Below are 61,078 nucleotides of genomic sequence, written 5' to 3'. Positions count from 1 at the left end.
TTAATAAAAAATTAATTAAATTTATTTTAAATTTCAAAAACAATAAATACATTAAAATAAAAAATGTTTAAAAACTAAATTCTTATAAAGAGAGAATGACTAAGATAAGATGCTATCACTTTGTTAAGTAAAATAAGGGGTTTAAGTTTCATTTTATTAAAAGTGCATAAATGAATCCCTATTAAAAAATTAAAGAAACATAAATGTTGTGAGAGGAAAATTTAAAAAAATGAGTGTAATTTATTTTTGAAATCCTTTTATCATGTTATAAATCAAAGAAAGAAGTTAGGTAGGACTTCAATGTGATTTTTATTATAACAAAATATCTAGAGTTTATAGTCTCATTCTGTTAAGATTCCAACAAGCCGAAGACACATTTAACCGGCCAAACACAAATGTATTTCTCTCTTGTCATAAGAAACATACATCAATTAAGTAGGGACCACAGAAAAGACCCTCAAAACAAGCATTAATGTACTTTCTCTATCTGGCATGATGCCTCTGTGGGAAGCACTTATATAGCCACAAACAAAATCTTAATCTACAAAACCTCTGGAACAAATCTCTTCAATACCTGTCTCTGCTCCATTCTTTAAGACCTAACTTCTCAAAAAATGGAGCATGAAGATGAAGATTGGTTGTGTATTACTATGGAAGAGAATGACTGTAGCAGACAAAAAATGAGTAGGAAGAAGAACTATGATGATAACACAAAGGAGTTCAAATCAAAAAACCTTGAGGTTGAAAGGAGGAGGAGGGAGAAACTCAGTAGGAGACTTTTGATGCTGCGTTCTATAAATCCTATTATCACAAATGCAACTACCTAAACTCTCATTTTCTTATTTCATGATACCTAATTTTATTGTTTAGTTTACAAATTGCTGGATTAAGCTTCATTATAGACTAAATTTATTTTGTTTTAGATGAATAGAGGAACAATTATTGTAGATGCTATCACCTACATTGAGAAGCTGCAAGACGAAGTCCAGAATCTTAGCCAGCAACTCCATCAAATGGAAGCAACCTCAGAAGAAACAACAGAGACAAAAATAGATGAAATTGAAGCTGTGGAATATATGAAGAATTGGGGGATACAGGTCAGTTATAGCAAAGATAGTTCTTCAGAAGAATTGAATAGCTTAATTACTTAACAATCTTACTTTCTTCAGCAATCTTACTTTCTGCAGGAAGATATCACAGTGGCACAAATAGATAAGAATAAGTTCTGGGTCAAGATCATCATTGAGAAAAAAAGGGGAGGTTTCAGCAAGTTGATGGAGACACTCAATTACTTTGGCATTGAGCTCATGGACACTAATCTCACTACCACAAAAGGAGCATTTCTGATTACAAGCTGTATGCAGGTGATTCTGAGAATGATAATAATCAAGACTGTTTTTAACTAGTTATTTATAAATTTCATGACAGACATGAAGATGAAATGTGATTCATATTTTCACTACTATGAATATGTAGGTTTTCATGCTTACTTCACAAACTTAACAATGTGATAATATTACATTCACTTTGATCATTGTTCAGGGAAAAAATGGAGAAAGACTTGAAATTAATCAAATCAAGGATTTGTTGCAAGACATTATCAATGACATGTAGAGAAGTTGCAAATGGACTTTTATCGATTAAATGATTAAATATTGACTACAATGTTATTGACCTAACAGATGACTAGTTTATGTTAACTAATATTTATAAAAGTATGAATGAATAATGAACCTCCATCCCACCTCTCCAACTATATGTAATGTTTTTTTTTTTACTAAAAGACTGTTACAATAAAATTAAATTAGTAAATTTGAATGGGAACATAGTCTCAGCTCCTATTTTTTTAGTGAAATCAATCTTACTCCTCTCCAACTATATGTAATGTTTTTTTTTTACTAAAAGACTGTTACAATAAAATTAAATCAGTAAATTTGAATGGGAACATAGTCTCAGCTCCTATTTTTTTAGTGAAATCAATCTTACTCCTATAATTTCTTCTTACATGTTCTTTTATGTTTTTAGTTTTACTTTGTTCTACTCGAAGAAGCAAATGTTCTAAAGAATAAATGACTAAAGAAAAAGAATATTCCTTACGAACAATCCTTGTACTGTTATTACATGAGGATATACACAGAGACAAGAACCTGAAAGGCTGAGTCTGCTTAAACCATAAAGTAAAATAAAAGACAGCTATAAAGTAAAATTAACATTGTCCATTTTCTGCTCATATATTTTTGTTGTACTTCAAAATGGAGATAGATTTCCAAGGCTGAAGAGAAGAGGAGAGGGGAACATTATATAACATATCTAATTCTGACCAAACAAGTTCTTATTATTTCTCAGGCATTATAACACAATTAAAAAAGATGCACTAAATAAATTCACTCTTGACCAGATTTAATGACCATATTGTCAGACCAATGAAGCAAACTAAACCTCAATTTTCTTCCTTTGCTGTCTCAGTATGATTTATGATCGTTATGTAATGGTCATGTAAACATCACCTTAGCCTTCAATTCTGTCTTTAAGAAACAAGGTGTCATTTTTACTCAAAATTTGAGAATCAAATTTGGTAAACAACATTCAATGTTAGCAGATTCTCTGGGTATCTTCAACATAGGATCAGGAAGTCTTTTTCTTTGAAAGAATAACACCCCTTTCAGCAAAGTAAAAGGTAAAAGAAAAAGAAAGGAAGAAATGAAATGATATGGTAGGACAATATCAAAATACTTTTCTTGCACATTAGAAGAAGAAAAATTGCGGCAAACAAAATTGCATAAAGACTTTTTACAATAAACACCGCCTATCAGTTTCTCTTTTTTCCCTTGACTGATTTCTAATTTAATAATCACAACTCTCATTGGATCTATGCACATTGCACCAAATACTTATTTGTAAAGGAAAAAAAAAAAAAAGGGGAAAAAACAAAACAAAATTGTAAAGAGGAAAGAAGAAACCATCTTTTTCAGATAAACAAGCAATCCTTCATCTCTGATCTTGAAATCCAATGCTCTTCCTTCCTCCAATATTCTGTGAAAGACCTGCACCCCACATTCAAATTTTGAAATCAAATCTAGAAGACAAAAATAATGAGGATTGAAATACACCCAGTCATCATTTGACAGGCTGGAAAGTAATAATGAGTGAGAAGAAAATGGCATGCATGTGCTTTTCCACTACGATTCCTATTCAAACCCCATAATTGAAAGGTTCAGAGTTGAAAGGAAATGAAGACAGATCATGATTAAGAAGTAACAGCTGTTGAAAATGAGAGAAACGGTACCTTGGGATCTACAAACTGGGGGATCTTCAAAGAGAGAAAGAGAGAGCTGTTTATGTGCAAGACCAATATCAATGAGAATGAGACCAGAAGATGGATCGTTGACGATGATGTCTTTCACAGGTAACCATAGGAAAAGCTCTTCCTGAGAAAGACCCTCCAACCCCTTGAGCTGACCAAAACTAAGGTTAGCTCGAACCACGGTTTCAAAGAGCACTCTTGTTTCATACTTGGCGAGGCAAGGAGCATCGAGGTTCACCTCCAAACGACCCATTTGGTCCAAATTGTAGGACTTTACAGTCTCTGGGAAGAGCCCTGCTGGTAGGCCATGGGTTCGGAGAAGCTCATGAATAGAAGAATATGCTGTTGCTGTTGCAGCAGCCAGTGAGAAAGAAAGAAGAAGAAAAGCAAGAAAAGTGGCCTCTAAAGATCTGTGTGGCAGAGACATGTTGAGGAGAATGAGTGGGGAAGGAAGGAGGAAGGTTTTGAGTGAGAGAAGTTTGGTGCTTGAGGTTTTAACAGGGTTTTTAAGGCTTCACCACACAAACATAGTGTCTCAACACTATGATTGGAAGTGGGAGCCAGAGAGGACAGTAGATAGAATTTCTATGTTCTTGGTTGGCATTACATGTTTGTGAAATGAACAAACTACCCTTGCGTTACAATCTAGGATCCACCAAAATGGAATAAAGATAACAATTATTTTAACCAAATAATTACTAGTATAAAAATACAATATATGATATGTGATTAGTACTGGTGTATATTAATAAAAATAAATAATGATTCTGTTGTGTTGAAAACAACTTTGGCTTTACGATTTGTGATGCTTTATTTGGATAATGACATGTTTGTACGTAAGTGGTAAACATAAGATGAGATTTGAATGTTGTGTTTGGCGCTTTGGCCTTAATCTGCGGTTACGAGGGGCCATCACTGTCTTTTCTTACACTCTTTTACTCATTTTTCTTCTGTTTTCTTCATCCTCTTTTTACTATAAACCCATGCCATGTCCTATGATCTAGACAGCAATTATTTTCATCCTCTTTTCTTCCTTCTACTAGTTTAGTTTAGGTCACAGTACTTTAACAAGTGGGGATGTATCAGGATTCATTATAAAACATGCGTGCGGGAATGCGCGCACACGCATTTATTAAAAGGATTTTAGCACCAAAATTTTGGTTTCATTTATAGTTTAGTTAACTAATTTACAATTTATAAGATTGCTTATTCCTCTCTCCAATTTTGAAAACAGAAGCTCTCAGCAGTTGTTAGTTCATTCGTCACTATCACTGTTCCCAAATTTCAAATTTTCTAATTACTGTCAAATTTCTGAGTAGAGAAACTTTAGTTGTTTAGATGATGAATATTATAAATGTTATTTTTGAAACAAATATTGTTTGAAAACTTGGTCTCAAAATTGACTTTGGATATATCATTAACCAATTTATAAGTCACAACGTAGTATAGTATGCTTTTAAATTCTATTTATCCCTTTGTGTGAGCCCACCAACATTCAATTTGCTTAGAAAAGCTTTCGAAAACTATAGTTTTAGCTTAAAAAGCATGAGAGTGTCTTGTGAAATTCAAGTTGCTGGACCTCCGTACATCAGAATACTTGGGTCTCAGACTTTGATAAAGTTGGAAACACAAAAAAAAAATTCCACAGAAAATCAATATTTTAGTACCATAACCTAAAAGAGTATGATTAAGTTTAAATTAATTATAACTAATTTGTTTCTCTCATATTATGTAAATTAAGAGTATAATTAGAAAAAGAAAATATTATCTTAAAATTTTAAAAAGTATAAGTAAAATGAAAAAAAATGTTAAAAAATTAAAAATTAGAAAGGAGTATTTGTTGAAATTGAACAATGATTTTACACTTCCAATGGACGGAAAGTGACTGGTAAATTTTGATGGAGACACACCATTAATCTAACACGTTTGGTTTATTTTTTTAAGGTTTCATCATAAAACGATTCATCATTAACGTGGAGTTTCAAATAGCATAGCTTTCACAGATTTCAAACTATTTATGTTAAAAAATTTTGATATATGCGTGGGATAAAAAGCTTGCAAGAAGACAGAGACTAAAAAAGACTGATGTTGAATTTGAGTTTTTAATTAATATGCCCAGCCATATTAATAATAGGGTGAATAAAGAAAAAATAAAGAATTTAACCTGGGGAAGGCTTGGCATGGAAACGCCATACCTACAGACACAATGGTGATTAACCTTTAAGTATGACCTAATCCCCGATTTCTTGAACCTTAATCTCACCGTAATCTAATGCACAACCTACCAATACACATGCACATCATCTGTTTGATGCACGACCCAAACCATCTGACAGAAAAATTGAGAATGAGTTTATAACCGATCACTGAAACAACCTCAGATTACAAAAACCCAACCATTACTAGCTTTTGAAATAGTAAAAATTAGAAATAAGGTAAATTTAAAATATATATATAATATGTAAAGTGAGCTTAGATCTCATTGTGCAACACAGATATTATTTGCCACCACCTAAGACAGTCATATCACACTTTCAAAACAAAAGAGAGGCATTCGAAGAACAGATGTTTGATGTTTTTCACCCTGATAACACCACCTTTACACAACTCTCCATCTTATTGAATGATGTTTCGCTTCCAAAATTTTGAAGGGATAGGATTATGTCCAGTAATAGTTCAGACAAAAGCTTAGACCTTTAAGTACGCTGTTTCCATAAGAATTTTAAACTATTTCACTTATTCTTGATGAAGAGAATATAACTTCACGTTCCGTTTTCACAAAAATAATCAGTTTAACATTAATATTCAAGTATAAATAGACATGGATTTATGATCATTACGATTATTTCATAAGTGCAGACAGTTTTTAAACATTCATGGCGTGACCCTTTCACCAGTTCAAAGGAGTTTTAACAAGATCGGTCTTGCGTACAAGGAATCATGAATAACAAAATCAGATTACGAAAAGCCTGTTTAACCTGTAAATGCTGAATTTTAGTTGTTGCCATTATAAAATATATGATTGGGAAGCAAAGAGATTTCTTGTTTTCACATCCAAATTTCACATTTATTTCCACAGAAACAAGCTTTACACCTTCAACTTTTATGTTACATCACAGAATAAATAAATTGTTTTGGAGTGTCACCAAAACTCGGCATTATAATCAATCTGTTTGTACTGTGCTTGCATTGGATAGTGCCTTTGATAGCCATACACAGCTTCTCCTCCATAGCCACTTCCATCTTCCGCATTTCCATAAGGATATGGACTGCCAAATAGATAATCTGCAGTACCTTGCCACATGTTTTCCTGACACTGGTTTCCTCTGTAAGCAACTTCCTTGCAATAACATTCTTCTCTCTTCTTCATACGTTCCAAACAAGGCCAATACCCAAATAAGCTTTCACAAATGTCCACAGCTTCCAACCCATATCCACTAGGATATTGAGAACCCACTTGCTTCTCATTCTCATAACCCTGTCCTCCACTGTACCCTTCACCAACACCAGACTCAACATGGTAATCATCTCCATGGTCACTTCCCTCACTCTCATTCCCTTCATCTTCATGGCTATTGTCTTCAACTTTGCTTTGCTGATCTCTGCCACTGTCTTGTGATTGAGGTTTTTCTTCAGCTATTTGGGCTGCAGTTCCATTCTGGGGTGTGATTGCTTTCTCATCAGTTCCCTCTTCTATAGTAGGCAGTGGAACTATGGCCATAGGAATGGGGTTACTAATTGGACTCGAGCCAGAACGAGGATAGCAAATTTTATCTGAAGGTGGTAGAGGTTTACCATAGGTCTGATCAATGTCATACCCACCATCATAAGGTGTTGAGTCATACTCCTCAAATTCGGGCACATTGAATTCCGCATTAGAGTAAGAAATGACAAGATGGGTCATACCATAATTGGGATCGTACACAACTGATTTTGGATCACTATAAGTTGTGGCTGAGTATGATATGGTTGGGTAAGTCTGAGCAGGGTAATTAGGAGCATAATATAAACTTGGATCATATCCATAATATGGTTGATTGTACTCATAGCCCGAATAAGCCGTAGGGGATGAGATTTGAGCATAATCGTAATTGAGAGAATAAGAGTTGAAATTGTACTCACCATAATCAGAAGCAGAATAGGAAGAACCGCCGTAGAAGGACATGCTTCATCAGAAATTGAAGATGGAACCTTGGAAAGAGGGTACACTTCAGAGTAACTTATGACAGCATTTCAGGATCAAGTTTCTTGTGAAACAGAAGGAACATATGAAAGTCTGCAATCTCCTACGTTATCTGATTGATCGGTGGTTAAAAAAGAAAGCTTTTTCCTTCATCTTTAAAGTATTTGGGTCGAACAGTACAATAAGAAAAGTATTTCAAGTGCACCATAACTCTCTCACCGACCGCAGAATCCTTATCTATGCACAAATGTCCACATGCAATTATGCAAGGAAAGAGGCCATTTTACTCTACCGAGAGATATTATTTATAGATAAAATAACTTTTCATAACGCATTTTTCACTTTGATATTACATCATTCACCTTATTTTGTAAATTTCTCTTTTTCTTTTTTTATCTATCTCGTTTTTAAAAATTGTTATAAAGTTATTGTGAAAATTACGTTTCTTAAACCTAAATAATTAAGACATGGGCGAACACTTAATGTAAGCATGTGAGGAGTGTCAACGCTTTACCAACCCCTAAACAGGTAGTGGGTGGGCCTAAGCATGCCAAAGCTTTTCTTTCTTTCTTCTCACATAAAGGACGGAAAAAACGTAATGAAATAAAAATCAGGAATGGGAAACAAATAAGGAAAATTTTCAATCATTCTAACTAAATAAAAATTATAATAAAGTGATTTAAAGGAGTATCTTTTATAATAATGCGTCAGAATATTATAGGCCCACAATATTTGTAATAGAAAATTGGAATAGCGTTATTACAAAATAGAAAAAATGTGTGAAGTAGTTGTGGGACTAACGAGAGAGATATGAATTGTAACCAGCAAAGCAGGGACCAAAACATGGTGATTGGTTTTGTTTTGTTTTGAAATTGAGATTAAGACAGCCATTTGAACGTTTAATATATGTTATAACAAATGCTGACATCAATAGGATGGCTACTGGCTGGTGAGTGAGAGTGACATTAAAAGAATAACTCATGATTTGTCAATATTTCATGGAACTACTATTTTAATTCATTCCTTCTATGAACTATTTAACTAAATTAATTAATTTGTTAAGAAATAAATGAGATTTCAATGAATTTTTAAATAGAGTCTAGTTCTTCTCTGATTGGATTAACAGAGTAACAGTGGTTAAAAAAAAAAGTTCATAATGTGTATTATAACTACATTGGAAACACATAATTTAAATTTAAAAAACATGTTTTTAATTTCTAAACGTAAAACTAAATTCAATTTGTATTTCAAACTTTTAACGCAATATGTAAACTTTTTTTAACTATATCTCATATGTTTGACATATTTTCATATTTTAATTTAAATGTCAACATGAATCGTGACACATCTTTTGATACACAAAATTAAAAATTAATGTTATTGAATTAAAATAAATATATCCATTCATTTTTATAATTTTAATTTGTCAAAATTGAAGAATTAAAAATATATTTATTTCTTAAATTTTAGATAATTCAAAAAATGGTTAAATTTAAATAAATAGTAACTTAAAAGATAAAATGATAGGATTATTATTTTCATTTAAAAAGTAATTAAATTAATATAAACAATCAGTTAAAAGATAAAAGTATTATGATAATTATTTTAATTTAAAAAATAAAAAAAAATGTTGACAAAAACCAAAGAGAATCATTTATCAACGGTTTTCTTCTTACACCTCGGCGGTGCCTTTTCTTTCCTGCATCTCCATAAATTATTTTCCTACATCCCACAAAATTTTATATTTTAAATTATGCAATCTAGAATATGAATTTTGTATTTTGGATAGAGCCTAAAATATATTTTTTATTTTGTATTCCGAAATATAATTTATAACACATTATATTTTAAATTATACCATATAAAATACAATTTTTATTTTATATTTTAAATGTATAACTTTACGGTGATTAAGGTTGAAATTATGGAGGTGCCGGAACAAATGACCATGTATAATTTGTTTCGGGCCTTCACGATAAGAACCAAAAATATAAAGGGCCGTTGCTTATTAGACTACTAGAAAGTGCCTACATGTTTAGAACACCATTAATTCCTACACCCCATGATTTTCAGAACACTCTACTTTAAATCAACAAATTACTTTCTCATGTAAAGTTTATTAAGTTTTGAAAATTATAAACAAATATATAAATGTAGTGAAGGGCCAAGCTCCTTAAAATATAAAACTTTATTTCACAACAGGAAACAGAGCATAAAAAACTTACTTTAAAATTCGGATTTTAAATGTTGATAAAATATATAAAATAAAAACTTATCTTCACTTATATCACATACAAACCTTAGAAAACAAATCAAAATAAAAAAAAAATTATGATGATTTTAAATTTAAAAAGAAAATAAAAATATACCAAAATAAATAAATCCTTAACTATTCAACAATTTGGTTGAAAGGGGAAAAAAAACTAACCAGTAAATTATTCAAAATCCACAAAAATTCTCTCTCAAGAGAATAACGAAAGGGAAATAATTCTAGTGACAAACCTAATCATCTTGGCATAATTATATTTTATCTTACCTCCCTCTTCTTTTCAACCAAAGGAAGAGGAACTAATCATTTTTTTTTCTTTTATCACCTTTCATTAAATCAATATAAACTATAAAAAAATAGAAGACAATCCCCTGTTCATTACTGTCCTTGTTTTCTTTCTTTTCCTGTATTTTCTTTTTTGCATCCCTTCCAAATATAAATGTGTTCTGTTTCCCTCGTTGCTGGAGTTAAAACAACTATGCACAACAAAACATCTACATTTTACACGGCAATCAAGGATGGTTTATGAATGCACCCATTTCGAAGTTCCAAGAAATTCACCTTCGCCAACTACTCTCACAAGGAGTGGCCGGGATGAAGCGCAGCAAAACTGGGATGTTGTAGCATGACTAAGTTAAGGATTGCTAATGGGCTGCTTCAAATAAGGACAGAAGGCTATATATGCATACTATCTAAACTTGATCAGTTCATATCAGTAACTTTAAGTGTTAATACCGCAGTTGCCATGAAACTAGCAGACAAAAATTATCACTAAAACATAAACTGGTTGCATGATAAGTAGCTCTCCAAATTACACAGATAAACAATTATAGCACTTGTCTCACATGTCATACTCATACAGTCCAAAAGAACATATTCCTCAAGATGAATCGTGAAAATACCCGTTTGAGTTTGCAAGAAACGTTGCATACATCTTGATGAGAATCCAACACAAGCTCAATCTTCTATTTGTTAAAGTGACCATGAGCATGATAGAACTGTGATAAGGAGCAGCTTCCTTTTGGCACTAGTTTCTCTCAGTAAAACTATAAATAACCTGCAAGACCGCAGTAATAGCGTAATCATGTATCTTCCGAGCCTGACGAGATTCAATGAATTGCATACATGGGGGAGGGGGATGCTAAAGACCCTTCCATGACATTCAGTGTGAGTTTAAAAGGAAGATGATCTGTGCTACTTGATTCATTCAGGTATCAAATTTTAGATACATTAGGCAAGGGGAGACCAAAATCATGGAAGAAGTAAAATAATTGGAATAAATAATGCATCCCAATACCTCATGTAGAGGATGAATCCGAGGCAGCTGCCTCTTGTCTTGGCCTTCTTCGGTCAGGGGGAGGGCCATCTCTCCGTCTCTCATACCTTCTACTCTCATTCTTAGGTGCGCTCCGTTTTGGTTGGTAGGTAGGGTACTTGCAAGGAATAATCTCCCCATTTACGTACTTGTCACCTAAAATCAAAGAACATCACGCATTCAGCAAAAACATTATCAATCTATAGCACTTAAAACACAATTTATTTCTGTCCAAATCTCTAAAAAAATATAAGTATAACCTCCGTAGTCTTTGTTTTTAACATCTATATACGAGTCTGGCAGTACCCAGAGAACCCCGGGTAAACCTGCAAGCATAAACAAGAAGTGAAGAACCAGAACTCATTAAGCAACGCAACAAGGGTATCGACACAAATTGGGAATTGAATCATTACCCTTGAATTTCTCCGAGGTTGCTTCATCAACAGTGCACTGAAATCCAGTGTAGGTAGTGGTGCTAAATGCATACATGTTCTTTTTTGCTTCCTCCATGCTAATACACAAGCAGAAGCACATAATGAAAACTTGATTATAAACCGATGATAACAAAGTCCTCCACTTAAATTGGCGTTTATCTTAGACTGTTATGAGCTACAAGGTACATACGAATACCGCGTCCATTCCAATTTTGAAACATTAGGGTAGAAAAAGAGAAGAGGAAAAGGAAGGAACCTTCCCAATACAGTAGCAAGAGTGTCGAGGTAAGTGTCAATCATTTGTTCACGAGTGGGTGCAGGGTCCTTAGGAAACTCCATCACAATCAGCCAATGGTTGTAATCACAACCGGGTAACATTATCGTCTCTCTCTGGTCGCTGTTGCTGCTGCTCCTTTTCGCTGAGAAATCCCCATCCAGCGACGCCCTAATCCGGTTACCAATTCGGGTTTGGGTGACAATAGAAGAACGGAGGCGAACATTGGTTACCTTGTAGAAGTTGGAGATTGGGGTTTTGGGTTTATAGGGTAGGGTTAGGGTTAGGGTTTTAGCGGAAAAGGAAAACGTTACCGTCGCCATTGTAGGTTGGTGACTAAACGCAGAAACTGAACTCAAGTTAATGGATGGCAGATAAACGATAAGGCTGCAGGAGATATTTTATTTAATACGGCGTCGTCATGACAAATAATCTACTGGTGGTAAGCGTAAGAAGATGCTGGACTGAACTTAATTGGGTCATAGTTCGGTCCAATTTCACAACAAATGGGCCTCAATGAATTTCATAAGAATCAGAAGTAACACCTCAAAATACTTTAAAGGGAATATCACAAAATATATGAATAACTTAATTGTTTTCTATGAATTTAAAGATTAAACTAATTTCAAAGCTACTTTGGTCGTATATGTTGCGTGAGGAAAACGACTGAGATCTCACAAAATATTAAGACGGTGCCATAACCAAAAAATTCAGAAAATTGACTTCATAAGTATCTTTCATGGCAATTTCAAAGAGAAATATATGATAGAAGACGACAATTGATATAAAATATTGACTTAGGACTTTTTGTTAACAAATTATTTTGGTCATTCAAGATTTTCTTATTGACTTTTCTATATTATTATTATTAAATAAAACTGAAAATTCTACAAGACAGTACAAGTAATCAAATTTAAAACTTTTCAACAAACTAGTTGTGCATCTCTATCAATTTTATATTTGAGATGTATAAATTAGATCTACTACACTTCAAACACATCAAGTTAAATTAAAACTAAATAAATTAAGTTAAAAAATTATATTACTATACATAAACGTTTGTAAAATAAATATTTAATTTTGATCTTTTATTATTCCTGGTAATTTATCTTCAACAAATATTTTTAAAGTGTCAAAATTTTTATATAAACATACAAAATTTGTTTTGAATGTCAAGTGTATAAAATAAATCAAAAATACACTTAAATTTTAAAAAATGTTTTATATTATGTATTAATTTATATATATATATATATATATTAAAAATTTTGTATAATATTAACTATTTGTAACAATATACAATGGAATTTTCCATCTTAATACATATTTCAAATTTTATTTTATCATTGCTTTTTAAAATTAAAAAAAAATGTATAAACTACTTATATGTTAAAATAATCACATACTATATATCACACACTACTATTTTTACGTATCACCGCTATTTATTTATCTTTTTCAAAAATTAAGAGACGCGAAACTCACTGGTTTAATAATAATAATAATAAAAAATTTAAAATATATAATAATATGCATATCAAAAGTTATATAGTATTATTTAATCTAACTTTCTAATTTTTTTTAAGGTGAGATAAACATTTGAGAATTTGAAATAATTAGTTTAATTAATTAGAGGGAATATTTTTGTGAGGAACGATGTAAAGTATTAACTTCTTTCCTTATTCTTAGATATAAAATATGGTTTCTTAGATCAATTTCTAAATACATTTATGATAAATATTGATAACAAATTGATAATTAAAAAAAAAAGCATTCTGGTGCAGTTAGGATGTTTAAAAAATTTTGTTCTTATGAATATTCACATAAATTCACAATAAAAATTAAATATTGTAAATAGACATCGATGAATAACGATAACAGGTATCATAATATTTATAATCGTTGTACGTTATTATAGATTATATTCTTTGGACACGAATTTGCGATATCCTTTGTTTTCAAGCTTAGATTATAGGGATTAAAATGGTAGTTTAAAGTGAATTTAGAAAATAAGTGTTATAGAGATGGCAGGAGTGGAATGAGATTGGTGATGAGAGAAAGGGTAAAAGTAGGTGGTGTGGTTCTGTGTTGAGCAATAATGAGAAAGTGATAAAGGAGAATGCGTAGATTATATTCAACACATCACTCAACTCCATTTTACCACTTTGCATTTTTCAAAGTCCTTTCATCCATTACGCTATAATTGACTCACAATCAAAAGTTCAAAGTGAAACCTGTAAATGAAAAACAGAAAAAAAGAAGAAGAAAAAAGTCATCTTCGATGCAATAATCATCTCAAAATTGAACTCAATGTGAAAACAAAAAATGAGATGCACTGTTCACTTCAATGACTTTATTTCGATACACAGAATACTATTTATTAGCTTTAAAGTTTTTTAATTTAATTTTAATATATAAGTCTTATAACATTTTTAAAAAAACTTTTTCTACTCAACTAATGAAAAGTTATATTTCACTGTCAATTACAAAATTTTGTAAAAGGCTCAAACTCATAAATAGTTACAAGTTTATATTTATAGATCACATACTAATAAAAAAAAAGGTAATCCCAATATTGACTAACAATAGGCATAAAAATATCAACGGTAATGTTATAAGGATTATTTTTTTGCACATTTTTTAAACAATTAAAAAACACAATTATGATTTTTTGGAAAAGTAATTTCTACATACCTTTTTTTATGGAATACAAAAATTATCAAATTGAGAGATTAAAAATATATTTAAATCAATAAAATATCACATTTTTTAATAATAAAAATAACTATAACTTAATATATAAATAATTGGTATTCGAAAAATAAATTTAAAAAATAAATTATACTTCAAAATTTTGAATGAATAATATTTATGGGAACATTATAATCTATAAAATGTCCATATACTTTGAAAAGAATATTAAAATGTATAGAAAAGGTATATAATATGAAAGTGTGGGACCAAATGTTGAGATGGGAATGTTTGTATCGACAAGCGAAGACGAAGATTAATGTTGTGAGATTTTGTTTCGTCCATAAATCAATGATTAAAAGAAGACTTATCACTCTTTGGAATGCCAAATGTGAACACATCACAGACTTTTCATATTAAGTAAGTCAATCCTGATAGGGATGGATGCCAGTGGAAACAAACCCTAAATTATCATAATCTAAATAATATTTTACAGCTTTTGAGCACAAGGGAAAACCTATTCTCACATTTCATTATTCCAACCACCATAATCCGTTCATAATAATTATTCCATCAATTAGTTATGTAAAAAAAAAAATTATTTTGAGAACTCACTAATTATACGTATAATCATTTCACTTGTTATGTAAGCCAATTCTCAACGTATATAAAACAACATAAACACGGACATATGCTTCATAGTGCCTTCATGCATATGTTTGGTCGATGCTAATGTGGGAAAAATATGAAAACACAGCATTAATTAATACAAAAAATGTATAAATAAATATAAAGTTTACAAAGAAATTTAATTATTTTAAATCATTGTGGAACCTAACCTCAGGCTCTACGTTTTACATATTACGTATATGATTCTGAATCCAACCTATAAAAGTTGGTAAAGAAATGATATGTATCTTTGATATAGATTATTGAGATAAAGACACCCTATTAATAGACGTGTCCAAAACGCAGAGTTGTTTTAAAAGTATTGGGTATTGGTGCAAATGAATTCACATACAAATGGCTCCATATTTTAAGATTTTGAATTATCAACTAGCAAGACAAAGTACTAGGATGTAACTAGTGGGCGGCTATTGTAAGAACAAAAAACCTTAGCCTTGTTAGGGTTGACTCACGAAACTTACCAACAACACTAAACCTACAAATCAAACATGTGTTTCTGTGGAAAAATAACTCTCAACAAAACATAGCCACATACATACCAATTCTATATAATTTATACTCACATACCCACTTAGCTCCAAACTCGTGGCCATGAATCTTCTTCTCTTTTTCTCTTTTTTCTTTTTTTCTTTTTTCTTTTCTCTTTTCTCTATCATTGCACTAGCTTTTCTCCCTTTAATATAATATTATCATATTTTCAATGTGTATATACGTATATATAGTTGGTGATGAGCAGTGAGGAAGATTAAGCTCGGTGAAATAATAAAAGTGAGATCTTGATAGAGACAATTTTGGCCGATAAAATTTCCTGAAAAAGCAAAAGGTAAATTTTATTTAGGAATATTGACTTCGACTCATAAGATGTGTCTCAAAATAAAAAATTACAACATAGGAATCACATGCTTTAATGTTACAATCTAATATTCATTTGTATTATTGCATTCTATCTTTTAAAAATCATATAAAAGTTAATGAATGTCTTAATAGTAGAAAAATGAATTAATATGACTGTAAGATTTACTTTGGCACTAATATATAATAGAAGATAACATAGGAATAAATTGAATAAAAGAATGTGAAATTCCGACGTCAGTATTACATAAGCATAGCGTCAACAATAGCTTACACGAAAATTCATACTCGTTTAAAACATACCAGCCATCAATGAGATGGCTCTTACATGATTGTAGTGCTATTATAATGAATTGCTCAAATGTAAAAGCTACTATTATGATTTTTTTTTAACTGTTATATAAGTGATACGATGTGGGTTAAAAATGGTTAATAAATGTGTTTTATATTGAGTTGTAAAGGCTGAAGAACAGTGGGTCCAGATGGTGTTTTTGTATTCTGTAAAGGAAGGGAATGTTTTGAGAAGAAAAGAAGACAACAGAGAAACTCCAAAAAAGGGTTTGGACGGTCATGACCAAAACAATGGTACCCTTGTTACGTTTGTTGGTAACGGGGTCAATACGTCTTTAGACCAAACTGTGGATGCAATTTAATCTTAAAATTATGTGATCTCACCTTTCTCTACATTTTCTCCTACATCTATGTGGTTTAGATGTCAGAAAAATATAGGAATAAAAGACAGACATGGCTGATTAATGTTGTAAGTCTTTGTCTTTCTATTAATTGCGATGCAGACAAAAAACACTAAATTATGATCTCTTTGATAATATATAGGACAATGTAAGACAGTCTTAACATATTATTTTAGTTAGTTTACGTATATTTTTTGTCAGTGGAAGAAAGTAATTGATTGAAGCTGAAGCTGAATGAATAATGTGTGTAAACCCTCGCCGCGTACCTTCATCCTACAACCTTAATAAAATTAAGTTATATATGTTTTAATTACTGTTTGTGTATTATTTATTAATATAAACAAAACTACATAGTAGCATATAAACACGGGTTCATATTGGTTATGTATAAACTTTCAATCTCGATTACAAATAATGCTTACCAAATTAAATGACCAAAAACTATATTTAAGTATTTGCGTTTAAAATAAATATTGTCTTTTAGCTAATAGTGTTAATATATTTAGTTATATTGTTTCTATATGTTTCTTTAACCTTTTTTTTTATCATTTATTTAACTCTTTTTTTGTTCCTGTCCCGCTGATAATTGTATGTCACGCGTTTTCTCTCTCCTTAAATTGTAGAAATAATAAACGATGTAATTTGAACACGACCCAGAAACTTATAGTCAAAATTGTGCTCTTGATTAAAAGATCTAGAAGAACGTGACTTTTTAAATAAAATATTATGCATAAATTATCTATAAGATAGGGTTAAATTGTTTTAAGGAGTTGAGTATATTTACATTTTTCATAAATTTATTTTAATTTATTTTTCGCTCTAAGTTTACTTCCTTAAAAATTTTATGATTTAAGAGTTTCGTTAACGAATGTCCTTAGATATCAATAAATAAAAAGTTTTGTTAGAGTGACGTAATGGATGAGAGAAAAATTATATTTTTCATTTTAAATTTAACTGTTTCTTATTGATTAATAATTTAATTTGATATTTCTAAAAAGATATTGAAATAAAACTGAAGTAGTTGTGGCATCTGGTTAAGTGGTCCTAATTCACTACAACAAAGCAACGTGTATTATTAAATTTGAAACAGTTAACTTTCCCTTGCATATTTAATAATATTTTGTTTGAGAAAAATGTAAATAAAATAAATAGAATGCAAGATACACGGGTAAGTGTGATGACTTAAGAGTCAAAGCTTTGAGGGTTTGACTCATGGTGGTAACCAGAGGCCCCACGTGCCTGTTGCACGCGCGCATGCTTGGTGGGTCCCTTGTTGACTCTTGCCGCCTTAAATGACAACCAGGTCATAAGCATGACGTCAGCTTCCTCATTTCAAAGAATACTTTACCCGCTCGAATTTATTAATAAATATTTTCACTTAATTTCTTATATTTCCTTTTGTTTTTTTCCCTAATCTTTATTATTGTACATGTATACGGTGGTTAGACTTTAAGTCCACCTATTCAAAGAAGTTGCTTATTTAACGTGTTTTTAATACAAATTCTTTATTACTTTACATAAATCATAATATTATTTTATACTAATTATAATGAGTGTTTTGTATAGTGAAAACGGGTATTTCGGTCAAATTTAGCTCGATCCACCACGGGTTGACGATTTAGTGAGCTAACTTAACTCGGCTCACTTTTTAACGAGCCAAAAAAATTGGAACCGGGCTCGACCCACCACGGGTTGACGGTTAAACGGGTTGGCTCACGGGTTCACTTAATTAAAAAAATATAATTTTTTTATTTTTTTTAGTCAAAACTAAATTATAATTCTGATTAAAATATAAATAAACTTTAATACAATCCAAATATAAATCAAAATAAAAAAGTATATAAATTATTTATGTATTGGCTAAAAAAAATAACCTAACACGATCCAAATATAAAGTCCAATCTAATAAAAAAACACTTGTATGACTTTTTTTATCTGCACCAACCTGGTTCATCATGGGTTCAATCTGAGTGAGCCGACTTCTAGATGAGTCGGGTTAAAAATTAACTCAACATTTGTAAAAAAATTTCAACCCAACCCGACTCAAACTCATGGTGAGCCAGATTAGCTCACAGATTCTAACCCATTTTTATAACTCTAATATGCACAAAAATTAAAGTTTAGGGAAATTGAGATTCCAAATATGAGATGATTTGCCAAATTTTTGAAGCTTTGATATTTTAGGCAGTGGTCCATAACACACATACGATTCAGGAATATATATTGCATGATTAGTACGTAAACCAATAAATTCCGCAAGTCACTCCCTGACAAATTAAAATTCTAAAGTTAAATACTTGAAGCGAGGGGTGGAGGCTATGAACCATCTTAAAAAAGAACATTTAGGTTATGTCAAAAATCAACAAGTTTCATATAAGTCAATTTCCTCTCAATTTCAAAGGACTCACAAACTTACTATGGATCTGACCTAACTTCTGTTACTGCCAGAATAATCAACTTGGACTTTTTCTCTAAGAAAATTCTTTTTCTTCTTCTTTCCAAATATATATTATATTATGTTGACAATTTTGTTGTAATCATAGCTGCTATGAATTACTCGGAACTGACTTTGGTTTGCACTAATTAATTGGTATTTCTAGTCAATACGTTTTCTCTCAAAAATAACATAAAAAAATACATATTTTTGAGAAGGGTTATTATAGTAATATGTGTCTATTAAAAGCAAATACTAATACATGTTCAGTTTCGTTATACAAATAATTAAATATAGAAGTCGAAATACAAATCGTTTACTTCATTTTCAATATAATGTATATATCTTTTGCTTTTTCTCCTAACCACTTAAATGATAGCAAATCTTAATTATCAATTCGTCAAATATAATTACCATGCTTAACAAATAAGTTATATATATCTGTTCGTGTAGATTTTGTTTATTTGTTTAGGGCCCATATATCTTATGGCGACCAAGAGAATATTAATACATCATTGTGTCAAACTCTATTGAGAAATTTTACAGAAATTTTGGTTTATTAAATTGTGTAGGATAGAACAATAATCACTTTTTTTTCTTATCCACCATGTAATTTCCATAAGTTATGATGTTCATGTGTTTTCATGAGTTGTGATTCCTTTTCAAGTAATTTGAGTTACAAAAGCAAAAACATCACGGTTGGATTTAAGTAAATTTAATTAATTGAATTGATATTACACTCAACTAAAACCACTTAGATTAATTTGGATAATTTATTTACTGTATTTATTTTCATTTTTCCAATAAAAAATATTACTACAATGTTTAGTAACTTTTTTACAATAGAAAGAGAAAAATATTACAATATTTTTTTAATAATATCTTTTTTTCATAAAAAAGTAGCATAATTGAAATATTAATCAAAATCTCTACTGATATTTTTTAATAGAGGAAATATTGTAAGAATGTTACTTATACAAATATTTTGCAACACTTAATAACTAAATTGTTAATTTAAAAATAAAGTAAATGTCATTTTTCAATAAATATCAAGTAATTATTTTATAATGTAAATTAATATAGTAGGAGAAAAACTTAATTTTTTTTATTGACAAGTATAAATATGTATTTAAATAGGAGCACTTGGGATACTCTAACCCTTATACACAACACAATTTATGTATATCGTTTCTGAAACACTTTATCTCTACTATATTGATATTCTACTAAGAGCTACTTTTTACATCCTATTATTGTGTCCTTCCTTGTTTTCCATCTCAATAACTGCTTTTACAAATGCTTGTGTATGTGAAAATTTCAAATAATTTGGATCAAACATTTGATTGTCTGTTTGTGACTTCAACAGAAAGATAGAGACACCACAACACAACAATTAATTTAAAGTGAATAGGATGTGATGGATTCATTGTGTACGTACTTAGCTATAAGCCTCACCCTATATCTAGTACTATATTGTTAGTCCAGTAAAAATAGTTGATATCTTCATGCCACTACTCATATTTCAGTCTAATTCTTGGGAAGATTCAATTGTCACATAAGGACATACTTCCTTCCTGTGATTTTGTGTTCTCCCTTTAAGATTGGTCTGTTTTTGTTTCAGAATAATTTATCATAAAAATGATTTTCATATTTTTCACATGGTTAGCCTTCTATCCCAAATCATTTCTTTCCAAAAAGATTTAATGCAATGCACAGGACATAAATATCCATCATGTTTTGGAGTCATTACATGCTAGCTAATGTTATATTGTACAAAGTAATTGATGTCACCTAAAAATGATCATCTAATATTTTACTAAATATATAAGTAATTAATTAATGTGATAACAATATAGAATAAAAAAAAAACTTCAATAATATTTTGAGAAATGAAAACCGAAGATTTGTTTAAAGATTGAAATAGAAAATTGTTAACTTTATAAGAATGAAAAATATATCTACGTCTTAAACATTAAATAAAGCTTTTTGGGTCTCATGATAATGATGTTACATTAAAAGAAGAGATATTGTACGATTTGTTAATTTACCTAATCGAAATAATTGCGTAAATAAAATATACGCTAAGGTGTTAGTCAAGATGATGAGATTATGTATGACAATCTAATCTGAAAGACATAGAACAAAAGCTGAACGCCAAAGAGTAGGGTTGACATTGGTTTAATTACGTAGGGGTTATCCATTTTCTTCATTTAACAAGTATTTGACATCAAACACAAGTATTCTGCAGCAGTTGAAACTATCTAAACTAATATGTATTAACTACCTTAAGCCAGATATGCTTTCATTCTGCGTGGAATATTCTGTATCTCAGCTAATATCTAAGGGAACACTGCCATTGTTGACATACAATCTTCTCCTGCTACAGTTATGTTAGGTCAAGCATTAGTTGCATACTTGTGTTTTAGTTTCACCAACCCACGTGACGCACACGCGCCTTCTTACAACGTCATGCCCACCCAATGTTCATTTCAAAATTCAAATATTAGTGATTTTTCTCACCTACTGGGTTTTTTTTTATTCACCTTGCTATTGTGGTACTACAATGTCTTCAATGATAAACATTTGGACCAATAAATGGTCCTCAAGTTTATCACGGAGCACAACCTTTTGAATTATTATAATCATGTATCACATCCACAACTTCTGAGACAAAACCGGAGGACTCAACCAAAAGTAGGAAATCGATAAATACTTTGTATGATTAATATATATCTACTTAAGTACTGTATTATTTGATAAATTATTGGTTATTAATTTTTGGTAAACTTTATAGTATTTTGGTTTTACTCAATCTGGTTTTCTATGACAGTTTTCCTTCTAACTGTACTTTTTATTGACAACACTTAGATTTGATATCCTAGTTAAATTAAAAGTTTCAAACTCAGTTCCATTAAAACATAAAATATAAAATGATATTTTCAACCACAGTTTAGAAATCAGGGAATTTCAACCATACGATCTTATTCATCCAAAGCATACAGATCCAACCACTGTCACGATCATAGTCAATACCATCATACTCACGAAACTTTACACATAAGGAACACAATTGTCCACAAGTCATGTATTAATTATCATTCTTCGTAAGATACTACTATTACACATTTTTTTATTAAGAAAAAGTAAGACAGAGAAAACAAATCCAGGACAAATAAACAAACACCAATTATTTATATTTGAAAAAGAGAATTAGAATTGGATTCAAAATTCTCTATTTCTCTTTTTTTCATTTGTCAAATCATCCCTTGTAATGTCAACCGCGTTCCGGTAATCTCCTTAGCCGTACCCTTTCAACCGTTCCATATATAAAATGTCGCAAGCTCCCTGACCTTTCATATATCCCAATAAGCTTCTGAGTGTGTGTGTGTGACTGTGGTAGAAGATCTCAAAGATATATATACAAGCAAATCTGCAAATTGTTAAGGACACAGATTCAGCATATAAACACGTATAGCGTCAAGTCTTGCCATGGCTGAGGAGTTTCAAGCTGCTATTTGTGGTGAAAGTTGGTGGAATATTAATTCAACAAGAAGTGTGTTCCCTCTCATGTCATCAACATGTTCCGTGGCAGCAGCTGATGCAGGAAACTACAGCACTTGGCAAAGCACTGATTTCGTGGATTTGAAAGGAACGAGGTCTTGCGCTGAGGACATTAATAACTTCATTTCTTCTGATAATTCTCTGAGTTTTCTTGATGTTGAGAAGCCCCAGCAGAGGGACTCGGCTGGTGAAACTGGTAGCATCCTCACCGATTCCACCTTACAAATGATAGGTTTTGGCATGTCATCTTCAACTTCATCGAATTGGAATCAATCTTTATTGTAAGTTTTCAGAGTAGGGTATCTACCAAAACAAATATATGTTGCTATTAGTACGGTCCAAAACTTCCACCAAGGAAGCAAAAGTTGTTTTTCTTTAGCTTTTTCTACTTGTTTCTTTCGAAAAAGGAACTTCATCTTATCAAGCATATCCTTATCTTTTTGAATTTCTTTCTCTGCAGAGGGAGCGATTTTCATTCTGTGCTTCAAGGAGAAACAGGCATGGATGGCGGTTCTTCCCATGATTCACAAATCCAGAAGGATTGGAATCCAAAGAATTTCTCATCTGCTGGTGGCCAAGGTTCCACCGTTGATGCTTTCAAGTCAATGAACCAAGAATTTTCCTTGGATCAGCAAAGTCTGAATTCCGTTGTCACAAGCACCGGATCATTATCTGGTGGTTTTCCAGTTGTTTCAGCCTCCTATGGTTACCCTTCAACCTTGATACAAGGCTTATACGACCCTGAGCCTCAACCACAACCACAGAACTCACTTTTCACCAACCCCCCCATGTCCTATTCTTCATCTACCGCAAACTATGGGACATGTTCCAATGAACTGTCACCAACTTGGTCCAAAATCTCTTCACTTCTCAAGCCCTCAACGCCAAAACAGCAGCTTAGTGGATTGCACTTTTCCAACAACACTTCTTTCTGGAATGGTTCAGCCGAAGCACTTCATGACATAAGAGCAGGTGTTTTTGCTTCCTCACAGGCACAATATCAAACGCCAAAATTTGAAGAGAAATCCAACAGCCCCAATACTCTATTAAACAAGGTAACTAATTAATTAATGCTTTCCAAGTTTATAAATATATCCACCGCTGGATAGCCAGCTCTAGGTTTTTTTATTTTTTGTGTGTTAAAAGTGATAATATCGGTTAAACTGCAGCTCAAGAGAGAAGAATCGCCAGACGCAACCTCATCTGCTAAGAAAAGTTCTTCTGAGCCTGCATTCAAGAGGCAAAGAATTGAGACTCCATCTCCATTACCAACTTTTAAGGTACTGTAATGTTATATGTTTATTTTTCATGTAGTATCAAAGATTTTGCTTTTTCTTCATTTTATTCTATATATATGCGAGACTGCTAAACCTTCATAATAATAACTCTTTAGAATTGATGAAGCTGATATGCATATATGGACAGGTAAGGAAGGAAAAGCTAGGGGACCGCATCACTGCTCTTCAGCAATTGGTTTCACCTTTTGGAAAGGTAAATTTATGTATGTTCTTAGTTTCACCCTTTTTCCCCTTCACAGCAACTTTGATAATGATATGGTAGAATTTGAACCTTCACCTTTTTAGACTCTGAAGGGTAAAAACTAACCGGATATTATATTCTTGTTGATTTTAATAGACGGACACAGCATCCGTTCTTCACGAAGCCATCGAGTACATCAAGTTCCTTCATGACCAAGTCAGTGTATGTTTCCATTGTTCTTACTTTCTTTCAAAGAAAACCCTAATTATACACACACATATTTTCTTGGTTCATACATATATAATATATAAGTTCTTCAGGAGAAAAGTTAAGCGAAAAGGCTTTTTATAAGTGTTTAAATATAGTTTTCGTTCTTAATTTCAGGTGTTAAGCACTCCATATATTAAAAATGGAGCTCCCATTCAACACCAGCAGGTACACGATAGTACTTTCATTTTATGTCAAGTTTCTAGCGACACACACATGCACTTGGCACATCTAGAGTCAAAATCGCCACAGTGAATGATGTGTGTGAAACACATCTGGTTTATCTAAGGCATTATTGCATGGTTCAACACTATTGTACTGTCACTAACTACATTACCTGTAAACAAATATCAATAATTGTGTCATACAAAATAAATTTTTGAATATATTAGACAGAGATGGATTAAGATAATGAATACATGAAAATACTGAATCCGTTTATGTTATGTACACAAGATGAGTAAATGTAGTGAAAGTGAGTGTAGGAATGGGTCCATGCACTGAAAGTAAAGATTTTTGTTGTGGATTTTGAAATATTTGTATATGGGTGTGTTTGAAGGATTGTGATAATCTGAAGGAGTCAGAAGGGAGAAAACAAGATCTGAGAAGCCGAGGGCTGTGTTTAGTACCGATTTCGAGCACGTTCCCAGTGGCCAATGAGAGCAGTGTGGATTTCTGGACGCCAACATTCGGAGGTGCAGTGATTGGGAGGTAGAGAGCATTGGATTGGAGAAGTGGTGACCATATAAAAACTATATTTTATGCGTGTAAAGTAAAGGAAAGAAGAAGAAGAAGAAGACACGATTGTTAAAGAGAAAATTAAAGGTGAAGATAAGAAAAGAGAAAAAGGAAAGAAAAAGAATGTGAGTGTTGATTCAAAGAGGACACGTAAAGCAGACTGATGTACGCTAGTAAATGATTAGAGACTACTGGAAGAGAATAATAGATTAGCTAGAAATAGTGTTTTAATTATTAAAGTCGATGAGTGGCAGGAACAAGTGCTAAATTCAGAGGCATTTCACATGTTTAGATTACAGAGTTTTTGTTGCTGCTGTTCTTAGAGTCACTGTTATATGCCTGAATTTAGCAGATGGGGCTACCCAGATAAACGCCTTTTGTTCCTGCTGATCGATGTATATCTATCTATATATCTATATATATTGAATCTTTAAAGGGGTGTTGCACTAGTTTTATTATTTCAATAGATGGTTTTCAAGTTCAATGTTTTCGGGTTAATTGATTAAAGGTGCTAGTGTGATGATGCATAGCCACTTTCCCGTTTTTAGGGCTATTTATTTTTGTCTACTCATCTAAATAGTGTGGCTAATTATAAATTATGAATAAGTTATAGGCGAGGGCACGCGGCATATGGCTTTTCAAGCACGAATCAAATCATTGTCTTTGTCTTTCAATCATTATGTTCCATCCTTATAAATTCTTATCTTCCCCATCACAATGCTTATATATGTCTTTACAAATAGAACAATGTGAGGTTCTGAAATTTGTTTAAATCTAATTTTATTTATTAAACCGGATTTCAATCCTATTTTTCTTTACCATTATTAGTACTGTCTAAAATAGTAGATGGCTATCTCTTATGTGTCTAATATTTAACTTTATATATAACAAAACCTTTAGGTACGGTTGGTTAAATGTTTCCTGCGTTATTTCCCAATTAAAATTAAATTTTTTACTTTGGTAATTGGCATATTAAAAATATATTATGTTCGCGAATTTTAGCCCTACGGCCAACGAGTTCCTTGTTTATTTGTATGTTTATCAGTGGTTGGTTTTCATGGATTCCCAGCTGAAGTGAAGTTAAAAATAACAAGTTGTGTGCATTAAATTAGTATGTTAAATTTATCCAACAATGTTCTTAGTATTTTACAAATCAATATTGTTGTTTTACTTTTTGTCTATTTATTTACAATTGAAATATTTTATTTATTTCATTTTATTGTAATTTTCACATCAATCATAAGCATGGACAAAAATAAAGATTAAAAGGCTTAATTTAACTTTCTCGTTGACTTTTGGATTTGGGTTAGGTTTAATTCAAATTAAACACCCTGAAACCCTAAGATACAACATATATATATATATATATATATATATATATATTACTTTATATAATTGTCATGTTTAAACGTTTACTTGTTGGAAGCATAAAGGTAGGTGTTAGGAAATCACGCACTAAGAAAAATAAAATCTTCAGACAGAAACAAACACACAAATAAGAACAAAACAATATCAATAAAAGCACACATAAAATTTAACTTGTTCAGCACTTCAAGACTTACATCCACAAATACTCAACTAGAAATATATCATTCAAGTACAATTTTTTATGGACCAAAACTGCAAACTAACATATATGCTTGAACCACTCTTGTCACTGGTGATCCAATAGATCTGTTTGAGTCACTCTTGTTATTGGTGATCTACACAAACTCACTGATGATGACAATCTTTCTCCATCATCGATTCTCACCACCTTGCACCTCATACTTGTTGGTAGCAGAGCTCTTCCCTCCTCACGCAGATCCAACCTTACCAAACATCGTAGTCATCTGCATGCAACAACCAGACTCCACATTCCACACTAAGTAAATAATATCTTCAAGCGGAAGCATACCCACAAATAAGAGCAAAAAAATATAAATAAAAACACACAAAAAATTTAACGTGATTTAACACCTCAATGTCTACGTCCACAAATACTCAACAAGAAGTATTATCACTCAAGTAAATTTTTTTATGACCAAAACTTTTTTTATGGACTAAAACTGAAAACTCTTCTTAGTGCAATTTTTCTAGAAAAAATTACAAATCTTCCAATGACACACAACTACTTAAGCCCCATACACCCTACATATTGAATTGTGGTGATAATTCCAAAATCAATTTTTTTATTTTTTTATTCTTATAATACTTTTGTGCTGCTCTCTTTTTGTCGAGGTGGGACTTCTCACTTAAGAACGAACAATTGTTTGTTTTAATTTTATATCAATCATAAATATGGTCCAAAATAGAACTGATGGAGGTCTAAACAATTTTTTTTTTCTCATGAATTTTAAGGATTCAGTTCTCTCCAATTCTAGCTTAAAAGATGAAATTTTGTGTATGAGTTATTATAAATGTAATATAAAGAGACGATGGATCTCATTACTTGTTATTATTATTGACATGTTCTTAAGGTATGTTTATTTTATCATTTTTTTTCACTAAGTTTTTAAAATTTTCAATTTTAAACAAAAATATTTATTTGATAATTTAGATTTTTTTTTTAAATTTGAACATTTAAGAAATCGTACAGTAAAGACAAACATGAGAGTAGTAGAAGAAAAGAGAAAAAAAAAAAGCAAAACAAAGCGAGTTCTCTTTTATTCCGGTGCATTCTTTTGTCTTATTCCATTTATATAGAGTTACTGTGATAACAATTCTTATTCCAAGAATTTAGCATAACTGTACATGCCGAGCTTACTTTCAAAAAATGAAGTGATTAGAGAGAAAAATGAAAACGAATTATTTTAGAAAAATATTTCATCCATTTAAAAAAAAAAACTATTTTTTCTCTCTTTTTTCTATAAAGTGATAAAATATTTAATTTTTGACAGGTGTATAGAATACGTGCTTGGTGTAATATTTAAAAAGAAAAGTAGTGTGGATAAACAGTATCTTAATTTTAATATTCCACAATTAAACCTTTTAGAGAGTCATAAATTGGTTTAATTCCTCCAAGCATGTTTAGCAAAAGAATTGACATATGGGGAGAAGAAAAACGAATGATGTATTTAAAAGTTGGTATGGAAGAGAATTAAAATAATGAGAAGAAGAATAAGCTTAAAGGTGAAGAATGGGTGAATGAGAAGTGAGTAATGATGAAAAAGTAGCACTTTAGCAATTCAAAATGCAATGGGATTGTATATAACTTTTTTACCATAAATATTGCACCATACTCGAAGCATCTAAGAGATGATATATATGTATGTGCATGTGTGAGTGAATATGAAATGTTTTTCCCTTTATAAAGGTGTGGTTACTTAGTACAAAAGAAGATACACACATAAAGGAATTTGATAAAGTTGGAAAGAAAAAGACAGAAAGCATATCATTGCGATTTAATAAAGCATTTGTATTATGACTCCTCACACATCTTTCTTTTCTTGTTTTGGCTAATCAATTACAAGGCCCTTCTCTTCAATCTTGTAATGCAAGTTGTTGTTGATTCCTCCTTCACTAAAACTTCTTCTTTTTTGATTCTTCCATGGCTTAGTATTCTCACCACTAACAACACCATACTTCACCTAAATCAAATGTTCTCTCTTTTTCAAAAGGATAAAAATGATTTTACGGAACCATCATAAGTACACATTCTGACTTAAGCATAATCTTATGTTCTCACTCGTTAACTCTTCGTCCAAAGTTGTGTTAGAAATTCAAGTGTGAGTTTAAATCTCACATTGACTAGAAATGAGAAAGTATAACATTATATAATAATAAAGATCCATAAATCCATTGTCTTAAGGTTTTGGGTTAGAAGTGGTGTCAATGCCTTATGTAGTTGGATTCGAGTTTCATTAGTGTTGTATCTTCCCAGTCAAACTCCCTCCTTAAAAACCTAACAAGTATCAAAGGAGAGTGGTGCTCTTAATATAAATTTCTAAACAAACAAAATACAATGTTTTATAAATTAAAATTAAGTTATATATACTTTTTTTGAGAAAAAATATTCTATAAAATTAATTTACGTATAACCTAATTTTAAGTTAGGGATATGTATTGGTTTGGGCCACTCGGAACTTGCTTTTGGGCTTCACTCGCAAGGATCTGCTGAGCGTGGTTACAATTCTGGCCCAGCAAAGCATGTAGACTGGGCTTCAAAGCGCGCAAAGCTTTCTTCAAGGTCAAAGAGAGATGATAAAGTGATTTAAAATTTCTAATTTCAGTTATTTATATTTAGTTTCCATTCAAATTTTATCTAATAATATGCGGAATAGTAGAAAGGTAGCATGAAATTAATCTGTAATCTTCATTCAAATCTATCATAGAATTAAATCATTCCGAACACTTTGTATGACCATCATATTGGCCAATTTTCTCCCGTCATATCTATTTTATTCCAACCTATCACATCACAACTCCATTTCAAAGCTTTGAAATTACGGAAATTTGGTGGAAATAAAGTTATAGCATAAATCGAAAGAAACAACAGAGAATAATCCAATGTGACACTTTCTTAATTATTAATAAATTAAAAATATCAGAGCTGGTGCATTCTTCAACAGGATATTCTTGCCAAAGAAGAGGATCTTTTTATTTGTAGTGTTGCTTTCTTTAATAGAATATTTGTTAGACTTTAGTGCCGCAACGCATAATAAAATCTATAGATGTCAAGATGGGTTGAACCACGAGCTAATCTGATTCACGACGGATTTAAGTTAGGTTGGGTTGAATTTTTTTTACAAATTTTAATACGGGTTGATTTTTGGCTCGACTTATCTAGAACTTGGCTCACCCGGGTTGAACCCGTGGTGAGCCGGATTAGCTCACCAACCTGTAGATAAAAGGGTTACACAAGTGTTTTTTTTATTAAGTTGGACTTTACATTTGAGATATTAGGTTGTTTTTTTATCCAACAGATAAATAATTTGTATTTTTTTATTTTGGTTTGTATTTGGATTGTATTAAAGTTTATTTAGATTTTAATTTTTTTAATTAAGTGAACCCATGAACCAACCCATTTAACCCGCCAACCCGTGGTAGACCGGGTCGCGTTCAAACTTTTTTGACTCGCTAAAAAGTGAGCTGAATTGGGTTGACTCACTAAATCATCAATCCGTGGTGGGTCGAGCCGAGTCGGGCTGAGTTACCCGTTTGACAGCTCTAATAAAATCATTTTATATTATCAATTAATTTGTTAAAAAAATTAACAAATTTCAAATCTAGTTGCTATAGTTTTGTATTTTTTTTTATCTTTCAAATTTGAAATTTGTTCTTTTCTCCCTACTATCGTATGACTTTGTTATGGAATATTACGTTTAAGGGAAGGTCAATTGACTCTGCTACTAGTTTATACAATGTACGTAATAATTTAAGAAAATAGATTCCATTTTTTTTCTCATAAGTCTCAAAATTGTTATTTAGCAATAGTAAGAATTGTTATTTATAAGTCTTAAAATAAATATTAGGAATTAGCAATAGAAATTTCATATTTAAAAAAATTATAATTTATAATAGAAACATAGATATAATAATATGAGTGAAACGGAGATTCTGTGCCACTATTTAATAATAATCTATAACAATATATAAAAAGGATTTTCCTTTTTTATCTACATTTCAAAATACCAATTTTACCTTTTAAATATAATAATTTATTAAACTTTTAAAGATTGACCGTTACTTTTACAAATTTTTTATAAAATTGGCTATCTCTGCTTTTTTTTTTCTTCTTTGTTTATTAATGGTTATTCTTTCATATGTTCTGATATATTTCACTTTATTTTTAATAAATATAATTTTAATTTATATATTAATCTAATAATACTATAATATTATCACTTACTAATATAATATCACGTGTATTTAAAAAATACATACACACCTGCGATAGTATATGTGTTTACGCCAGTAATAATAATAATTATTATTATTATAATAATCACCAAATTTTTATTATCGAGAATAAACACCGCATCACAGATACATATATATATAAGAAGTGAAAACAATTATTTTTCCTCTTTCTCTGACGCCTACTTTTCTTTTATTTTTGCTACTACAACATCTTATTTGTTTGACAGCACTGAACACATAACATGGTGACACACACATACAAATATATATATATATATATATATATATATATATATATATATATATATATATATATATATATGATAAATTAAAATGAAGGAGATCCCTTAAGCTTCTTTGCAATGGCTGCAAAGTATTTTCCTTGATGAAAAGCTTGAGCCAATTCTAACTCACTTGGTTGTCTTGAACCATCGTCCCCAGCATAAGTTCCAGCACCATATGGAGAACCTCCTTTGAGCTTCTCCATCTCAAACATCCCTTCGCCAAATGAGTATCCAATGGGCACAAAAATCATCCCATGATGAACAAGCTGAGTAATAGATGTCAACCTGTTTGTACAATCAATGTCATGTTCAGTGGATACCAAATAAACATTGTTATGGATAGTTGAGAATACAAAATTGTGTGACTCACGGAGTAGTTTCTTGTCCACCTCCTTGAGAACTAGTGCTGTAGAAGAAGCCTGCAGGCTTCCCTGATAGTGCCTGTCTGCGCCATAAGCTTACAGTGCCATCCAAAAATGTTTTAAACTGAGCAGCCATGGCTCCAAATGTTGTGGGAAAACCAAACAAAAAACCATCTGCCTCAGCAAGCTCACGGGGTTTAATAATAGGAGCCTCACCTTTTTCTGGTGCTCCTATCTTTCTTAGAACTTCTTCGGACAGTGTTTCAGGCACCTATGTCGCAAGACCAGAAACAAAATTTCCAACAAAACTTTTAGTACTCTTGTTTTCTTTGTGAATATCTCTTTCTCACACATATTTTCTGATACAATTCTGCTAAATTTTGGCAAATAATGAAAGAGGAATTAAGAAATGAAAAAGGATTACAAACCTGCCACAGTTTCGCTTCTACTCCCTCCACGGAAGCTGCTCCTTTTTCTATCTCTTTAGCAAGCTTCTCAACATGTCCGTACGTAGAATAGTAACTAAACATGCCATGCAAATTGCAGTCACATTAACCAAATATACCGTGAATTGAAATTTTAATAAATCTTAAAATATCTTAATTAGATTAGTTGGTCGATTTTAATCTATTTGTTACAATCTGAATAAAAGGACTCGTTCTCTCCACTTAAGTTGTGTTAAAGTGATTATAATTCAATGAAAATGGAGTATTGTTGAAGACTTAACCATAAAAGTGACAGGAAAGAGATAGAATATTTCTTACACGACGTAAACCTTGGTAACCATTGCTAAAAATTTGTACTGCTGACCTTCGAAACCAAAATGTGTTACTGAATGATAACACATTCACAACTACCTGTTCTTATAGTGTCACCACATCCACTATATTTTAAGTTTAAAATCAAATTTCACCTGAAATCTTCTTGGAATTTATAACAATTTTAAAAAAATAATATTCATTAAAATAATAATGATAATATTTTATTGAAAATTTTCCTTTTGAGTTTTATGAGCTAATTTTAGAGGTAATTAATATATTAGAAAACAACCCATTTAATAATTAATGACTGATTTTTAGGTGGCAAAAAAATAACGGAACCCTAAAAAACAAGAGTGGTTTTATTTTTCTGATAGGGTCGAACTTTATTTACTAAGAAAAAAATACACTTTAATTATCTACATTCGCATTAATAATAAAAGCTATGTATACACTAAAATACTAAATTTTTATTTTTAATTTAAATATACAGTTTAAGCCGCCTTGCGCTTGGATGGTTGTTATATAAATACTATTAATTACTAAATAATTTTTTTAGGAGTAAATATTATTAGCAGCCATATGCTGAAGCGGCCTTTCTCCATAACTTATTCTGAAAATCTAAAGAGCTGGAAAAAAATGTTAATTAACTCTTGTCCAATGCTTGGTTATCATGCAATAATTTATTTTACAATTATTGTCTGTTGTGAATTATTAATATTAAAAATTAGTTCTTATTTTTATTAGTGGAAGGTGGTGGCTAATAGGCATTGTTGGTGCATGAATCTTGAAACATGCATAGACCATTAACGGTGGAGTAATTGAAATCCCGTCCATGTTCAACGCTACTTCACTATTATTTATAGAAAGTTCTTGTTGTTGCTCCATTATCAAATATTTTTCTGTCTTTTAATCGTTGTCCTATTTGTCATGTTTCGATTAAAGCTATTAAATCAGGTAATCTCATTCGACTTGACTCGATTTATGATGTGTTGATTATTTAGTGAGTCAATTCAACCCAGCTTACTTATTAGCGAGTCAAAAAAATTCAAATCCAACTCGGCTCACTACGGATTAGTGGCTTAAACGAGTTGGAGTTGACTTAATTAAAAAAAATATAAATTTTTAATTTGTTTTTCAATCAAAACTAAATTATTATTCTAATTAAAATCTAAATAAACTTTAATACAATCCAAATACAAACAAAAATCACAAAAATACAAATTATCTATGTGTTGGCTGAAAAAAAAAATAACCTAACATGACTCAAATGCAAAGTCCAACTTAACAAAAAACATTTATATGACACTTTATTTGCGGGTTGGCTCACCAGGGTTCAATCCGGGTGAGCCGGGTTCTAGGTGAGCCGAATCAAAAGTCAACTCGTATTAAAATTTGTAAAAAAGTTTCAACTCAACCCAAATCCGTGGTGAGCCGAATTAGTTCGCGGGTTCCAACCCATTTTGACAGCTCTAGTTTGGATCATTTCTTTTGAGTTTATTTATTTTATAAAATATTTAAATTTTGAAATGAAATATCTCATCCACGCAACACTTTGCTATTAATTAATTAACTACACAACATTATATATGGAATTGTATGTGATCCCCCGCTTATTTTGTTTTTAGTTAAATGAAATTTTATCCGTAGATGGAAAATAAATCTTATTTTGTGAATATTATTTAAACTCATTTCGATTCTAATGAGAAATTTTATCGTGTTAGCTCATAGTTTAAAAACTTCAAAATATATTGGTAAAGGCTTCCTTCCAAATCATGTTTCAAAAGGTATCTTTTTTCTTCTGAATTGGAGATATAAATATGTTTGTCGCCATTGCGAAAAATCTATAATACTTGAGTGAACACCATGAGGAATGAAGTTTCTTGGTAGTTTTTTATCTGTCATTGGATGAAGTGAGAAAGATACAAATATTACATGAATTGACAATAAACAGTGCATTACGGGATACAGGATACGGTATGAAAAGTGGCAACAACAGTATTGAACATGAAGTATCGATTTATTCTCACACTTGTATTTCAAACATATTATTTCATCTGAGAAAACGGTAATGGATGCAGAGTTATTGAGATCCCTTGAGCTTCTTTGCAATGCCTGCAAAGTACTTTCCCTGATGAAAAGCTTGAGCCAATTCTAACTCACTAGGTTGCCTTGAGCCATCCCCAGCATAAGTTCCTGCACCATATGGGGATCCACCTTTCAACTTCTCCAACTCAAACATGCCAGCGCCAAATGTGTATCCAATCGGCACATAAATCATTCCATGGTGAACAAGTTGAGTAATAGATGTCAACCTGTTTGTACAATCAAATCACTTTTTTTCTATCAAACTTTCATATCCCAACTTATAATATATAGAAAATGAAAGAACAATTTGGTGACTCACGGAGTAGTTTCTTGACCACCTCCTTGAGAAGCAGTGCTGTAGAAGAAGCCTGCAGGCTTTCCTGATAGTGACTGTGACCGCCATAGGCCTCCAGTTGCATCAAAAAATGCTTTAAATTGAGCAGCCATTGATCCAAATCTTGTAGGAAAACCGAACAAAAAGCCATCGGCTTCGGGAAGCTCATGGGGAGTAATAATTGGAACATCACTCTTTGGAGGTGCTCCCAACTTCTGAAGTACTTCTTCAGGCAATGTTTCAGGTACCTGTATGTTTAGATACGGAAATTCCTTATTTCTTCCCAATTACGTGGCTAGATCATTTTCAAGACATTGCCTTATTGAATATTTGAACACTCTGGTGAAAAAGGTTCACAAACCTGCCACAGTTTTGCTTCCACTCCCTCCACAGATGCAGCACCTTTTTCTATCTCCCTGGCTAGCTTCTCAACATGTCCATACGTAGAATAATAACTGAACATGCAATGCAAATTCCAATCAGATCAGCGATAGAGTAATATATTGTATGATAACTATAACTTCTGGAACAGGATACATACACTGTTATTGGTCTTATGATACTGATTATAAAACTTTATTAGAAACTGATGGAGTTAGTTAGTCAAAATGGGTGGGGCTTAACCCGTTCTTTCATGAAATGACTACTGCACTTTACAGCTTATTCATTTCTGGGATAATGGAGGTTGGAGTTCACCGATTGCCACTGTGAAACCCCTCTTCTCCCTAAATTTCAGAGTCAAGATTCTATATCTTTTTGTTTTCTTTGTTTTTGAAGTTATGATTAAAACCGAGATGTTAAATCACTTTATAATGAATACACTGTTCAAGAATGTAAACGTTCCCTGTCCAATTCCAATATCCTGCCTGTATTTCTTCCAAAAGCTGAAATAGGAGAACAGGGTAAAGAAATGAAAACGGATCTAAACAAAAAGTTTTTCCTCCTTTGCTGCAATTGTAAGAATTGAAAAGCTATTAATCCCTTCTCACGCTGAAACAGCTTTGATTTCAGGATTATGCTATTTACGTTATAATCTAATTTGATTCAATTGGATTCCAAACGATTTCAACAGCAACAAGAATAAGAAACACGTTCCTATACTGATCTGGTCAGAAACGGCAGAATTCCCAAATTTTTAAGGAATAAAAACGGCAAAAACAGCATCAGATATCCTGGAGCTATTCTACAGCAATACGAAAACCTTGATTCCTTCAAATACCGTAAGGAAATGACCAGGTAAACGTCGATAGTTGACTTTTGATTTCGTGGTGAAAATTCTTCACAGGTAAGACATAGACCGTTGAAAAGTCTAGAGCTTAAAGCAACTGTTATTACTGAAGATTCAACACCACTTCCCAATTCATCAATCTATAAAAATACTAAATCTAATACTTTGACAAACAACTGTGAAGATCAGCAAATAGGAGATTAACTCCACAACTGGAAAATAAGATAAAGATATCAACAATGTAGAAAAAGAAAATAAAACCATGGCATCGATCATTAATTACGAATGGATCAAATAAAGCAGAACCAGAATACATGGATAGTAAAATGGTTAATAAGGACAAAACTAAGAATACAAGGCATGAAATTGGGGTATTGCTCCCGACTTAACCATCAAAGTAAGACAAAAAAGATGAGAGTTAGAATGTCTTACATGATATAAACCTTGGTAGCCATTACTGCTAAGTCTTGTCTCCTTGTCTCTATGGAAACCAGAAGGTGTAGCTGAATGAAACCTTAACTAGGTACCTAGTCTTATAGTGTAGCTTATTACGGTATTATTATTATTATTATTATTATTATTATTATTATTATTATTATTATTACAGGAACGGCGTACATAGAGAAAACAAGAGATCGGTAAACAAATGTTTCATCCAGAAATTAAAAACTCTAATCCACACCATTAGAACGAATTATTCAACTTGGTACTTAATTAATTAAGTGTACAACAGCTTGTTAATCTGATCATTATTGTCTTTGGCCAATTATTTTGTATTTTATTATGCGTAACATCTTTTAATTAATCCAAGACATGGTGGGTGATGCATGATTGGTGGGTCAAACTCAAACTTACATCACAAGAACATGGAGTGGTTGAAATCACGTCCTTGTTCACTCATCATTTATAATTCGTATTATTGCAAACTATACTAACATACTTCTACGACTTGGATGAGCCGTAGTTGTGTCAAGGAAACTTCTTACTTCTCTACTTTTTTTAAAAATGGATATTAAATAAGTGGGAACGGAAATGATTTCAAACCCTTCAATTTAACTACTATAATTCGGTTGTCTATGAATGAATAATAATTTGGTTTTCAAAGTTGATGGGTTACCCATTTAATCGGTTTCACCTAATTTTCATTTCTATAATCTCACTAGTCAAGTTAGATAAGTCCTGTAAGTTTTTAATTTTTTATAAATTTTGAGTGAACATTCAAATTGATTATTAAAATATGAGTATAGTGACTTATAAATTTCTAGTTAAAATTTATGTAGAGAGGCCATTAAAAAAATCATGTATATATAAGTCATTTTGTATTAAATATTGAGAAAATTTGATGGAGATGAGTTGCTATGGTGGCAACCACAATGCCAAGTCACCAATATGCACAAATAGAAATTAAGCAGCAATGATACGCAGTAGCGAATGAATTTAGAAAAAGACAAGATTCATGTACGATACTTTAAATACTTTTTTATACTGTTGTTCAATTAAAATAAAAAAAGTACCTCAACAGATAAGATATTGTACTTCAGTTTTTTCCTTCAGAAATGGAGAAAAGTATGTATACTGATGTAAAATGGCAATGGCAGCGTATTAAAACTGAACCAAACCAATGATAGAAGCATTCAAAGAGACAGTTTTTACACATTTGAAGTACAGTCAATGACAGTCTAGTACACAGTAAAAAACTCTCCTGCAATTCTCGATGTTTAGTTCCAAGTCATAGTACAAAACTGGAAGACAAAATAAATAGTAGAGAATAATGATGCTATACAAAATACTGACATTTTCAATTATTTTTGTTTATAGTTGTTCAAAAGATTCTTCTGTCGAAATTATCCTTCTATATAAAATACTATTTCCAAATTATTTTGCGACGGAAACATTGTTTCTTATCTAGAAACTTTCTTTTTTTGGAGAGAAGAGAGGTGAAAATTGGAAAAATAAAAGTTGAAAAAGGAAACGTGGTTAAGAAATAAAATTAAATGTTTACTCTTTCTTTCTGGTACTGTAGAAATAGGTGAAAAAAAGAGAAAAAATGTTTTTAAAATGTTGAAATTGATTGATTTAATAAGAAAAGATAAAGATAAATAGAAGTAAATAAAAAATAATAGAGTCATTCTCACTATTTTTCTCTTAAAATTTTCTCTTTCTCCTCTCTAAAAATACGGCTAGTATCAGAGCCAAATTGAAGATGTTAAATAAGTATTGAATTGATTGAGTCTAGTATAGGACATTAATATTATATACTGGATAGATACTAGAGAAGTCAGTGGTGGGTGAGTCATAGATTAAATGAGTTAAGCTCTCGAATTTTATGAACCGAGCCAAGAACTTTTGTGGTTAAAAACTCTCTAAAAAACGACTTCCTTATCAGCAAGTTGGTAAACTCAAGTCAAGGAACTGGTTCATGGACTCAAATCCGGTTACCCATCCTTAGTTAAGATTCCAAGGTAAAATCACTATTTATTTATTGCATTATAACTTTTATTTTGCAGTAAAATCTGGCTTGTTCTTTACAGATTCTTCACCAATTCAACAGATGCAAATTGATTCCCAACTTGTCATTCATTAGGATTTAGGAATATTTCGCCAATGCATTAATTAAATAGATTGCTAAAAGCTTGTTTTCAAAAGCTCTGCGAGAAAAGTTTTACATACTTCAGTTGCAAATTCTGTACTTTACATGCTCCGGTAGCAAATTCTGGTGTAAGTTATTAGGAGATGGCCCTCCTCAAATGAAAGCTTGGATTGGCATAGAATGGCGGAAACTTATTAACCTGACAATGACATGATAACCACGTATTGTAAATTTACTTGGATTCTAAGACAATTTTCAGACATCAAAGAATTATAGTCCAGTGTCTTCTTCCTATGACTGCTAACAAGAAATAACTAGTACATTACTCTCTTTTTTTTTTTTCAATGTACAACAAAAAATAACCTTCATTTTGTACAGGAGGTAACTACCATCAATAAGAATTCAGAGAAAAGAAAAAAAGAAGAAGAAAGAATCAACTCACCCGCACAGAGGACATCAAAGTTGATCCTTCTTCATTCCAATTCCACCCCATAAGGGTGTGTTTGGAAACTTTTTTAGTTCACTTTGAAACAAAGTTGTACACTTTCCGGTGAGCATAAACGTAGAAGCAATATGAGTATTATATTAACGATGAATGATCCAGCTGACATCCATTCACAGACTCATTATCTCAACTCAGCCAATGGGTGTTGACGGAGAAGCTGAATCAAACATGAGGAATTCATCTTCACCTTGGCATTATCATCCTGCAACAACCCTTCACAAATTTCCAAAACCCCATTTTTCAAGGACTCAAGAACACTTTCCTCACTATGATAACAGAGAGAATATAGAGCCATAAGAGCATACTGAACTCCACTGGAGCTTCCATTCCTCAACACACGAGCAAGAATCTTCACGCATTCGCCAAACCGTACCATCTGCTCCCTCCCCTCCTTACACTTCGCCAAAACCCCGATAACCTCCACGCTCCTCTCCAGCCCCGAATCGGCGCTCCGAAGGAGAGCGGGGACGGCGCCGCACTCGACCGCCCGGCTGCGGTTGTTGGGGAAGGAGCAGAGAGCGAAGAGCGCGGTGGCGGCTTCTTTACTCTCCCTGGGCCTGCCTTCGCGTATGAGGGAGACGAGGGCGTGGATGGCGCGGGGGAAGGCCCCGATGGTGGCCTTGTTGACGTGGAGGACGGCGAGGCTGGTGAGGAGGGTGGCGGCGACGGCGAGGCTGGTGAGGAGGGTGGCGGCGACGGCGCGGCAGTCGGAGGGGGCAGAGAGCAGGGCTACGATGCGGGAGAGGACGCCCTCGGCGACGAGGCCGACTTTGGTGTCGTCGTCGAGGGAGAGGTGGAGGAGGAGGGAGAGGACACGGTGGCGGAGGGCGGGGGAGGAGGCATCGTGGAGGCATGAGAGAAGCGCGGGGAGTAAGGCGGGGGAGTCGGAGAGGCGGCGGCGAAAGAGGGAGTCAGCGTGGGATAGGCGCGTGAGGAGGCGGAGCGCGTCAAGTTTGGAGATGGGAGAGGAAGAGAGAGAGGTGAGGGTGGAGATTAGGGTGTGTGGGTGAGAATGGTTAAGAGGGTTTATGGGGGCGTAGTTGGAAATTAAGCTTCGCAGAGCGTGGTTGGGGATGAGGGAAGAGTGTTGTGAAAGGGGTAGTTTGGTAATTGGGCAAGTGCGGTGGCCGGCGTCGAGCCAGCGTTGGATGGAGGAGCGGTCGAAGGTGTGTCCGGAAGAGAGAATGACCGGGTCGGACATTATTTGGAGGGAAATGGGACACTTTAAGTGGTCGGGAACGTCTACCTCAGACGCCATAGGTGGTGGTGCTCTTTCTTTTACCTTCTTTCCAAAATCAATGGGCCAGAGTATCTTATGTTATGCTCTTCTCAATCATTTATCATACTGCTACAAACTTTTCTTCTTCCTCCCACAAATCAAACATACCTTTTTATACTTCTATTTTAGCAAAAATATTAGGATACTATTAGTTTCACATTCAATAAATCTTTACCAATATAAAAATTAACTTTTTTTAATAACTAAGATATTCTTAGAAAACAGCCAAATTGCCCAACAAATTTCCGGACTTGAGTGATCATAAGCTTAGTCAGAAGAAGAAATAATAGTAACTGTGATGAGAGAGGCTCTAACAAAAACAAGTCTAACCATGATGATTCCCGTTATCTGCTCAATTTTGAATGAGAAAGAAAATATGATGCATATTTAACTTGCAAAGGGTTGTTCCTAAGGAATCAACGAGCCTCAAGCGAAGTAACAGTTGGGTCGTTGGAAGCAGAGTTGAGTCCACCGTGTGATGATGAATTTGTCTCAGAGAAAAACCTCTCCGAATATATTCCTGGCCTTCCCGGTTGGGGGATCAACACATTCTCACTGTCCAACATCAAAACCACTGATGACATTGTTGGCCTGTCTTCTGGAAGCTGTTGGACACATGACAGACCCACTTTAATACACCTAAGAGCTTCACATGTCGGAAACTCACCCTCAAGCAATGGATCCATCAGCTCCAACGCCCTCTCTTCATTCCATACCTTCCATGCCTACCACGTTTTCAACTTATTCATTCAATCACATTATAATACTAATTAAGGAAATATTACACTAACACTTACTCAACTTTTCTTAAATAACACTAAATTACCCACACTATAAAAATAAGAAGATAACAAAAGACACGCATTAACCACTTCACTCACATGGCCTAGGAGATTCAGTTTGTGATCTGGGTGAAAAAATCCTTTGTTTTTCTTGCCGCTCAACAGTTCCAAGAGTAAAACCCCGAAGCTATAAACATCCGATTTGAAAGAGAAGTGTCCATCTATTGCATACTCCGGGGCCATACATCCACTGTAACAATTGCAGAGGTTAAAATGATTTTAGCAGTGTAAGTTCAGAAAAACTGTGGAAAGTTAAGTCATGCGTCGTTGTTGTGCTTACTAGGTTCCCACTACTCTCTTGGTCTTTGCTTCAGTTTGATCTCCACCAAACATTCTTGCCATTCCAAAGTCAGAAATTTTTGGATTCATTTCACCATCTAAAAGAACATTGCTTGCTTTCAGGTCTCTATGGACTATTCTCAGTCTTGAATCTCTGTGAAGGTAGAGAATTCCACGAGCAATGCCAATAATTATGTCTAGCCTCTTTTTCCAACTGAGCACGGAACGCTTGGTTTCATCTGATTCAGAATATTGTTTGTGTTACACAGTATATTATGATCAAGTGAAATGTGTTTGCTCATAGTACGTGTTTGTATGTGTAGATGTGATTTTGGAATAGTTGAGTGACAAACCAAATAATAAGGAGTCCAAGCTTCTGTTTGGCATGTATTCATAGATCAATATTTTATCTTCACCGTCAATGCAACAACCCAGAAGCTTGACAAGATTTCGATGCTGAAGTTGGGAGATCAAAATGACCTCATTCTTGAACTCCTGCAGGCCTTGTCCAGAATTCTCTGACAGCCTTTTCACAGCTACTTCCTGTCCTGATGGAAGTTGACCCTACAAATCTCGTAGGAAAACTAAATAAATCAGAGAGATCATTGTTTAAATAACTGTGCATTTTCCTACCGTGCAGTATGTATGACAGTTGTTAGAGACTAGTAGTATATGACACTGTTTGAAATATAATTTTGTTCAATAATTAACCACAAAGAGAGAGTAGTTTACTTTGTATACAGGACCAAATCCACCTTCTCCAATCTTGTTGCAACTAGAGAAATTCCTGGTGGCGGCTTCAATCATGGCAATCTCAAACATTGGAAGTTCAAACTCATTCCTTTCACTCCTGACTCTGCCAACACTAAACTGAGTACCGGTCTGTTTGGCTGCTGACAGAAGCAAATAGCCAAGGATTAATCAGTATAAAGGGACAACGGTTTAAAAAGTACGACAGATATATCTTCTCAAACTAGAACTACTAGTTATGTTTACCTCCATTTCTTCTGCATTTCTTAATTATCAACCACAATGTTGATACAATAATTGTTGAAGTTACAGATGCAGCCACAGGAAACAGTATGATTTTCTTCCTTTTACTTCCATCAGCATTTGAACCTGACACCACATATAAAGAGAAAACATACAATATATAAACATATTTTGAGGAAAATTGAAATTGCTTTCGTTGTTGTGAAAAAAAAAAAACTTTAATATGATAATATACTATTGTACTAAAGTAGTATTTGTTGGCTTACTCAAAAAACAAGTGGGCTAAATTTCTGATGACTGCTAAAATTTGACTAAAACATGACATGGATTGGTAGCACATACCTTCCATGTTCTTACCCACTTCTGAAGCTGCAACCCTCAGGTAGAAATCTTGTCCATTCACAGAAACCTCTCTTATATCCAACAAATCCCCAAACCATGCAATACAACCTTTGCCACTTGCATTTATATCTAGTTTTGCATAAGCAACACAAGAGCAGCTCTTAGAGCATTCTTTCTCACAGTGATCAATGCTGATGCTGTAGTTTGTACGAAACTCGGCTGCATCTGGAAGCTTCATTCCTGTAAACTGCTGAAATGCATCTCCATTGCTGCAAACCTGTGTGTTTTTTCTAACACATCCATCTGACCACTCAGACCTTTCCCACTCCTGCGGAAGCTTAGGTTCAAAACCCTTCAAACACTTGCAAACAGGGGAGCTATTGATGTAACAAGAACCGTAAGCACCACAAAGCCCATAATCATCACAACGGTCCCCTTGAACTGAAAATTCAGAAAACCAACTTGAATGATGATCATTCCATGAAAAATGCTGAATCAAACCAGACTGACTCAGCACAAATCTTGAGATGATGGTGTCTTTGGTCTCATAGGAGTAAGAGACTTCATCAGAATCAAACACAAATATGGGTTTGAAAACAGGATTTGCACTGAGAACCGGGTCACCTTTGAACTGTTGTCCATACCATGGTCCACTTCTGAAGATCTGCTTGTTTCCCTTGTGAAGGAAAAGCTGAGGAAGGCCACGTGGATCCACACTGTAGGTGTATTCTCCCGAAGAAGGATCAGAAGTGGTTTTCCAGGAAGTCAAGTGTCGATTCAAGCCAGTTTTGAAGTTCCAACCAAGTTTCATTCCTGGTATCAATGTGTCAGATGGGTAATCAAAACTCTCCCACAAAAATCTCTCATTTCCATAGTCTTTCAACACCAAGTTTCCGGAATCTAGTAGCTGGGCCACTGGATTTTTTGCAGGTCCTGATGAGTTTGAGGACCATGCAACACTTCCTGTGTGGCTTAGAAGAACGAGCTTGCCATCATCACTGAATGCCAAGGAGCCACCAGAGTTAACTAGTGGTTTGTCTCTATTTGCAATCCAAATAACTGTCTGGTTTGGGATACGCTTGTACCATATTCCAAGATAAATGTGAGTGGAATTGCCAGGACTGAAGAAACCCAGTTCAAAATTTTGAGAAGGTGAGACTAGTGTCTGGTTGCCACTGATGGTCTGTGGAGGAGTTATTTCATCCTCTGCTTCCAAAGCTGTAGGAAACAAGGACAGAAAATGGCAACAAGTAACAAGAAATAAAAGGGTGAACTTGGTTTTCTCCATGAGTAATTTGATCCTTTCACGTAACTACTTATAAAAGAAAACTTTGGTTCTTTAATCTCCCTGTTCCCGATAAACATATTATTGACCCCTCTGTGAATTTAATTGGTTAAGCAAAAGAATTCTATAATTGGGAGCAGGTATACCTTGAGGGTCCTGTTTTCTTTTTGAAAGGTTGCATGAAATGTTTGGTTTTTCTAAACCAACGTGCAACTGTGTAAGAAATTCATCTTGTGTGATCTCTTGTTTTCAAGAGTGTCACAATCCAATGTTAATGAACTTCTAATCTAAAGTCTTTATATACTAATTTGTAATTGAACATCACAAACAGATTAGTGAAAAGTCTGAACTTTGGGTACTGAATACCACCGGTTCGAGCAGAGGATTTGCACATTAGTGATATGTAATATCTGAGTTCTTTGCTATAGGACATGTTTCACATTTGACAAAGAAAATGTAAAATTAGTACGAAATATTGGAGAGCAACGTCAAGTTTAGGTCATCAGACTCAACAACACCAACCTTTAATGTGGAGACAGCATTGGAGGTACAGCAAGAACAAGAAAGAAAGATGGGGCATGGTTTGAAATTTGTTACCAAAAATCCTTCTTATTCGACGCATTGCAGATCTTTAATTAATCATGCTCCATAACTGAATAATACAATATTTTAACGTGGCATGTCGAGTGAAAGGAACTGCAGAGACTCTTGGTCAATGAGTGCAGGAAGATGTTGATAGCAGCAAAGACTTTTTACCAAACTCTACCAATAAACAAATGTATAACAACCCACTGCTTTCTAAATAATGGAATGTTGGAAGTCTCGAAAACTTGTTTGTTTCTTCTTCTTTTTCTTTTCCTGCATTCCCCTTTCTCTGCATCTACAATCTCTATTTTCCATTCAATTGTGTAGGCTGTCCCAAAAACGTCAGAAACTTCGGAATATTGAACCAGAGTTTCTTGGTATACTACTATATGCTCTTGATTCAGAAGAATAGTACCTGGAAGTCTCCGTCTTATTACAGGAACATTAATCGTAGATATTTCACACCATTTTTAACTCAAAATGTTAAGAAAATGGGTCATGGACGTTTTATCTTGTATAGTATTTACCTTTAATCTTTTATACATAATGTGAAACTTTACTTACATTTGGACTTTTCTCAAAATGGGTTAGTGAATTATATCACCTAATTCGCGATGAACAAATTCGATTAAAAATTCAAACTATAATTATAAAAAAATGTTGATGGATTAATCCACCTTCAACCCATAGATTAGGTGAGTCCTAACAATGCTAACAATCTCCCCTTCAAGGACCATAGTGCATTCAACCAATGCATCCAACTAATGAGACTCGAGCTCAATCATATGAGACACTGACACCATTCTCAACTCAAAACCACAATGGGTTTATAGGTCATTATTCTTATATAATGCTCTACTTTCTCATTTCTGATCAATGTGAGACTTAGACTCACACTTGAATTTCTAATAAAAACTGATCTTGACATCTCCATTATTAACGTACTTTATCAAATATTTTATGAACATATGTAAAAAAGTAAATATATTGATCAGAACTAAACAATTGTCCACAGTTAATAAAGTTAAAAAACTTATAAATTAAGTCTTTAGTAAATATTTTTATTTTATCATTAGTAATAACAAATATTTTAATGTTTATATAAGTACTCTGTCAATTGATTTTGTAGCTAGATGGTGTGGATGTTTATAAGTTACTGATTAACTTGCAAATTTGGACATTTTACTGATGTTGTCCTTTTGTTAAACTTTTAAAGTACACTGATTATATTAAAAACTTTTTAATATACTAATATAAGTATATTTTAAATTTTGAGTAGAAAGGAAATACTAAAAATTCTGCAGAAAATTCTTAATTTACACATTTATTTGTGGAAAAGAAAAAAACAAAGCAAGCTTACCACTGTGTTGGAGATGAAAATGATGGAAAAAATAATTAAACATCCCTTTGATAACAATAATCAAATTAGAAAATATTTAAAACTTAATTAAATCTTTGTTTTTCTTTTGTCAACAGGCTTTTGATGTTCCTTGCTTTTTTTTTTTCTCTTTTTGGATTGCTCATCACTTTTTATTGGGCCCGTACATCAGTTGTTTTGGGTTTGGTTTAATAGGAGAACAAGATTTGGGTTGCTATATTGCACCCCGTTTAATAATCACTGATTTTTTTACTTTTTGCATACAAATATATTTTTGGAAATATCTAATACATTAAATACTTTAGTTTAAATACATGAAGATAATATTTATTTATATATCAATATTACTATATTAATTTTTTAAGTGATTTAACGTATTTCTATCCTAAGAACTACTATATCTTCTTATTCATTATATGATGTTTCACTATGTAACCTAAAGAATTTGATACATATAATTTCATTTAAATGGTACAATCTGTATTTTAACGACACAGTAAAATTGATGCAGGAGATTAACCACGGAAGGTTGGTGTGGCCAAACCCAATGAGAACGTTAATCATTACTTTTGAATCATTGTTATCACTTTCATATGTAATCCACAAAGTTGAGTTTAATATAAATATAAAGACCGGGCCTCTTAACAAACTAAAAATTGTCCATTTTGAATGTTTAATGGAAGCTCAAACCAGGAATCTTTTAATAAGTAATCATGAAACTCTCAATAGAGATCAAAGACCTTTCACACGTAAGACTTTTCAACAAAGAATAGAGATTTTCTATCAGAGACCAGAGACCTCTCAATATAGACTCTCAACATAGACTATGACCTCTCAGCAAATACCAGAGATCTCTCAGCAGACATCAGAGACCTCTCAATAAATAACCAGAACCTCTCAACAATATAGAAAAGATTTAAAAAATAATTCTGATGTATTATTTCAAAGAATAGGCTACCATATATATCATACAAGAGAGTTATAATTCCTCATATATTAAAGGAATGAGTGCACATATTTACTCACAAAGATAATAATGCCTAAATAATAGCTAATACAATATTTGACATATCTTAACACCCCCACTCAACAAGTTGGTGCATGGATATCACCCATTCCCAACTTGAATAGAGATTCATTAAACACTCTACTTGACACTCCTTTAGTGAGAATATCAGCCAACTGCAATTCTGATCTTACAAAAGTAAAGAAAATTATTCCAGCTTCAAGTTTCTCTTTGATGAAATGTCTATCAATCTCCACATGCTTTGTTCTATCATGTTGCACCGGATTGTGAACAATTGCTATAGCCAATGTATTATCACAGTACAAACTCATAGTTTCATTTTGTTTAAAGCCCAAATCTGATAGTACATTTTTAATCCACAAAAGTTCACATACACCTAGTGCCATGTCTCTGAATTCTGCTTCAGCACTAGATCTTGCTACTACAGGCTGCTTTTACTCCTCCAAGTTACAAGATTCCTTCATACAAAAGTAAAGTATCCAGAGGTAGATCTTCTATCATCTTTTGAACCTGCTCACTCTGCATCAGTGTACCCTTCTACTTTTAAATTTCCATGATTTGAGAACAAAATTCATTTTCCAAGAGTGAACTTTAAATATCTCAAAATCCTCTCAACATTCACTACATAGGTAATATCTGGACGTGAATGAGAAAATAAATTAATTTTCCTACCAGCCTTTGGTATCTCCCTTTGTCTATGTTTGTTGAATTTGAGCATTGAAAGAGTTTATGATTCTGTTCAATTGGTGTATCAACTGGTTTACTCCCAAGCAGTCCAGTTTCTGATAGTAAATCAATAGTATATTTTCTTTGGCATAGAAAAATACCATGTTTTGATCTAGCTACTTCAATACCCAAAAAAGATTTGAGGTTTCCAAGTTGTTTCATCTCAAATTCAGATGCAAGGTATTGTTGTGAACTGGAAATCTCATCTTGATCATTTCTTGTAACAATCATGTCATCTACATATATAATCAAAGCTGTAATTCTTCCTTTTCCTCTCATCAAAAATAAGGTGTGATCAGAGTTACTAGCTCTATAGCCAAAAGCCTTCATAGACTTGGTAAACCTTCCAAACCATGCTCTTGAGGATTGTTTTAATCCATATAGAGCCTTCTTTAATTTGCAAACCTTCACTCCAATTGAATTTGTCATACCTGGTGAAGAATCCATATAAATTTCTTCTGAAATTTCTCCATGTAGGAAAGCATTTTTCACATCAAATTGTAGAAGAGGTTAATCTTGGTTTGCTGCTAGTGACAGAAGTATTCTCACAGTATTGAGCTTGGCTACTGGTGCAAACGTTTCTTAGTAATTTACACCATAAGATTGAGTGTAACCTTTAGCCACAAGTCGTGCTTTATACCTCTCAATAGTTCCATCAGCTCTATGCTTAATTGTAAATACTCATTTGCAGCCCACAGTCTTCTTCCCTCTTGGTAAGGACATAAGATCCCAAGTGTTATTTTTTTCTAAATCTACCATCTCATCAACCATTGCTTTAATTTGCAAACCTTCATTCCAATTGAATTTGTCATACCTGGTGGAGAATCCATATAAATTTTTTCTGAAATTTCTCCATGTAGGAAAGCATTTTTCACATCAAATTGTAGAAGAGGTCAATCTTGGTTTGCTGCTAGTGACAAAAGTATTCTCACAGTATTGAGCTTGGCTACTGGTGCAAACGTTTCTTGGTAATCTACACCATAAGATTGAGTGTAACCTTTAGCCACAAGTCATGCTTTATACCTCTCAATAGTTCCACCAGCTCTATGCTTAATTGTAAATACTCATTTGCAGCCCACAGTCTTCTTCCCTCTTGGTAAGGACATAAGATCCCAAGTGTTATTTTTTTCTAAAGCTGCCATCTCATCAACCATTGCTTTGGTCCATCTAGGATCTGCCAAAGCTTCCTGTATATTACTAGGAATAGAAATTGAAGATAATTGAGATATAAATGATTCATATGACTGGGATAACCTATGAGATGACACATATTTACTAATGGGATATTTAACTTTCGCTTGGAGGTCAGGTTCATATTTAGCTGGAGTTTGACCACAGTTAGAACGGGGTGGAAGATTATACTGGAGAGTAGTAGACTCAATGTTTGGTGTGTTGGTGATCTCATGCAGACAAGAATCAATTTCATGATCGGTTTCGTCTAAATTAGTATTATCAATGGTAGGATCAAGAGAAACAATTTCATCATTAGTTTCAACTACATTAGTATTATCAGAGATAGGATCAGAAGGTACCTCTGAAGAATCAAGCCGAACCTGTGGAGAAGATTGAGCCAATTGGTTAGGATCAGAAGACACTGTATTATCCAAAGGAGAAATTTCCATATTTAAGATTGGCTCACTTCCTGCAGAATGATCCTCACACGATAATTTATCTTTATAGTATAATTTTGATATCTGGGATATCAAACATACTAACATCATGATTATGCACTTCACTTTCATTGTCGCCCGTGTAGAATCAACATAAAAAACTATGCTTATTAAATGTCACATCCATAGAGATATAAAATTTCTTTGATGGTGAATGGTAAGCACAATAGCCTTTTTTGAGTTGATCCATACCTAACAAAAACACATTCTAAAGCTCGTTTCAAGTTTTGTACGTTGATGTGGGTGTAAGTGAACATATATAACACATCCAAAAATATGAGGCGGTCAAGAGACTATGGAAGGAAGGATACAATGATCAGATAACACATCTAAAGGCCTTCGAAAGTTAAGCACACTAAAAGGTGTTCGATTAATCAAATAAACTACATATCTCACAGCCTCACCCCATAAATGAGATGGGACATTACCATCTATCAAAAGTGATCTTGTCACCTCTAATATATGTCTATTTTTCTCTCAGCCACCTCAATTTGTTGTGATGAATAAGGACATGTAGTTTGATGTAAGATGCCTTTGGAGTTCATGAACTCGATTAGCTCAGTCTTAAAATATTTGCCTCCATTGTCTGATCGAATGACCTTAATGTGTGTATTAAATTGAGTAACTATCATACGATGAAAGGAACGAAACACATTACACACATCACTTTTATGTTTAAGCAAATACACCCAAGTTACCCGAGTACAATCATCAACAAAACTGATAAACCATTTTTTCCCATTATGTGTAGATTGTGGGGCAGGCCCCCAAACATTTGTGTGGATTAATGAAAAAGAAAAATCTATTTTTTTATTGCTTAAAGGAAACACAACACGATGACTTTTTGCCATTACACACCGAAACATTTGTATGGATTAATGAAAAAGGAAAATCTATTTTTTTATTGCTTAAAGGAAACACAACACAATGACTTTTTTCCATTACACAATTACACAAGTTTCACAAATAAAATCAGAAATATTGTATTTATGAAATAGTGATGGAAATAATTTTTTTAGATAACTAAAAGAGGGATGACCCAATCTTCTATGCCATAACCAAATTTCTTTTTTGTTTTTATCATGTATGTGTTCATTCGCAAGACAAGCCAACCTTTCTTTATAGGTTTGTTGTGAGATATTTTCAAGATAATACAGTCCTACTCTCTCTACGACTACCAATCTTCTCCTTGGAATGGATGTTCTAAAAAAAATGGGTTGGATAAAATAAGACAACACAAGAACACAAGAATGTGATTTGGTTAACTTGCTGACAGAGAGAAGATTACAATTCAATGTAGGAACAAATAAAACATCAGAGATTGATAAAGAGGGAGGGAGAGAGGGATATAGTACCTACACCTTCAATAGGAGATGAGATCCCATTGGCATTAATAATAACAATTTTAGAACAATTAGGGGAAAAGTTAATAAATTTATGTAGATCACAAGTCATATGATCGGTAACACCTGAATCAATTATCAAATCACCACCCCTAGTAACAACAAATTAAGAGCAGAGTTAGATATACCTGACTTGGTCACAAATCCGGCCACAGTAGAACTATGACTCTTGAAAATAGCTTGTTGCATCTGGGTAGCAGCAGAAGTCCGAAAATCAAGTTTCTTCGATTGATTTTTATCGGAATGAACCATCAGAAATATTCAAATAAAGAAGCACGGCTTCCTATATTGTAGAGGATGTCGGTGTCTGGCTTTGATACCATATAGAAAAGATTTAAAGAATAATTCTGATGTATTATTTCAAAGAATAAGGTACCATATATATATACAAGAGTGCTATAATTCCTCATATATTAAAAGGAATGAGTGCACATATTTGCTCACAGAGATAATAATGCCTAAATTATAACTAATACAATATTTGACATATCTTAACAAACAAGACACAAGACGAGGGATATCCCAACAAAGACTATGATCCTACCAGCAAGTTAGGAACCTCTCGGCAAATTATCAGGACCTTTGAGCAAAGACTAAGGACCTTTCAACAAAGGTTAGGGACATCTGAGCAAGTGATCATGGACATCTTAGCTAGTGACCAGAATCTTTTAGCATAGACCAAGGACCTCTGAGCAAATGACTAATGATCTCTTATTCTCACAGGACCTCTCAACAAGATGTATAAAAATTATTCTGTTCGATCTTCACAATGCAGAAAAATATTAGATATTCAGACTTCAAAGTTCAGAGTTTCAATTTGAAAACATTAATTTATTACGCAACGAAATATCTGAAGGAAGACCGTTTTCATTTTAAAACTCTTCAAAGGTCTTCTTCGCCAAGTAAATAAGCCTTCAACGACTCTCAATATAAAAACCATTAATCATCTAACACCAACAAAACTACTCGCTGTTTGAACCGTGTCATTTCCATTCATAACATAGTGAATTTTTTAAGAAGACCATTCCAGGAAATTGTTTATATAGCTACTGGAACTTTTGTTTATTCAAAAGTCAAAGCTCTTCGCTTTAAAAGATGGCTGGAGATGCAAGTGCAGCTTTGTGCCATTTCAAATTGGCTGCCAAACATGACCAAGAGGAGAGTGAGATGGAACAAACTTGATATCATTATGTTTGCTTATGCTTGTATATCAATCCTTCACAATACTTCTTATGCAGACGATGCCTTGACTCCAACATCTTCCATTGCAGATGGCCAAGAACTCATTTCTGCTGGACAGAATTTTTCTCTTGGATTCTTCACTCCAGGAGCATCAAAGAGCCGCTACATAGGGATATGGTACAAGAATATTAAGCCTCAAACCATAGTTTGGGTAGCAAACAGAGATAACCCACTTAATGACTCGAGAGGAAATTTAACCATTGCTGCTGATGGTAATATTGTACTTTTTGATGGAGCAGGTAACAGAATATGGTTTACAAATTCATCAAGGTCAATCCAAGAACCAATTGCAAAGCTGTTGGATTCTGGAAACTTTGTGTTGATGGATGGCAAGAAGAGTGATTCTAAAGGTTACATATGGCAGAGCTTTGATAATCCAACGGACACAATGATACCTGGGTTGATGTTGGGTTGGGATAAGAACTTAGGTATCGACAGATATTTGACTTCTTGGAAGAGTGCTAATGATCCCTCTCCTGGAAACTTTACCTTCAGATTTGACCAGATAGAATTTCCTGAGTTGGTAATCCGTCAGGGAATGAACATCACATTCAGAAGTGGAATTTGGGATGGCATCCGTTTTAATTCAGATGATTGGTTGTCATTTATTGGAATTACAGCCTTCAAGCCACAACTTTCAGTGAACAGCACTGTGGCAGTGTATTGGGATGAACCTGGAGATAGATTGTCAAGATATGTGATGAAGGATGATGGATTCCTTCAAAGATATATCTGGGACAACAAAAATTTGAAGTGGACTCTGATGCATGAGGGAAGAAAAGACTTTTGTGATAACTACGGAGCATGTGGGGTGAACGGTATTTGCAATATGAAGGATATTCCTGCTTACTGCGATTGCCTGAAAGGGTTTATACCAAATTCTCCGGAAGATTGGGATTCGTTTAACTGGTCTGGTGGGTGCATCAGGAGAACACCCTTAAACTGCACACAAAGTGATAGGTTTCAGAAACTAAGCTGGGTTAAACTACCCATGTTGTTGCAATTTTGGACTAATGAAAGCATGAATCTTGAAGAATGCAAGTTGGAGTGCTTGAAGAACTGTTCCTGCACGGCCTACGCAAATTCAGCCTTGAATGAAGGGCCTCATGGATGCTTGCTCTGGTTTGGGGACTTGACTGACATTCGGCAGCTTATAAATGAAGAGGGTGTACAACTTGATCTTTATTTAAGGTTAGCCGCTTCAGAAATAGGTATGCAAGGGTTCTGTTTTAACATGGCATGTAATGTTTAGCTTCACAACATTTCTCTATCTTGGTATGAAAGAGGAAAATAAAATTCAGAAGTCTGTGCTTGGTCTTGTTTTGATATTTTTTTCATGCAGGCTTCATCTGAACTATTTGTTGCCTCGTTCTGGGAAAACAGCAACAACATATAATGAAGACACAAATTATTCATTCATTAGCATTTTAACAGAATGTATTCTTGATTAAATTTTATTTTATGTTTACATGTGCATTCTCTTAAGAAATAAATGTTCTAAAACTTAATCATTTGATTGATTCTTGTGAAGAGTCCACTGCTAATGCACGTAAAAGGAGAAACATTGCTGTGATTATTTCGGTACCTGTGGCACTGCTGCTTTGTTGTATCATTTTCTACCTTTTCAAGAAGTATATAAAACGGAGGACAAGCACTGGTTTGGGTAAGATTCTTAAGCAATTCAACTTGTTTATTTACATCATGAAATGTTCTCACCTCTAATTCTTCCATCCAAGAACCATTCATTTAGTATCTTTGTTGGACAAGGACATTTATATTTGAGAGGAAGAAAGAAAATAAACTGCTATAATAGCTATAGTTTACTGTGATATGATTATCATTTCAAGGTTCAATACATATTCAGCTTAGGGCTCAGATGATCAACAAATCAAGAAAACTTAGTGACTTTCAGTATTTTTTTGGTGTTTCAAAGTTTAACTGGAGCGGTAGAACAAAACTATTTTCTTACTAAATAGTATATCACACATGCATGATGGTTGAGTAATGTATATCTATGATAAGTTACATATTGTTTCTTACAGTCACAATCACAAGTCACAGAAATCACAACGAAGATCAAGCATCACCTATTTTTGATATAGATACTATTCTGGCTGCTACAAACAATTTTTCCATTGAGAACAAGATCGGGGAAGGTGGTTTTGGTCCAGTATACAGGGTAATCTTCTTTTTCCGTTAATAAGCTTGTTTTATTTTGCTTCTTGAACTTACTGTCACCTTAAAACCAGGGTAAACTGGCTAACGGACAAGAAATAGCGGTGAAAAGGCTATCAAAAACCTCAAAACAAGGCATCTCAGAGTTTATGAATGAAGTTGGATTGGTAGCCAAACTCCAACACCGTAATCTTGTGAGTGTTTTAGGAGGGTGCACTCAAAGAGAGGAAAGAATGCTGATCTATGAATACATGCCAAATAGTAGCTTGGACCACTTCATTTTTGGTAATACACAACTGCAAGACTATGTGGTTCCCGTTATTTGCAACTTTGAAAAGCTCTGTTAGCATATATATACTCTTTTGCTTTAAATAACCTGTTCTTTAATGACTAAGTGAGCTCTCTCTGATCTTTCTCAGATCCTATACAAGGAAAATTTTTGAACTGGAGGAAACGATATGAAATTATCATTGGGATTGCTCGAGGACTACTTTATCTCCACCAAGATTCAAAACTAACCATCATTCATAGGGATCTAAAAACTAGTAACATTCTACTAGACAGCCAATTGAACCCCAAAATTTCTGATTTTGGTGTGGCCCGAATCGTTGAAGGAGATCATTCTTCAATTACAACAGAAGAGATTGCTGGGACAATGTAAGCTCTATGATGAATACTGAGATTTACTCAGGATAATATAATTTTTTTTCTAAAATAGTTTATCTAAAAATAATTTAAAATCAGTTGTTTGCTATAATGTATGCAGTGGTTATATGCCCCATGAGTATGCAGTAAACGGGATTCTTTCCCTGAAGTCTGATGTATATAGCTTCGGAGTTATAGTGTTAGAGATACTAAGCGGGATCAGAAGTAGTCACTACAAAGTCAAGCATCCAGATCATGATCACAATCTGTTGGGGCAGGTAACCAAAACTCACCGCATGCTCTGCTACGTTGACTTTACTATAGAAGCCATTCGTTGATCTTTCTTTGTAAAATCTTTACCTTTACCAGTGTTAACCTTTTCTTAAAATAACTAGGCATGGACATTATGGAAAGATGGACGTGCTGTGGGATTTATGGATGTTAATTTAGACCTTACAGTTGTTCCATCAGAATTACTAAGGTGCCTGCAAGTTGGTCTCTTGTGTGTTCAAAAGTTACCCGAAGATAGACCAACTATGTCTTCTGTGGTTTTTATGTTGAGCAATGAAAGCATTGCACTTCCCCTACCAAAGAAAACTGGCTTCTTTGAAGAAGAGTCAGAGTATCATCATGCGTACAGCGAGAATGAGAGTTTTAGTAACAATGCTATGACTATAACTCTATTAGAAGCTCGAAGTTAGTGGCTAACTTGTATTGCAATTTTCCTGGCAACATTGTTGGTCAGAAAAAGGTTTTTGGCTGATTGGTAGTATTTTGTCACATAGAACCATTGTTGATTCAAAGAAAAACCAATGTAGTCTTTAGGTGCATGACATAAAGTCCCAACAGAATAACTTTATTTTCTTGTGTTTTTTTATACTCCTATTAAAGGACCTGTGTCCAATCTCAAGTTAAACAGTTCATTAATGAAAGGAAAACCCTTTCCCACTTCACAATGTTGTTACCCCGAATATAAAAAGAATAAGAATTCTGAATTATCCAGAGATGTTTGCACGAGTCCTCATATTTAGTAAAATGGTTTTGCATTTTCCAATAATGTCTTGCTAATCAATTGAATGAGCTTTTATTAACTCTTGTTGAATATAAATCTGATCATACCATACATCATCCTCTCAAAGATACTGTCAGATACATCGTCTGTAGAGATGTTTGAAGATATTGTCTTATCCAATTTTTGTTGTATTGTCTGATTATATATTAAAAAATCTATCAATCTTGTATAGTTTGTAACATCAGTAAATTTATTTAAAGTTATTGGCTGTTTATTTTTCTAATGACCATTAGGTTAGAAGCGCCAAAATATAGGCTAGAACTAGGAATTAACTGCAAAAAGTAACTTGAGCTCTTAAACTAAGTAGTGTGGTTTTCACTGTATCTCTTGCATATTACACCAAAACAAGATCAAAGTAGATCTCAAAGATGCCGCAACTATCAGAGGAAGGTAAATTTACAGGATGAACTTTATGATTTAAGGAATGTACAAATGTGCTAGGTGATGCCATGCTTCTTCTAACTACCTAGCATCTAGCAATGTGACTGTGACTTGGTTCACACTCCATGATTCATCTTGCTTACTTGAACTAGAATCAATCTCCGCAGGATTCTTCCCTAAGGAAAATCCAGGGTTTCTGGGTTGTGGCATTAATGAAGATTCACTACTCAGCATCAACATCACTGAAGACATTGTTGGCCTATCTTCTGCACGTTCTTGGACACACAATAGTCCAACGTGTATGCATCTGAGAACTTCAGAAGGTGAATATGAATCACCAATTGATGAATCAACAAGTTCCAATGCACTGCCATCTCTCCAATGCCTCCATGCCTACAAAAATAAAGTACCATCAATTGTTTATTAACAGAATATGATATTGTCAACTAAGTATCACTCTAATTAATGAACACTCTCACTTACATGCCCTAGAAGATTCATGTCATCATTTGAGTAATAGAATCCTCTATTTTTTTTCCCAGTTATAATTTCCAGGGCTAGAACTCCAAAGCTGAAAACATCAGATTTCACTGAGAAGGTCCCGTCCATAGCATATTCAGGAGACATGTAACCACTGTACATAACAAAAATATACAAATAATAAGGTCAGCATGTATATTTGGTCTTGTAGAGAGTAATGTTTGCAATGAAGTGATACTCACTATGTTCCAACAACTCTCAGTGTGTTTCCTTCTGTCTGATTCGCGCCAAAAAGTCTGGCCATCCCAAAATCTGATATCTTTGGGTTCAATTCACTGTCAAGTAGAACATTGCTTGCCTTGAGATCCCTATGGATAATCCTGAGTCTGGAATCATGGTGCAGATAAAGTAGCCCTCTAGCAATGCCACATATAATGTTGAAGCGTATGTTCCAGTCCAACATGGCTTTTTTGGCTTCGTCTGGAACGTTATTTATCATGAAAGCACTTAGATATAAAAACAATACCAGATTAAGCAAAACATGCATGCATTGAAAAAACAAAAGATATCAGGTGTAGAATGTTAAAAACACTTACCAAACAAAACGGAATAAAGGCTTCTGTTTTCCATATACTCATACACTAGCAACTTCTCATCCATCTCAACGCAGCATCCAAAGAGCCGAACAAGATTTCGATGTTGAAGTCTGACAATTAACTTTACCTCATTCTTAAATTCTTCAACTCCTTGCGTGGAGTTTTTTGATAACCTCTTCACAGCAATATCACGGCCCTCCATCAACCTTCCCTGCTAGCCACACAAGAACTCGTATTAGTATATGGTTTTCTATATGGGTTATTATGGGAGCTATAACAAACAAACCTACCCTGTAAACAATACCAAACCCTCCTTGTCCAAGTTTATTTGCTTCGGAGAAGTTGTTTGTAGCCATTGCTAAGGTATTAAAATCAAACATTGGCAACTCTATGTCATCCATGTTCCTTTCTCCAGAGGTTTCTCTATTAGTTGAAAATACCCCGTCACTTGTTAGCAATTCTCTACTTTGTAAAGAACCTGGTTTTGTGGCAAGAACCAGAATATGTTACCATCTACTACAACAGCGTGTATACCATTTACTTAAGTTGACGTGGAGAAGAACATTACCTCTGGGGTTAGTCTTCACATTCGATATACTTAACACTTTGCTCTTCTTTCGGTAAATCACAACCAGTCCCACAATTACTACAGCTGCAGAAATTGTAATTCCTACAATCTCGCCGATATGGTTTGACTTTTCAGACCCATCTGCAGTGTCCTCTGTGAAACATAGGTTTCTTTTAGTACATTCGTAGAAAATAGATACTAGCAAAATTAAAAATTAGATGATTACTACATAACTAAAATATTCAAGAACAGAAAATTATATGTAACACTTTCACTTAACCAATTTGGAAGAACCTACAAGCTCGTAGAAAAAAAATGTGCCACCATTATTTACTATGTGCAAGGGAACAATAGTGTGTCTGAATTAAACTTATGCAGAAATGTAACTTGTCAGATTAGCTATAGAAATTCAGCTCAAGGAAACCGATGAAATTAGCTTAGCTTTCTATTGTACATTTTTTATTTCCCTTACAAAATGAAACATTAAAAGCAAATGCACAAAAAGTTGAAGAAAAGTAAGTAAGAGAATTTTGCTTGCTTTGATGTAGACATGCAGCTTTGGAATGCCGCCTACTCCCACCAAAATTGTACAAAAATATGTTTTTCTGAGTGCCACCATAGTGCAGATGATACTCATTAATTAAGCAGATCCTTATCTTTTTTGAATTTTCACAGCTCACACTTTCCAAGACCTACCAACCTATGAATTTAGCATGGTCCAGGACCCTCTTTTCCCATTGCCTATTCATATTAATCTCTCCATTTCGCTTCCCATATTCAAGCATGAATAAAATAATAGGCAGAATAGTTATCTAGCTTTGAAATAAATTCAATCAATGACATTTCTTGGTACAGAGTTTTAAACTAAGAATATCAGTGCGGCCAAATTTAATGTAGTTAAAAATTATTCCATGCTTGTAAGCTATATCAACAGTATTATTCTCTTTATTCATCTCGTGCTTAATTTCGTACACAAAAATGCAAATTTCGGAAAAAGAAATCATAAATGTTTTATTATTGTCGAAAAGTGGATGTGATAAATGTGAATATAGGCATTGACCGAGAAAAGAACACAAAACGTAACGAGTCAAAAACGTCGGCCCACAACGCACCATTTCCGAAGGGCCCACATGAGAAAAGTGAGTGGGCCCAGCAAATTCTAGAAAAAAAGTACTTTAATGAAGTGGCGTGCGCCAAAAATATCTGAGAAAAAAAATAGAGAATTTGAATTCATTCAGTTAGGTCACCCAACCAATGGAATGAAAAAGGTGAGTGAAGAAATGCAATGCCGTTCATATTTCCCCCTGTAGACAAATACTTTTTTTTTTTTCCTTCGTTAGAAGCCATGTCACACGTGAAACAAGTTTAGGGCGGCACCAAGAAATTGAACAAAAAATCTTCCTAAAATTAAATACCAGAAGATTTCTCCAGATAATTTATTTTCGTTCAATCATCTTCGTGCTTAATTTTGTTATACGAAATCATTGTATTGTATGGTATCTTACTAATTGAAGATCAACAATTCTCTAATTCTATTTTAGTAATGTCAATCTCATAAAGTTTTTTGATGTCATAATCACCTTTCAAAATGTTTCAACATTCAATCGCATTCGAATTCTCGGCCAAATACTCAAACACCTTGACCTAATTTCTAATAACCGACAAAACAAAACACACTGGTGTAAAACAGAATATGGAAGATTGGAAGACAGAACAGAAACAATTTTTAATAAAAGAGATTAGTAAGTAAGCATCAATTTTTTGTCATTATTAAGTATAGTTTGCTTTTCCTAACCCGTGTTTAAAATAATAAAAGCAAAAAATAGCGTTGAAAATGTTAAATAATGTTTAGTATGTAGGTGTACCTGCATCAGAAGCTGCTATTCTGACAAAGAGATCTTGTCCACCCTGTGCGTACTGCCTCATGTCTATGAGTTCACCACTCCACGTAACACACCCGGTTCCTCCGTTTGTGACCTCAATGTTGGCATAAGCAGTGCAAGAACAATTCCTGCGACACAAATCTTTACACTCTTCTAGGTTCATGCTCCTGTTCGCAAACACAATACTTGTCTCTGGCAACTTCACGTCCTTCACATGCAAAAACCTGTCACTCCCACAATCCAAATTCGTGTTCCTCACACACCCATCAGACCCGTCTCTCAAATTCCACGCCTGCTGGTTCCTCGGACTGAACCCTCTCATACAAGTGCAAACCGGCGAGGCGTCGGTGTCACACAAACCATAGGAACCGCACTCTTTGAAATTATCACACTGATCCTTAGGTGCAAACCAAAACTTGGTCCATGTGTTGCTGCTCGGCACCCAAGTAAGACGCTCAAGTGCACCACCCGAAGTCACAACTAGCCTCGACAAAATAGAACGGTCCTCAATGGAGAAGGAATAGTACACACCATGCTTATCGTAGGAAAAACTAAACGTAATGGAATCAGTGTCAGGTTGCATCTCCGGTACCCCACTGAATCTCTCACCGTTCCAAGGCCCACTTCTATATATTATATTATCGTCACGCCTCAAGAAAATTTCCGGTATCCCTCGAGGATCTATCTTAAAAGAGTAATTTCCACTTGAAGGGTCTTTTCCTCCGCTCTTCCACGAGGTTAAGTGTTTCTCCACGCCAGTGTCTAGGTTCCACCCCATTTTCATCCCAGGTAAGAGTGTATCTGTTGGGTAATCGAAGCTTTGCCAGAGATAGTTTGTGGGGTCGGTTACGTTTTCCTCTCTGAGAACTAGATTTCCCGTGTCCAAGAGCTGAAGAATGGGGTTGTTGGCTTTGGTAATATTGGAGGACCAAACGGGTTCCCCTGATGGAGTTGTGAGCACCATGTTTTTGTTTTCTCCGATGGTTAGAAATCCTGTGGAGTTGTGGAGAGGGTTGTCTCTGTTGGCAACCCATACTACGGGTCCGTTAGTGATGTT

The 61,078-nt window shown here is 33.5% G+C and overlaps 10 protein-coding genes and 1 pseudogene across 15 annotated transcripts in view; 3 read left to right on the top strand and 8 right to left on the bottom strand.

The window, feature by feature from the left end:
- Positions 1-562: 562 nt before the first annotated feature.
- Positions 563-1,739, top strand: LOC146885944 (transcription factor DYT1-like). Its single transcript, XM_085675162.1, has 4 exons — positions 563-815; positions 924-1,097; positions 1,188-1,364; positions 1,543-1,739. The coding sequence occupies exons 1-4, from the start codon at positions 615-617 to the stop codon at positions 1,612-1,614; spliced, it is 624 nt and encodes a 207-aa protein (XP_085531288.1). The 5' UTR covers positions 563-614; the 3' UTR covers positions 1,615-1,739.
- Positions 1,740-2,711: 972 nt separating this feature from the next.
- On the bottom strand, positions 2,712-3,870 carry LOC114186875 (uncharacterized). The gene is made up of 2 exons (XM_028074931.2): positions 3,287-3,870; positions 2,712-3,044 (listed from the first exon to the last, which is right to left on the bottom strand). The coding sequence occupies exons 1-2, from the start codon at positions 3,729-3,731 to the stop codon at positions 2,989-2,991; spliced, it is 501 nt and encodes a 166-aa protein (XP_027930732.1). The 5' UTR covers positions 3,732-3,870; the 3' UTR covers positions 2,712-2,988.
- Positions 3,871-6,342: 2,472 nt separating this feature from the next.
- Positions 6,343-7,738, bottom strand: LOC114186555 (uncharacterized). Its single transcript, XM_028074490.2, has one exon. It carries the CDS (start codon positions 7,467-7,469, stop codon positions 6,447-6,449), a length of 1,023 nt encoding a protein of 340 aa, XP_027930291.1. The 5' UTR covers positions 7,470-7,738; the 3' UTR covers positions 6,343-6,446.
- Positions 7,739-10,521: 2,783 nt separating this feature from the next.
- On the bottom strand, positions 10,522-12,164 carry MORF9 (plastid developmental protein DAG). Its single transcript, XM_028074763.2, has 5 exons — positions 11,762-12,164; positions 11,485-11,582; positions 11,332-11,397; positions 11,054-11,227; positions 10,522-10,813 (listed from the first exon to the last, which is right to left on the bottom strand). The coding sequence occupies exons 1-4, from the start codon at positions 12,100-12,102 to the stop codon at positions 11,055-11,057; spliced, it is 678 nt and encodes a 225-aa protein (XP_027930564.2). The 5' UTR covers positions 12,103-12,164; the 3' UTR covers positions 10,522-10,813; position 11,054.
- Positions 12,165-22,350: 10,186 nt separating this feature from the next.
- Positions 22,351-25,615, top strand: LOC114189217 (transcription factor bHLH112-like). 2 transcript variants are annotated; one of them, XM_028077932.2, is made up of 7 exons: positions 22,351-22,977; positions 23,157-23,751; positions 23,866-23,976; positions 24,122-24,187; positions 24,332-24,391; positions 24,560-24,610; positions 25,002-25,615. In XM_028077932.2, exons 1-7 carry the CDS (start codon positions 22,625-22,627, stop codon positions 25,155-25,157), a joined length of 1,392 nt encoding a protein of 463 aa, XP_027933733.1. In that variant the 5' UTR covers positions 22,351-22,624; the 3' UTR covers positions 25,158-25,615. The 2 variants fall into 2 exon arrangements, with proteins under 2 accessions (XP_027933733.1, XP_027933732.1); XM_028077931.2 differs by having other exon boundaries at positions 22,355-22,977; positions 24,332-24,397.
- Positions 25,616-31,334: 5,719 nt separating this feature from the next.
- Positions 31,335-32,555, bottom strand: LOC114188841 (NAD(P)H dehydrogenase (quinone) FQR1-like). Its single transcript, XM_028077498.1, has 4 exons — positions 32,432-32,555; positions 32,096-32,189; positions 31,676-31,938; positions 31,335-31,590 (listed from the first exon to the last, which is right to left on the bottom strand). The coding sequence occupies exons 1-4, from the start codon at positions 32,512-32,514 to the stop codon at positions 31,350-31,352; spliced, it is 681 nt and encodes a 226-aa protein (XP_027933299.1). The 5' UTR covers positions 32,515-32,555; the 3' UTR covers positions 31,335-31,349.
- A 1,741-nt stretch (positions 32,556-34,296) lies between these two features.
- Positions 34,297-36,763, bottom strand: LOC114189080 (NAD(P)H dehydrogenase (quinone) FQR1-like). Its single transcript, XM_028077788.2, has 4 exons — positions 36,508-36,763; positions 35,209-35,302; positions 34,833-35,095; positions 34,297-34,740 (listed from the first exon to the last, which is right to left on the bottom strand). Exons 1-4 carry the CDS (start codon positions 36,528-36,530, stop codon positions 34,509-34,511), a joined length of 612 nt encoding a protein of 203 aa, XP_027933589.1. The 5' UTR covers positions 36,531-36,763; the 3' UTR covers positions 34,297-34,508.
- A 2,108-nt stretch (positions 36,764-38,871) lies between these two features.
- On the bottom strand, positions 38,872-40,434 carry LOC114187968 (U-box domain-containing protein 8 pseudogene; annotated as a pseudogene).
- A 181-nt stretch (positions 40,435-40,615) lies between these two features.
- Positions 40,616-44,383, bottom strand: LOC114187967 (G-type lectin S-receptor-like serine/threonine-protein kinase At4g27290). 2 transcript variants are annotated; one of them, XM_028076421.2, is made up of 7 exons: positions 42,906-44,383; positions 42,567-42,689; positions 42,303-42,460; positions 41,924-42,134; positions 41,572-41,809; positions 41,331-41,481; positions 40,616-41,174 (listed from the first exon to the last, which is right to left on the bottom strand). In XM_028076421.2, the coding sequence occupies exons 1-7, from the start codon at positions 44,191-44,193 to the stop codon at positions 40,866-40,868; spliced, it is 2,478 nt and encodes an 825-aa protein (XP_027932222.1). In that variant the 5' UTR covers positions 44,194-44,383; the 3' UTR covers positions 40,616-40,865. The 2 variants fall into 2 exon arrangements, with proteins under 2 accessions (XP_027932222.1, XP_027932221.1); XM_028076420.2 differs by having other exon boundaries at positions 42,303-42,463; positions 42,906-44,379.
- Positions 44,384-51,949: 7,566 nt separating this feature from the next.
- LOC114187943 (G-type lectin S-receptor-like serine/threonine-protein kinase At4g27290) lies at positions 51,950-57,455 on the top strand. 3 transcript variants are annotated; one of them, XM_028076380.2, is made up of 8 exons: positions 51,955-52,338; positions 52,461-53,432; positions 53,753-53,884; positions 54,264-54,400; positions 54,471-54,681; positions 54,816-55,053; positions 55,163-55,319; positions 55,437-57,455. In XM_028076380.2, exons 2-8 carry the CDS (start codon positions 52,544-52,546, stop codon positions 55,740-55,742), a joined length of 2,070 nt encoding a protein of 689 aa, XP_027932181.1. In that variant the 5' UTR covers positions 51,955-52,338; positions 52,461-52,543; the 3' UTR covers positions 55,743-57,455. The 3 variants fall into 3 exon arrangements, with proteins under 3 accessions (XP_027932180.1, XP_027932179.1, XP_027932181.1); XM_028076379.2 differs by having other exon boundaries at positions 51,950-53,432; positions 57,037-57,455; XM_028076378.2 differs by having other exon boundaries at positions 51,952-53,432.
- The window catches only part of LOC114187945 (receptor-like serine/threonine-protein kinase SD1-8), a 5,185-nt gene continuing 488 nt past the window's right edge, over positions 56,382-61,078 (bottom strand). Inside the window, exons 1-7 of one of the 2 annotated variants that reach the window (XM_085674701.1) lie at positions 60,004-61,078; positions 58,139-58,279; positions 57,861-58,048; positions 57,571-57,781; positions 57,217-57,454; positions 56,978-57,128; positions 56,382-56,887 (exon numbers count right to left, since the gene is read on the bottom strand). The exon at positions 60,004-61,078 is cut by the window's right edge and continues 488 nt beyond it. In XM_085674701.1, the coding sequence (XP_085530827.1) occupies positions 56,576-56,887; positions 56,978-57,128; positions 57,217-57,454; positions 57,571-57,781; positions 57,861-58,048; positions 58,139-58,279; positions 60,004-61,078 (2,316 nt within the window). In that variant the 3' untranslated portion in view covers positions 56,382-56,575. Of the gene's footprint in view, positions 56,888-56,977; positions 57,129-57,216; positions 57,455-57,570; positions 57,782-57,860; positions 58,049-58,138; positions 58,292-60,003 lie in introns of both variants that reach the window. The other variant, XM_028076381.2, reaches the window with a different exon arrangement.

The sequence above is a fragment of the Vigna unguiculata genome, chromosome 6, assembly GCF_037176805.1.
Source record: "Vigna unguiculata cultivar grain cowpea cultivar isolate G323 ecotype 2 chromosome 6, ASM3717680v1, whole genome shotgun sequence".
Lineage (NCBI taxonomy): Eukaryota > Viridiplantae > Streptophyta > Magnoliopsida > Fabales > Fabaceae > Vigna > Vigna unguiculata.
Note: the sequence above shows the minus strand (reverse complement) of the source record. Positions and strands in the feature narration are given on the sequence as shown.

Bases quoted from the DNA above. Each gene is read 5' to 3' on its own strand.
- LOC146885944 (XM_085675162.1), top strand. From the start codon at position 615: ATGGAGCATGAAGATGAAGATTGGTTGTGTATTACTATGGAAGAGAAT. The intron at 816-923 runs GCAACTACCTAA...ATTTTGTTTTAG, and splicing joins TAAATCCTATTATCACAAAT to ATGAATAGAGGAACAATTAT. The intron at 1,098-1,187 runs GTCAGTTATAGC...TACTTTCTGCAG, and splicing joins TGAAGAATTGGGGGATACAG to GAAGATATCACAGTGGCACA.
- LOC114186875 (XM_028074931.2), bottom strand. From the start codon at position 3,731: ATGTCTCTGCCACACAGATCTTTAGAGGCCACTTTTCTTGCTTTTCTT. The intron at 3,045-3,286 runs GTACCGTTTCTC...TGTGGGGTGCAG, and splicing joins CCCAGTTTGTAGATCCCAAG to GTCTTTCACAGAATATTGGA.
- LOC114186555 (XM_028074490.2), bottom strand. From the start codon at position 7,469: ATGTCCTTCTACGGCGGTTCTTCCTATTCTGCTTCTGATTATGGTGAG.
- MORF9 (XM_028074763.2), bottom strand. From the start codon at position 12,102: ATGGCGACGGTAACGTTTTCCTTTTCCGCTAAAACCCTAACCCTAACC. The intron at 11,398-11,484 runs GTAATGATTCAA...TTATGCTTGCAG, and splicing joins AACCTCGGAGAAATTCAAGG to GTTTACCCGGGGTTCTCTGG. The intron at 11,228-11,331 runs GTTATACTTATA...CTTTGATTTTAG, and splicing joins TAAAAACAAAGACTACGGAG to GTGACAAGTACGTAAATGGG.
- LOC114189217 (XM_028077931.2), top strand. From the start codon at position 22,625: ATGGCTGAGGAGTTTCAAGCTGCTATTTGTGGTGAAAGTTGGTGGAAT. The intron at 23,752-23,865 runs GTAACTAATTAA...GTTAAACTGCAG, and splicing joins CCAATACTCTATTAAACAAG to CTCAAGAGAGAAGAATCGCC. The intron at 24,398-24,559 runs GTATGTTTCCAT...TCTTAATTTCAG, and splicing joins TCCTTCATGACCAAGTCAGT to GTGTTAAGCACTCCATATAT.
- LOC114188841 (XM_028077498.1), bottom strand. From the start codon at position 32,514: ATGTGTTATCATTCAGTAACACATTTTGGTTTCGAAGGTCAGCAGTAC. The intron at 32,190-32,431 runs GTAAGAAATATT...TGGCATGTTTAG, and splicing joins GTTACCAAGGTTTACGTCGT to TTACTATTCTACGTACGGAC. The intron at 31,591-31,675 runs GTGAGTCACACA...TTGTACAAACAG, and splicing joins GGTGGACAAGAAACTACTCC to GTTGACATCTATTACTCAGC.
- LOC114189080 (XM_028077788.2), bottom strand. From the start codon at position 36,530: ATGGCTACCAAGGTTTATATCAT. The intron at 35,303-36,507 runs GTAAGACATTCT...TTGCATGTTCAG, and splicing joins GCTACCAAGGTTTATATCAT to TTATTATTCTACGTATGGAC. The intron at 35,096-35,208 runs GTTTGTGAACCT...CTAAACATACAG, and splicing joins TGGAAGCAAAACTGTGGCAG to GTACCTGAAACATTGCCTGA.
- LOC114187967 (XM_028076420.2), bottom strand. From the start codon at position 44,193: ATGGAGAAAACCAAGTTCACCCTTTTATTTCTTGTTACTTGTTGCCAT. The intron at 42,135-42,302 runs GTAAACTACTCT...CGAGATTTGTAG, and splicing joins GATTTGGTCCTGTATACAAA to GGTCAACTTCCATCAGGACA. The intron at 41,482-41,571 runs GTAAGCACAACA...CAATTGTTACAG, and splicing joins AAGAGAGTAGTGGGAACCTA to TGGATGTATGGCCCCGGAGT.
- LOC114187943 (XM_028076378.2), top strand. From the start codon at position 52,085: ATGCAAGTGCAGCTTTGTGCCATTTCAAATTGGCTGCCAAACATGACC. The intron at 55,054-55,162 runs GTAAGCTCTATG...TAATGTATGCAG, and splicing joins GAAGAGATTGCTGGGACAAT to TGGTTATATGCCCCATGAGT. The intron at 55,320-55,436 runs GTAACCAAAACT...TAAAATAACTAG, and splicing joins ATCACAATCTGTTGGGGCAG to GCATGGACATTATGGAAAGA.